The following is a 67,252-nucleotide window of genomic DNA, read 5'->3' on the forward strand; positions in this document are numbered from 1 at the left end:
ATTTGGGGGCCAGGAGATGGCGCACCTGGTTAAAGCACACACATTACAGTGTGCAAGGACTGGGTTCAAGCCACCTGCAGGGAGAAAGCTTCATGAGTGGCAGAGAAGGGCTGCAGGTGCCTCTCTGTCTCTGTCCCTCTCTATCTCTCCATCTCCTCTCTCAATTTCTCTTTGTCTCTATCCAATAATAAATAAATTTATGAAAAATAAAAATAATAAAAACCAAAAACTATGGCTTGCTCTCACCCAGAGCAAGAGGAAGGTGCATGCCAGGAGATAGCTCAGGCAGGAGAGTATACACCTTACCTTTCACAAGGCCCTGGGTTCCATGCCAGGTGGTGTCAGAACTTGAACCCAGGCCATAGTCATAGCAAAGTACATGTTCCACCCCCTTGCAGGTCATGTCCCTGTGTCACCTGGTAGGTGCATCACTCTGCTGCCTCCTGGTCACTTGTGGCCTGTGTCTGCTGGGGTCAGACCCATAGGCATGTGTGATTTCACCACTCAGTCATTCAGATAGAGAGACAGAGAGGGGAGAGAGACAGCACAGCACAGGAGCTTCCCCCAGTGCCATGATCCTCCTCTGTGGTGCCAGGGTTTGAAACCAGCTGGGCTTCACACATATGTGGAGGCCTGTGCCCCACCCCATGAGTGACCTCTCTGGCAAAAAGGCTTTGCATGTGATACACTTGAGATGAAGAGTCTGGCCTCGGGGTAGGTTACAGAGACCAGAAGTGAAGTCTGGACTTGCCCTCCCCAGAGACCCCCTGCCTGGCCCCTGACATCTCTCCAAGTCCACAGTGGAGCTCCCCACCCCAAAGTCAGGCGACCAAAGCCCGGCAGCCACAGCCCTGTGCACTGCACACATGTAACCGTCCTTGCTGTTGACACCCCAGCCTCCGTCCCCCCAGCTCTCCAGGCACCATGTCCGGGGCTCCTGCCAGCAATGGGGTGTTCGTGGTCCTCCCTCCCAGCAGCGCCAGCGGCCTCCGAGCGCCCCCAGCCCTCCTGCCCACCGCCATGTGCCAGCCACCCGGGATCATGCAGTTCCAGGAGCCGCCGCTGGGGGCGCAAGTGTCCCAGGCCTCCCAGCCGCCAGACCTGCGGCCAGTGGGGACTTTCCTGACAGGAGAGCCCAAAGCCTTAGGGGTAAGACCTGACTCTCAGGGGTGGTCTTGTGGGGGGGTTTGTCGGGGGTGGAAAGGTGGGGGGCACCCCAGTACCTGAACCTTCATGCACAGCTAGACTCATGGGCACTCAAGGACATAGCCCCTTCCTCCAGGTGGGGATGAGAGTGACATGCTCAAGGAAATCTTAAAAGGTGGACGGGGCTGCAGCCCCAGGTGCAGGAGGAGGAGGAGGGAGCAGAGAGGTCCAGAGGTGGGTAGAGGGCACAGCACCCACAGGGCTGACTGTCCACAGAAGGTGGCCTCTCAGATCTGGTCCAATCTCACATGACCTTGAGATATTGGTCTCTAAGAGGGAATAAGACATTGGACAGTAGATGGAGAGAAAAGTAGATTTAGGAATTAGAAAGGAGATATAGACATAGTCTAGAGAGAAGTAGAGGAGAGATATGTAGACAGATAGATATAGTAGATTTAGGCAGACATATTGAATAGATGAATAGATTTTATTTATATATATATTTTATTTACTTATTTGACAGAGACAGAGAGAAATTGAGTGGAAAGAGAGAGGGAGAGAGAGAGAGAGAGACACCTGCAGCACTGCTTCACCATTCAGGAAGCATCCCTTCTGCAGGTGGAGACCAGGAGCTTGAAGCCAGGTCCTTGCCCATGGTAACATGTGTGCTCAATCAGCTGTGCCACCACCAGACCCCCAGGACACATATTTTAGGTTGTAAACAACAGATGACAGATTCAATAGAGAGTAGATTTAAATACAGATATTTATAGATTGGATAATAACTAGAGAATAGAGAGCTTACACAATTGATAGATATGTAGGTAATTGATCAGTAATGATAGCTGTTTATATCTATATATCAACTTCAGATGATAGCTCAGGCAACTGATAATAACGATAACTTAGTTGACAATACTAGATATTTATGGAGATCGATGATAGCTTAGACAATTGATAATAATAGGTAAGTAGATGCTTACTTGGTTACTAGATAGTGATAAAATATTTTTTTAATTTAGTTTTATTGGTGAAGTAATAGCTTACAGTAAATACAGGTTTGATACATGTGTACAATTTCTCATCTCTCTGCAAGACACTCTCACCCCCAGCCTAGGTCCTTCTGCACCAAGACCTGAAAGTCCCCCCACCTCCCCACCCCAGAGGCCTTTACTTTGGTGCACGACACCAAACCCAGTCCAAGTTCTACTTTGCGCTTCCCTTTCTCTTCTTATTTCTCAGCTTCTATCCACGAGTGAGATCATCTCCCAGTCACCTTTCTCTTTCTGGCTTATCTCACTTCATGTGATTCCTTCAAGCCCCAAATGACTGCTATTGCTAAAGAGAGAGATGTAGACAGACAGACAGATAGACCTATCTGTATATGTCGACAATCCCTTCCGTGTGGCCCTTGGCTTCCGCTTCTCCCAGGGGAAGATGAAAACAGTTTGAAATGAAAACAGTGGCGGCAGCGATGGTGGCTGTGGTGGTGGCACTGAGCACCCAGTGCACTCACCACCCCCTTCTGTCCTGGTCACATGGGATCAGAGCTTCCACCGGACAGATCAGGAAATCAAGGCTCCTCAGGTCCCAGTCACTGGTCTAAGGCCACACAGCTGGCAATGGGCACCCTGCACCCTGGCCTGACCAGGAAGTTCTACTTACAACTCTCCTGCTTGGAGCTCTGACTGAACATGCTGGGATCTGGGGGTCACACCATGTGCACTGGTCCAAGGAAAAGGCTAGAGAGACTGGGGACAAAGATGGAATCATCACATGCTGGAGTTCTCAAACCTCAGAGGAGCCCCTGAAAACGGATCCTACTCTCACCCCCAGAGGACTTTCTTTTTATTCTAAGAGCACTACTCAGCTCTGGATTATGGAGGTGCTGGGGATTGAACCTAGGACCTCAGAGCCTCAGGCATGGAAGGCTTTTGCACAACCACTCTGCTATCTCCCCAGCCCTGGGTATCTTTCTTTTTTCTTTTTGTAATCTTTATTTATTGCATAGAGACAGCCAGTTGAGCGGGGAGGGGAGATAAGGAGAGAGAAAGAGACACCTGCAGCCCTGCTTCATCACTCGTGAAGCTTTCCCCCTACAGGTGGGGACCGGGGGTTCGAACCCTGGTTCTTGCACATTGTAACATGTGCGCTCAACCAGGTGCGCCACCACTCGGCCCCCCGGGTATCTTTCTTAAGACTGACTTCTTCATGGTTGTTGGAATGATGTCACCTGGTAGGGAGGGGGGAAGCACAAGGAAGGTCCGGAGTGTGGGTTCACTTCCCAGGGGCTGGCAGGTGATCTGCCCGGCGGCCGGCAGGGGGCGGTGTGGCGCTGCCTGCCGCCGCGCTGAGCCCCGCGCTCCCCGCAGACCGTGCAGATCCTCATCGGCCTCATCCACCTGGGCTTCGGAAGCGTGCTGCTCATGGTCCGTCGCGGCCACGTGGGGATGCTCTTCATCGAAGGCGGGGTCCCCTTCTGGGGAGGAGCCTGCGTGAGTGCCGGGACATGGGGAAGCAGAGGAGGGAGGGCTAAATCCAGCCCATAGCCACAAGCCCTGTATTTGTTTATTTATTCATTTATTTGTTGGCTAGAGCCAGTGAGGGAGTAAGAGGAAAAGGGAAATAGAGGAAGAGAGACACCTGCAGCACTGCTTCACTCCTCATGCAGCTTCCCCCTGCAGGTGGAGTCCGCAGGCTTGAACCTGGGTCCTTGCACTTTGTAACATGTGCAGTCAGCCAAGTGAACCAACACCTGGCCCCCACAGCCCCCACCCTTTTTTTTAAGTTTGCACCAGTCCTCTCTTCTATCTAAAAACTTCCAACCTGACGTGGGGAACACACTCAGAAAAAAAAAAAAAATGGGGTGGAAAGGCCAGACAGTAGCAAACATAGTACAAAGCATCCCTGTGCAAGGATCCTGGTTCAAACCCCCAGCTCCCCACCTGCAGGGGGGGTCACTTCACGAGCGGTGAAGCAGGTCTACAGGTGTCTATCTTTCTCTCCCCCTCTCTATCTTCCCCCTCCTCTCTCAATTTCTTTCTGTCCTATACAAAAAAAAGGGGGGGAAATGGGCACAGAAGCAGAAGCAGTAGATTCATAGTACAGACACAGAGAGCCCCAGCAAAAATCCTGGAGGCCAAAAAAAAAAAAAAGGCGGGGGGGGGGTGTGTGTGTGTGGATCCAGCCACCTGCTTCACCTGAATCTTAAACTGCACCTCATAATCAAAGTCTGGTCTGCAGAATCCACCATCTTCACCTTGGGAGCCCCAGCTCCCCTTCTCTCTCGACCCTGAGGGGCCTGACCAGCTCTGGAGGCCCTGAACCCATTGTCCTCTGCCCAGACCCCCCAGCTGGAAGATGGCAGACTCGCAATCTCCCACATTTGGGGAGCCCTCAAGCATTCTCAGCCTCCCTGGAGGGGAGTCAGGCCAGCGGGGCTGAAGCTCCATCTCCTAGGACCAGGGAAGCCCACACACAGCTCACTGGGTCTCCAGACTTTACTTCCCTCTGGTGTAAATCGGATTCCCTCGCCAGTGGCCCGGAGTTTGAGTGCCCGCACCTGGAGGCTGCACCAGTTGGTGACTCTCACCTGCAACTAGTTCTACAAAGGATTTTCATGCCTGAGGTTTTGGCGACCCAGGTTCAACCCCCCCAAGGAAAAGAGAGAGAAGAGAGGAAGAGAGAGGAAGAGATGTGTCCAGGGGGAAAGAAAGAGAGAGAAAAAAGAGAGAGTCAGAAGTTTGTCCAGATAAGCCCTTCTTGAGGTCAGCCTGGGTTCAGTGTGTTGTGTCAGTGCCCAGGGTGTGGGCACCTTGGTGTAGGGTTCATTGAGTATCTTGTTTTTTGTTTTCTTTTTTCTTTTTTAATTATTATTGTCTTTATTTACTGGGTAGAGACAGCCATAAATCATGAGGGAAGGGGGAGATAGAGAGAGGGAGAGAGACAGAGAGATACCTGCAGCCCTGCTTTACCACTTGTGAAGCTTTCCCTTTTCAGGTGGGGACTGGGGACTGGAACGTGTGTCCTTACGCATTGTAATGTGTGCGCTCAACCAGGTGCGCCACCACCCGGCCAGCCCGTTTTGTTTTTTCTTACCAGAGCACTACTCAGCTCTGGCTTATAGTGCTTCTGGGGATTGAACCTGGGATCTCAGAACCTCAGGTATGAGTCTATGCTGTCTTCCTAGGCCAAATCTCATTCCTTCTCTAGAAAAAAAAACTTAATTTTTATTTAATGAGAGAGAGGATCTTCAGCTCTGGCTTATAGTGGTACTAGGAATTGAACTTTTTTTTTTTTTTGCATAAACAGTATGTTGTCTCTACAACCCAAGGTCCATAAAGAACCACTCACAGAGGCCATCCCCCAAACCGCAATGCCCACACCCTCTGCCCCCTGGACGCCCTGTATGCTGTGTCTTCTCACGTGCTTCTCAGCCCAGAGACCCGAGCCCAAGCAGTGATTGCCTTGTCATGCTGCCCCTGCTCCTGTCCCCAGTGGCACTTCTGGGTGGCTTCCTGGCTAAGAGACTGTCTTCTCCCAATAGCATATGAGCCCCAGGTGGCCAGGGGACCCTGTGGTCTTGTCTGACTCTGTGACAGCAGCTTTATATCTGCCAAGTGATCAATTGAAGGTCTCAGGCTGGCTGGCGGAAAAGGTGGCAACAAGGGACTCCCCCGCCCCGTACCCAAGGCCCCAGGAGCTCAGGCAGAGTGTTCCCCACCAGCATCCCCCCCAGAACTCACTGGCCCCTCTCCCCACACAGTTCATCATCTCTGGGTCCCTGTCTGTGGCTGCTGAAAGAACCCACACCAACTGCCTGGTGAGTCACCACTGGGGACCAGGGAGTGGGTTGGACTCCCTCCACTCTGCTTCCCCTCCCCACTAGTTCTCACTCGCCTGAGCACTGAGGACAGAGAAGGGGTGACTGCAGAGACAGTTTGGATGGCAATGAGCTGAACAGACAGCAGGCACAAGGCTGGGGTCTCGGTGTGAGCAGGAGAAAGTCATCAAGAGCTCAGCCAGGGAGTCCTGATCCTGTTTATAGTGTTATTGTTATTATTATTATTATTATTTGGTAGACTAGAGAGAAATTGAGGGGGGAGATAGAAGGGGAGAGAGAGAGACATCTGCAGACTTGCCTCACCACTTCTGAAGCTTCCCCCTTGCAGGTGGGAGCTGGAGGCTTGAACCCATGTCCTTGCACATGGTAACATCTGCTCTCAACTGGGTGCACCACTGCCCAGCCCTGTTTACATTCCATTTTTTAAGATTGATTCCTTTTTTAATATTTATTTATTTATTACTGGGTAGAGACATTATAAAGGGAGGGTGGGGAGGGGTCTGGCAAGATAGCTCACCTGCATGGTGTGTGGCTTTGCCACAACAGGACCCACCTGGCACCTGGAGGAAAAGAGCCCTCGCCTCTCCCTCGAGATGCCCGACATGGGGGGCAAGGAGCCTGGGGTGGGGGTGAGGGGCTGACCCCTGCCCAGCAGCATCCCGGAAGCAGAAGATGCTACAGGGTTCTCCACACCCCCCCCAGAGGAAAGCAAGGGACCCCGGCAAGGGGAGGGCTGGGTGGGGTTTCCCCCTCTTCCTTCCTCCTTCCTCCTCCTCCCTCCTTTCCCTCCTCCTCCCTCCTTCCCCCTCCTCCCCTCCTGCCATGTCCCATCCTGCAGGTGAGGAGCAGCCTGGGGACCAACATCCTCAGCGCCATGGCGGCCTTCGCGGGGACGGCCATTCTGCTCATGGACTTCGGCGTCACTAACTGGGTGTGTGTGTACAGTGGTCCAGGAGGAGCGGTCTGGGGGTGCGGGGGAGAGTCTCAGCGTGAAGAAGGGGGTGCGAGGGGACACAGGTGCCCTGGTGAAGGGAGGTGTCAGACCCAGAGGACCCGGCGACTTACAGCCTCGCCCCCTGGAGTCCTGGGCCCCCCCTGACCATGGCTGCTCCCCCCGGCCCCCCAGGACGTGGGCAGGGGCTACCTGGCCGTCCTCACCATCTTCACCATCCTGGAGTTCTTCATCGCCGTCATCGCCACCCACTTCGGCTGCCAGGCCACCCGCGCCCAGGCCAACGCGGTGAGTCCCCGGCCTGGGTGGGGGTGGGGGTCCTCCGGGTGGGTCCGCTGGCGGGGCTGGGCGCCCCTGACCCTGCGCCCTGGCGGGAAGGCGGGGCTGTGCTGCTCGTGGCCACAAGGGGGCGCCAGCACCGCTGGCCGCCAGGCTCTGAGCATGGTGACCGATGGATGGTAGAGGGGCCTGGGGCGGCCGTGGGGTGCAGACAGGCTTCTGGGGAGTCACAGACCACGAGGCAGGCAGCGGCCTCAGAAAAGGCAGCCTGACTGGGAGTGTGGATCGACCTGCCAACGCCCATGTTCAGCGGGGAAGCAATTACAGAAGCCAGACCTTCCACCTTCTGCATCCCACAGTGACCCTGGGTCCATGCTCCCAGAGGGATAGAGACTGGGAAAGCTATCAGGGGAGGGGGTGGGATACGGAGTTCTGGGGGCGGGAACTGTGTGGAGCTGTACCCCTCTTATCCTATGGTTTTGTCAATATTACCATTTTATAAAATTTTAAAAAAAAATTAGTGGGTCCAAGGCATCAGACAAGTTGTAAAATGAAAGAAAGAAAGAAAGAAAGAAAGAAAGAAAGAAAGAAAGAAAGAAAGAAGAGAAGAGAAAAGAACAGCCTGGGGCTGGGGAGATGGCATGATGGTAATGCCAAAAGCTTTCATGCCTGAGACTCTGAAGTCCCAGGTTCAATACCCAGCACCACCATCAACCAGAGCAGAGCTGTGCTCTACTCTCTCTCCTCCTCTCTCTCTCTCTCTCTCTCTCTCTCTCATTAAATGTATAAATAAATAAATAAATAATTTTTTAAGGTGGGAAAAAAGGTCGGCCTGATCTGGGCTTGGGGAGACTAGATTGAAGACAGAAGGGGGGGTCTTTCTGGCTGAGGCCAGAATCATCTCCTTCATTGGGCTGAGGCCAGAATCATCTCCTTCATTGGGCTGAGCTGCTGCTTGAGGAGTGCTTGGTGCAAAGTGGGGGAAGGGATATAAGACTGAAAATCTGAGCAGAACAGCATGGGAGGCTTGGGGGCTGGGGGTGGAGGGAGAGGAGGACCCCAGGAACCTCCATCTTAAGGGCTTTTCCAATGCAAGGGCATGGTGCCATGGTTGCTGGAGGTTGGGGAGCTCAGTGCTTGTCCTATGGGAGTATTGAATCCAAGCAGATACAGTACAGAGATTTTTTTGTTATTTATTTATTCTGTTTTTATTTTTATTTATTTATTTATTACCAGCGCACTGCTCAGTGCTTATGGTAGTACAAGGGGATTGAACCTGTGACTTTGGAGCCTTGAAGATAAAAGTATTTTTGCATCACTATGATCCTGTCTCCCCTGCCCAGTATAGATTTTTTTTTGAGAGAGAGAGATGTATTTATATTTTCATGAGACATAGAGAGAGATACCCCTTTCATGGCTCACTCCTGGCATGTAATGGTGCGGGGTATGGAATCTGAGACTTCTGGGGTCTGGGGGTGCAGGTCTGTTGTTCTGGCTGCTCCCCAGGTGTGTAAATACTAACACAGCAGTATAATGGGAGATTATTGTGATTCCTTTTTGCAGTTACTAGGGCGCTGTTCTCAGACGATCCACCAGGGGGCGCTAACACGCACCTTCTTGAAGGCCCCAGATTGACCATTTTTCACACTGTTACTGGATCTTTTTTTTTTCTCTTTTCTTTTTTCTTTCTCCACCACTCCCATCCCTATCCCCTCCTCCATAGATAACCACCCACAGTCTTGAAAGTAGGCTGACATTTTGTTCTGCTTTTTTAAACATTTATTTCACATCTGTAAATTCAATTGTCTATATTCTGGATCTGATGAAACCACTCTATAGCTGTCTTTCACCTCCTTGCTCTGAGCATCATCTTCTCCAATTCCATCCACTTCATCACAAAGGACACAATAGCATCGCTGTTTATTGCTGCATAGTACACTGTTGGGTATATGTCCCATGATTTTTTTTTTTATCCAATCATCCATTGAAGGGTATTTTGGTTGTTTCCAGGTTTTTGCTACTATGAATGAAACATCAGGGGTGCATAAGTCCCTTTGAATCAGTGTTATGATATCTTTGGTGTCTGTGCCTAGCAGTGGAATTGCTGGGTCATAGGATATTTTCTTTTAAATTTTTATTTATTTATTAATGAGAAGCATAGGAGGAGAAAGAAAGAGCCAGACATCACTCTGGTACATGTGCTGCTGGGGAGTGAACTCAGGACCTCGTGCTTGACAGTCTGATGCTTTATCCACTGTGCCGCCTCCCGGACCACCATAGGACATTTTCATACTGTTCTCCATAGTGGTTGTACATTCCCACCAGCAGTGTAGTAGAGTTTCTCTCTCCACACCCTCTCCAATACTTACCTTCTCTTGTTTTACTGATGGAGCCCATTCTCACAGGTGTGAGGTGGAATCTCAGTGTTATTTTCCTTTGCATTTCTCCTTTTTAAAAAAATTTTGTATTATCTTTATTTATTGGATAGACCCAGAAATTGAGAGAGAAGGGGGCAATAGAGAAGAGGGGGGGGGACCAGGCAGTGCTGCACCAGATTAAGCACACATAGTACAAACCGCAAGGATACTGGTTTGAGCCCCCGGTTCCCCACCTGCAGGGGGGGTCACTTCACAGTGAAGCAGCTCTGTGGGTGTCTATCTTTCTCTCTCCCTATCTCCCCCTTCTCTCTCAATTTCTCTGAAATTTAGAAAAGAATGGGAAAAAAATGGCCACTAGGAGTAGTGGATTCCTAGTGCAGGCACCAAGCCTCAGTGATAACCCTGGAGGCAAAAAAAAAAAAAAAGAGGGATAGACTGAGAGAGACACTTGCAGCCCTGCTTTACCACTCACAACGCTTCCCCCTTGCAGGTGGGGACCAGTGGCTCAAAGCTGGGTCCTTGTGCATTAGAACATGTGCAGTCAGTCAGGTGTGCCACCACCTGGCCCCTTGATTTGCATTTCTCTGGTGATGAGTGAATTGGAGCATTTCCACATGTCTGTGGGCCATGTGTATCTCTTCTTTAGAGAACCGTCATTCATATCTTTGGCCCGCTTTTTTATAATTTTAGATTATTCTTATTTTACTTTTTTCAATTTTATTATCTTCATTGACTTATTGGATAGAGACAGCCAGAAACAGAGAGGATGGGGGAGATGAAGAGGAAGAGACCAAGAGACACCTGTATCCTTGCTTCACCGCTTGCAAAGCATCCCCCGCCCCTGCGCCCTCGGGGGGGGGGGGGGCCAGGCAGTGACACACCAGGACAAGCACACATAGTGCAAAGCTTTCCCCCACAGGTGCGGACCAGAGGCTCAAACCTGGGTCCTTGCACACGGTAACATGGGCGCTCAGCCAGGTGCGCCACCACCTGGCTCCCTGCCCACTTTTTTACTGGACTGTTCTTTTTCATCTTGCTAAGCTGTAGAAGTTCTCTCTAGATGTTTGAGATGAACTGCTTGTCTGAAGTGCAGTGTGCAGATATCTTCTCCCATTTTCTGGGTTTCCTGTTTCACTGGATTTTCTCTTCTTTTTCTCCACAGCCTGTGATCTTCCTGCCCAACGCCTTCAGCACAGACTTCAGCATCCCGAGCCCCACTGCCTCTCCACCCCCCGCCTATGACAATGTGGCCTATGTGCCTAAGGAGTCCTCAGAGTAGAGGGTCACTCGGGCAGCTGACGCTCAGTCCTTCCCCTCTCAGCTCACAGAGTGTGGCCCCTGAATGAAATGTCCCCTTGTGATTGTTTGTTTGTGTGTTTATTTTCCTCCAAGACCTTGTCAACTTCCCCAAAAAGTCCATGGGTGCTGCCCTGATTTCTCTCTGCTCATTTGGAGAAGCCTGGGCCCCTCTCCCCCTGGAGGGAGACAGAATTGGGGGCTGCCCTGGGCTTCAGACCTGGAGAAAGTTGTCAAGCTCAGAGAGTCCACAAAGTTCCAGAATCGTCAGAAGGGAGAAGAGAGTCCTGCAGGCCCCAGGTCTTCCCACTGGGAAAGGAGAGCCTTGAATCTGGTGGTAGAAAGGGTCCTTCTGGCTCCCCGGGGCTCCCCGAAATCTTGGGTCTAAGCCGAGCCCGGCTGGTCTCTTTCTTGATGAAGATGATCTACCCAACAGCATCCACAAGTACACTGTAACGCACCCCCCCTCGCCAGAGCAAGGCATCCCTGTCCATTGCCATGTGACTGGGCCGGGTCTCGGGAACATAGAGCCCCCTTCCACCTGTGGTTCAGAAGTCCCACCTGGTGGCACCGTGCAGAGAAATTAACAATATGGCTTCTGTTTCCAGTGGGTCTTGCCATTGCCATGTTTTGAACTTCAGAGACTCAACTTCAGAGAGTCTGTGGGTTGTCCTGCATTTGCCAGTAGAGCTGAATGACTGTCTCTCTATGACAGCCCAAGGGGGTGAGGGGCAGAGGATGGGGTGGGGGTGTCCTGGGCACAGGCTTTGTGCCATGGGCTTCCATCCCCATCACAGTGCAAACCAGCTGGCCTGGTGGGGTTACATCAAGGCTGGAGTTCTCATCACACAGCCTCCTGCAATCCTAACTTAGAAAGTGAAGAAAAAAGGGATCAATCAGGAGGTAGCACAGTGAGCTAAGCACACATGGCACAAAGCACATGGATTGGCTTAAGGATGATGGTTCAAGCCCCTGGCTCCCCACCTCCAGGGGGCGTCTCTTCACAGGTGGTGAATCCAGTCTGCAGGTGTCTGTCTTTCTCTCCCCCTCTGTCTCCCCTCCTCTCTCTATTTCTCTCTGTCCTATCCAACAACAACAGCAACGACAACAATAATAATGGCAACAAGGGTAACAACAAGGGCAGCAAAATGGGAGAAATAGCCTCCAGAAGCGGTGGGTTCGTAGTGCAGGCACCAAGCCCCAGCAATAATTCTGGAAGCAAAAAAAAAAAGGAGGAGGAGGAAGAGAAGGAGAAGAAGAAAAAGAAGAAGGAGGAGGAGGAGGAGGAGGAAGCTCACCAATGTGTCCCAAAGTCTTAGCTGTCCAGAACTCTGGGCCACTAGGGAAAGACAGAGACAGCTGGGGGTATGGATCCACCTGCCAACACCCATGCCCAGTGGAGAAACAACTATAGAAGCCAGACCTTCCGGGGAGTCGGGCTGTAGCGCAGCGGGTTAAGCGCAGGTGGCGCAAAGCACAAGGACCGGCGTAAGGATCCTGGTTCGAACCCTGGCTCCCCACCTGCAGGGGAGTCACTTCACCTTGCTGGGCGCAGATGTCACCATGTACAAAGACCCGGGCTTTGAGCCCTAGGTCCCCACCTGCAGGGGGAAACCGTGTTCTGTGAAGCAGGTTTCTCTCACTGTCTTTCTATCTTCCCCTTCCCTCTCTCTTTTGTGTACAGCGTTATCACTGGGGCCTGGTGCCAGCACTATGAATCCACTGCTCCTGGTGGCTGTTTGTTTTTCCATTTTATTGGATAGGACAGAGAGAACTTGAGAGGAGAGGGGGAGGTAGAGAGGAAGAGAGAAAGACAGACTCCTACAGATCTGTTTCACTGCTTATGAAGCAACCCCCCTGTAGGTGGGGAGCTGGGGGCTCAAACCTGGACCCTTATGCAGGTCCTTGTGCTTTGTACTATGTGCACTTAACCTGGTGTGCCACCGCCTGGCCCCTCCTCTCTCAATTTATCTCTGTTTCTGTCCCTTCTCCCAAATTAAAAGGTCACTGAGAGCAGTGGATTTATCATGTAGGCTTTTGAGCCTTAGTGATAGTCCTGGTGGTAGCAGTAGCAGTAATAATAACAACAACAACAATAATAATGGATGTTTTCTTTTTTTTTCTTTATTGGGGAATTAATGTTTTACATTCAACAGTAGACAGTAAATACAATAGTTTGTACATGCATAACATTTCCCAGTCTTCCATATAACAATATGACCCCCACTGGGTCCTCTGTCATTTTTTTGGACCTGTGTTCTCCCCCACCCACCCCAGAGTCTTTTACTTTGGTGCAATATGCCAATTCCAGTTCAGGTTCTACTTGTGTTTTCTCCTCTGATCTTGTTTTTTTTTTTTTAATATTTATTTATTTATTTTCCCTTTTGTTGCCCTTATTGTTTAACATTGTGGTTATTGATGTTGTTGTTGTTGGATAGAACAGAGAGAAATGGAGAGAGGAGGGTAAGATAGAGAGGGGGAAAGAAAGACACCTGCAGACCTGCTTCACCACTTGTGAAGTGACTCCCCTGCAGGCGGGGAGCCGGGGGCTTGAACTGGGATCCTTATGCCGCTCCTTGCGCTTTGTGCCATGTGCACTTAACCCGCTGTGCCACCGCCCAACTCCCCTCTGATCTTGTTTTTCAACTTCTGCGTGAGAGTGAGATCATCACATATTCATCCTTCTGTTTCTGACTTATTTCAGTAATGGCTGTTTTCATTTGGGAAAATTTCAAGTATTCGTGCAAAGGAGAGGGGAGTGGGTTACATACCATCCGTGCTGCAGTGACTGCCAACTCTTGCTTGTCTATTCTCACCCATCCATGAGCACCTCTCACACAAAACAAACCATACCCCAGAGCCCCCAAATCCCTGTCCTCCAGTAGACACCCTAGTTCAGAAGATGGACCAGTTGTGTGCTCAGCCTGGGGGTCCAAAGGTGAAAGAGAGATCCCCACCTGTTCCATCAGTATAGAAAGAAGGGTAACAGGCCCCCAAGATGCCCATGCTCTAACTCCTGGGGCCTGTGCATATGTCCTCTCACATGAATGTAAGAGGATTGTGCAGTTGTGATTAGTTAAGGACCTGGGGAGGGACAATGACCCTGGCTTATCTGGCAGGTCCTTGGCAGGAGGATCTGAGTCAGGGAGAGGTGCTGGGAGAGGCTGTGTTGCTGGGTTTGGAGATGGGTGTGTGGGTGGGAGTGACATCGTGAGACAAGGGAGGAACATCTCCTAGAATCTGAGGAAGGACAGAAGATGGAGAACCCCACACACACACCCGGGGGCCTCCAGCGTAAACTCTGTCCCACCAGTAGTGTGATTTTTTTTTATTGTTGTAGTTATTGTTGTTATTAATGTCATTGTCAGGACAAAGAGAAATGGAGAGAGGAGGGGAAGACAGAGAGGGGGAGAGAAAGATAGACACCTGCAGACCTGCTTCACTACTTGTGAAGCGACTCCCCTGCAGGTGGGGAGCCGGGGGCTCGAACTGGGATTCTTGTGCTAGTCCTTGTGCTTTGTGCCACCTGCGCTTAACCCGCTGTGCTACAGCCCGGCTCCTCCTCTTTTTCTTAAATTTCCACCAGAGTTACTGCTGGGGCTTGGCACTGAAGACCATTTCTTTTCTATTTTATTAGATAGGAAAGAGAGAAGCTGAGAGGGGAGGGTAGAGACGAAGAAAGACACCTGCAGACCTGCTTTACCACTCATGAAGGTCCCCCCTGCAAATGTCTTTTATAATAGATTGTATGGATCCTTTTTTTAAACATCACTGATTTGGTAGGCCAGTGAGAAATTAAGGGGAAAAGAGGTTAGAGAAGGAGAAACAAAAAAAAGACATGCCTGTAACATTGCTTCATCATTTACGAAGCTTCCGTCCTGCAGGTGGGGACTGGGAGCTTGAACCTGGGTCCTTGTGCACAGTTACATGTGAGCTCAACCAGCAGTGCCACCACCCGACTCCTTTACTGATTGATTTGAGACAGAGAAATTGAGAGGGGGAGTGGGAGATAGAGAGGGAGAAAGAAAGACTGCAGACCTGCTTCACTGCTCATGAAGATTCCAACTTTTGAAAGTGGCAATGGAGAACCCTGAACCCCAACTTGAGACGACTCAAAATGTGTGATTGTTTTTGCCTCCAGGGTTATTGCTGGGGCTCAGTGCCTGCACCATGAAGCCACAGCTCCCGAGGCCATCTTCCCCCCCCCCTTTTGTTGCCCTTGTTGTTGTAGCCTTGTTGTGGTTATTATTGTTGTTGTTGATGTTGTTCATTGTTGGATAGGACAGAGAGAAATGGAGAGAGGAGGGTAAGACAGAGAGGGGGAGAGAAAGAGAGACACCTGCAGACCTGCTTCACTGCTTATGAAGTGACTCCCCTGCAGGTGAGGGGCCGGGGACTCAAACTGGGGTCCTTATGCTGGTGCTTGAGCTTTGCACCACATGTACTTAACCCGCTGTGCTACCCCCTGACCCCCAAAATGTGTGATTTTTAAGTCACTAAGTTTACAGCAATTGGTGACAGGTGTCAAAAGAAGAGCCCAGTGGGAGAGATAATCTGTGTGCCTGCAGGGGCTGAGGGGCAGGGAGGTGACACTGTGTAAGAAGCTGTACCAGAGTCCAGCTGTCACCAGAAGGGAACAGCAGCAGCCTGAGACCATGGAAGGCTTCCTGGAGGAAGTGGCGTCTGCACTGAGGTCTGAAAGAGGCTTGGAAGCTGAGTTGGACACCGAGGAGCATGGGAAGCAGGAAGGGAACAGCGCTATAGGCAGAGAATGTCACAGAGATTTTGCCTGGCTGGTGATGCAGGAGCATAGCTGAGTCTCCAGGACTTTGTCACCTTGCAGGAGAACCTGGACTTCAGCCTGTGGCCCCAGGAGCCCCAGGTGGCTTCATGATGAGCAGCAACATTATTGTTTTCTGGACTCCAGGAAGGTTCCCGGGGCTGGAGTCTCACAGGGACATGGGCTGGGCCAGCCTGGAGCTGGCGCATAGCTGGGGACACAGATTGGAAGATAACAACACAGGTCAACGGTGACAGTGGCCCATGGGTGCAGGGAAGGGGGCTGGGGAGGGTGGCCTGAGATGAAAAAGGCAGATTGTGAGAAGGTATTTTTTTTAATTACTTAATTTTATTTGATAGATACGAAAATTGAGAGAGGAAGAAGATAAAGAGAGGGAGAGAGACAGAGAGACATCTGCAGACCTGTTTTGCTGCTCGTGAAGTGTCCCTCCTGCAGGAAGGGGGGCAGGGGCTCCATCACTGGTTCTCACACATCAGGTGGACCACCACCCGGTCCTTGTGCTGGGAAGCTTCCCTAATCTTTACCCCTTTTTGGGAGTTTGGACCAAAATTATTTATGGAGTGCAGAAGATGGAAGGTCTGGCTTCTTCTTTTTTTTTTTATAAAGTCTTTTTTTTTATTTTTTATTTATTTTATTTATTTATTCCCTTTTGTTGCCCTTGTTGTTGTTTTATTGTTGTAGTTATTATTGTTGTTGTCGTCGTTGTTGGATAGGACAGAGAGAAATGGAGAGAGGAAGGGAAGACAGAGAGGAGGAGAGAAAGATAGACACCTGCAGACCTGCCACTGCCCAGCCCTGAAAATGGTCTTTTAAAAGCTCCAACCTCTGACTCAACAGACTACAGTGATCTTCACACACACACACACACACACACACACACACACACACACACACACGGAAAACAGGTTAAATTCCCAGAGAAGAAGAGTGTAACCAGGAGAGTGGAAACTAAGATTTCCACCTGCCTGGGTTTGTAGGTGGAGGGGGTCAGGGATACCTGGGCTGCTCACATGCACCTGGGGCAGAAAGTAGGAGGCGGGGACCAAGAGGAGAAAGATCCAAAGTCTAATGTCTTTCCGGGAATGTTGTGATCTTCCAGGGTGTCTCTATGGGACTAGGGCTCAGCAGCAGACAGGGTAGCCGCTGAAAGATCATTGTGGAGAAGGACAGAAAGGACAGAACATCAGAGCCAGGTGAGTGTTCCCCAGGCCAAAAGCAAGAGAGGGAGTGTCTTCAGCGGTGTGATCTAGAAGCAGAGCCTGAGGCAAAGATTTGGTGCCATTCTTCTAAATAGTTGATTGGTTTTATTTCAATGAGGGAGGGAGAGAGGGAGACCAGAGCACTACTCAGCTCTGGCTTTTGTTGGTGCAGGGGACTGAGCCTGAGATTTTGGAGTCTCAGGCTTGAAGGTCTTTTTACATAACTATTATGCTGTCTCTCCCACCCAATACCATTATTCATTATTATTATTATTGATTTACTAATGATCAACAAGACCGTAAGATAAGAGGAGTACAACTACACACAATCCCCACCACCAGAGTTCTGTATCCCATCCCCTCCACTGGAAGATTTCCTGTTGTTGTTTTTTTAATATTTATTTATTCCCTTTTGTTGCCCTTGTTGTTTTCTTGTTGTTGCTATTATTGTTGTCATTGTTGTTGTTGCTATTATTGTTGTCATTGGACAGGACAGATAGAAATGGAGAGAGGAGGGAAAGACAGAGGGGGAGAAAAAGACAGACACCTGCAGACCTGCTTCACCACTTGTGAAGCGACTCCCCTGCAGGTGGGGAGCCGGGGGCTCAAACCAAGATCCTTACGCTTGAGCTTTGCACCACATGCGCTTAACCTGCTGCGCCACCACCTGACTCCCTTTCCTGTTCTTCTAAAGGAAGTGTAATGAGGGAAATAGAGGGTAAGGGGAGCAGAGATAGGTGGAAGAACAGGTGTCCGAGCTTCCAGCCAGCTGAGCCAGGTCCCAACGGAGGGTCAGGTTGACACGGAGCAGTTGGAGACAGTGGGTGGGGATGGGGTTATGCTTGTCTTCAGCACCCCATGCCAGCCAATCATTAGCTTCCAACAATTCCAGCAGATGGACATGGCACCCCACCCCTGGATCTGGCAAAGTAAGGGAACCAACATCTTCCCCAGGGAAGAATTCTCACTCCCTCTCTCTTCTCTCAACTTATATTTAAAAAAAAAAAATGGTCACCAGGAATGGTGGAGTCATGTGATGACCACACCCCAGCAATAATCCTGGTGGCAAAAAAGATAATATTATTAACAACAATAATAATAAACAGTGACTTCCTGCCTTAACTCACAGGAAGTCAGCAGAAGCACCCTTTGCCCCAGTGCCCCAAGCCCCAACCTTCAAGGCACAGTCACAACATGGTGGTGGCACCGTTACCTGGTTCCCACCTGCCTCTCCATTCAGCTCTCTGGGCCCGAGATGTGGATTGTAAGCAAAGTCCCCACACCTGCACAGGCTTCTGGCACTACTGGTTCTCCAAATGCACTCTGGGTAGTTTAGTGTGTTCTGGTGGTGGTGGTGGTGTGTGTGTGTGTGTGTGTCTGTGTGTGTGTGTGTGTGTGTGTGTGTGTGTGTGTGTGTGTGTGTGTGTGTTGGGGTGTTTGCTAGGTCATTTCATGTCTTTCTTTCTTTTCACTTTTATTTTATTTAAGATAGAGACAGAAAGGAAGAGAGAGAGAGAGAGAGGACAGCATCAGGGGCTGGGTGGTCATGCACCTGGTTGAGTGTACACATTACAGTGTGCAGGGACCCTGTTCAAGCCCCTGGCCCCCACCTGCAGGGGGGAAGCTTCCCAAATGGTGAAGCAGGACTGAAGGTCTCTCTCTCTTTTTGTTTTCTTTCTTTCTCTTTTATTTATTTATTTTCCTTTTTGCTGCCCTTGTTGTTTTTCATTGTTGTTGCGATTGTTGTTGTTGTTATTGATGTCATCGTTGTTGGATAAGACAGAGAGAAATGAGGGAGTCGAGCGGTGGCGTAATGGGTTAAGCGCACGTGGCGCAAAGCGCAGGGACCGGCGTGAGGATCCCGGTTCGAGCCCCCGGCTCCCCACCTGCAGGGGAGTCGCTTCACGGGCAGTGAAGCAGGTCTGCAGGTGTCTATCTTTCTCTCCCCTCTCTCTCTGTCTTCCCCTCCTCTCTCCATTTCTCTCTGTCCTATCCAACAGCAAATCAACGTCAACAATGGCAATAATAACCGCAACGAGGCTGCAACAACTAGGGCAACAAAAAGGGGGGAAAATGGCCTCCAGGAGCGGTGGATTCATGGTGCAGGCACCGAGCCCAGCAATAACCCTGGAGGAAAAAAAAAAGACAGAGAGAAATGGAGAGAGGAGGGAAGACAGAGGGGGGAAAGACAGACAGCTGCAGACCTGCTTCACTGCCTGTGAAGCGACTCCCCTGCAGGTGGGGAACTGGGGGCTTGAACTGGGATCCTTATGCCAGTCCTTGCACTTTATGCCGGACTCCCTTTTTTTTTTTTCTGCTACCAGGGTTATGGCTAGGCTTGGTGCCTGCACTACAAATCCACTGCTCCTATGGCCATTTTTTTTTGACAGAGAGAAATTGAGAGAGAAGGGGGAGGTAGAGAGGGGGGAGAGAAAGATAGACACCTGCAGACCTGCTTCACCACTTGTAAAGTGACTCCCCTGCAGGTGGGGAGCTGGGAGCTCGAACCAGGATCTTTGCACGGATCTTTGCACTTTGTACTATGTGCGCCTAACCCGGGGCACCACCACCCAACCCACACTCTCTTACTCTCTCTCTCTCTCTCTCCCCAGTCCTTTCCATTCCTCTCCACTTCTGCTGTCTCTATCCAATAAGTAAATAAAGATAATAAAAATTTTTAAAGAAAGGAAGGAAGGAAGGGAGAAAAATAGAAACCACAGCACCAAAGCTTTCTCAGTGTGGTGGATGCTGGGCTCAGACCGGATCCTTTTCTCATTCCAGAAGAACTTGTGTCCCTGCATCCCTGGGGCCCGGAGCAGCAGGTCCCCCATCTCCCCCTTCGCAAAGCGAGGTAGGTTATTCCAGGTCAGACTAAGTTCAGGGGTCACAGGGCAGGTCACTGTTCTGGAAAGCCTGAGGACAGAGGTGACAGGTGCCACATCTCTCCCAGACCCCAGAAGCAACGTGGGTCTGTCCTCCACCAGCAGCCCCGGTCCTGGGCCTGAGTCATGGCAGCGGAAGCAAGCACAGAAGAAGCAGCTGTCTCCAAAGCCAGAGACGAGGAGATCCCCCCACAGCTGGCCTTCAACCCTGCCTGCCCTAGCCAGCCGAGTGGCCCCTCAAGGGTGACCCAGCCCAACTTCCTGACTCCAAAATGCTACCAGAAGAATTCCCTATTGAGGAGTGACCTTCTTCTAGAGCTGGGCGTGAGTGTCTAGGTTCTGGGAGCCTGGGCGGGGCTGGAGGTGAGGGAGACCTGGGTGGGGATGGAGGTGCTAAGATCCAGGAGCACAGAGCAGAGGAACAGCCTCCAGCTCCACTGCATAGCCCTCATGGCAGCAGGGAAGCTACACTAAGAGGCACTTTTCCTAGACACTTTGGAGGCAGGGAGGAGTGTGCTTTCTTCAAAGGAGAGGCTGTCTATACCCACCATTGGCACTGGCTCAAAGGAATCCTTAGAAGCTTTCTTTGTGTTAGCTCCCCACCCCCCAGCCCAGGAGGCATCAGCATGGCCCCAGATAGACAGACAAAAAAAGAAAGAAAGAAAGAAAGAAAGAAAGAAAGAAACCCAATCAATCTCAGCCTCATAATGACCTGATCAATTTCAGTCCTTCAGCAATGATTTAGTCAGTTTCAATCCAATAATGGCATGATCAATTTCATTCCCCAGTAATGACCTGATCAATTTCATTCCCCAATAATGACCTGATCAATTTCATTCCCCAATAATGACCTGATCAATTTCAGTCCCCAATAATGACCTGGTCAATTTCAGCCCCCAATAATGACCTGATCAATTCCAGGTCCAATAATGACCTGGTCAATTCTAGGCCCAATAATGACCTGATCAATTTCAGTCCCCAATAATGACCTGATCAATTTCATCCCCCTATAATGACCTGATCAATTTCAGTCCCCAATAAATGGCCTGATCAATTTCATTCCCCAATAATGACCTGATCAATTTCACTCCCCAATAATGACCTGATCAATTTCATTCCCCAATAAGGACCTGATAATTTAAGTCCCCAATAATGACCTGATCAATTTAAGTCCCCAATAATGACCTGATCAATTTCATCCCCCAATAATGACCTGATCAGTTTCATTCCCCAATAATGACCTGGTCAATTTCAGTCCCCAATAATGACTTGATCAATTTCATTTCCCAATAATGACCTGATCAATTTCATTCCCCTATAGTGACCTGATCAATTTCATTTCCCAATAATGACCTGATCAATTTCATTCCCCAATAATGACCTGATCAATTTCAGTCCCCAATAATGACCTGATCAATTTCATTCCCCAATAATGACCTGGTCAATTTCAGTCCCCAATAAATGACTTGATCGATTTCAGTCCCCAATAATGGCCTAATTAGTTTCAGCCCCATGATTTCATCAATTTCAGTCCAACAGTGACCTGACCATCTTCAGCTCCTTGGTCCAGGGCACTTCCCCTCCCCTGACTGTGTGTCTCCCACCACCATGACGGCCCCCAGGCCTATCACGTGATCCTTGCCCTGCTGCACTTGGCCCTGGGGAGCTACCTGCTCTGGAACGTCCAGAACCTCCACCTGGTGGTGCTGAAGACTTGGTATCCATTCTGGGGGGCCGCCTCTGTGAGTAGGGGGGTCCAAACACAGACTGGGCATGGGAGCCAGAGGGCAAAAGGCCTTGGCACTTGGGACGGGCTGCAGGCTAGGGGCAGGGTTGGGGGACTGACAGGGACAGGAGGATGTGGTAGTGTCGGCTGACCCCTGCTCACCCCAGCTCGACCCACCCAGAAGAAAAGAGACTGAGCAAGAGCAGGGTACCCCTCTTCCTTGACTTCTGGATCCCTCCTCACCCATCAGGGCTGCTTGGGGAGGGGGCCACCCAGGTGTTCAGTCAACAGCCATAAGCCAGGATAGATAAGAGGGGCCTGAATGGCTTGGTGGGGGTCCCCAGGAATGTCCTACTTATACATTGAGTTCCGGTTCAGGTCCCCACTCCTGCAGGTGCCCCAGATCACTTCAGTCCTCTGTCCCCTCTGCCCCAGCTCCAAACTCCAAACTTTCTGTTCACAGTGATAAGAAGCCTCTCTCTCTTTCTCTCTCTCCCTCTCTGTCTCTCTCTCTCTCACACACACACACACACGAGAGAGAGAGAGAGAGAGCTCCTGTTCATCCCTGTGCTTGGTAGCCAACTATTTGAAAGAATGACTGCAGGGGGCCAGGCAGTGGTGCACACACTCAAGGACCAGGGTTCCACCCCCACCCCACTCCCCACCTACAGAGAGGATGCTTCACAAGCGGTAAAGCAGCTCTGCAAGTATCTGTCTTTCTCTCTCCCTCTCTGTCTCCCCTTCCCCTCTCAATTTCTCTCTTTCTTATGCAATAAAATAGGTATAGAAAAAGAAAAAAAAAGAAAAAAGAAAAATGGCTGCCAGGAGAGGTGGATTCATAATGCTACCACTGAGCCCAGCGATAACCCAGGAGACAAAAAAATGAAAGGAAACAACCCCCAATACATAAATACATACATACATAAAACAGGAAGAGTGACAGAGATACACAGTGGAGACCTTGAGCCCAAGAGCAAACACCGTCCAAGGAGCAGGGTTCAAGAAAGGATGAGGGAGGACGTGTGGAGGGGAGGCAGACTGGGGGTGCAGGGAGGAGGGCTAGTTCCAGGGCAAGGTTTGGGGAGGGTGCTTTTCTTCCAAGTTGACAGTACAGGAGGACGTGAGCCTTCCCCTTAGTGCTTGTCTCTATCTGACTATTCTTAGTGTGTTTATTTATTTATTAGGGTAGAAACAGAAATCAAGAGGGAAGTGGGGAGACAGAGAGGGAGAGAGACAGAGATTCACGTGCAAACCTACTTTACCACTTGTGGGCTAAGTGATGGTACACCCAGTTAAGTGCACCTAGTACAAAGCACAAGGACCTGCACAAGGATCTGGGTTCAAGCCCTCAGCTCCCCACCTGTAGCAAGAACATTTCACAGGCAGTGAAGCAGCTCTGCCGTTGTCTGTCTGTCTCTCTCCTTCTCTATCTCCCCCTCCTCTCTCAATTTCCCTCTGTCCTATACAATAAAATAAGGACGGGGAATGGCCACAATGAACAGTGGATTCGTAGTGCTGGCACTTCTTCTTCTTCTAGCGTTTGCCCTTCTTCCAAAGCCAGTTAATGGCTTTGAAAGTGACTGGGATCCATGTGGATTCAGTCGGCTAGGAAGGATCGTCAGTTTCCCCAATGAATGGGGACTCACAGGATGCACCACGGGAAGGTCGATCTAATGCATCCCAGTGCTGGCACTAAGCCCCAGAAATAATTCTGGAGGCGAAAAAATTAAAAAAGTGAAGTTTCCTCCCAGCAGATAGAGGCTGAGGGCTGGAACCCTGGTCCTCGTGCATTGTAACATGTGCACTGAACCAGGTGCACCACCACCTGGCCCGTTTTTTATTTTTATTTTTTATTTCTTTCTGGGGGATTAATGGTTTACAGTCAAGAGTAAAATACAATAATTTGTACATGCATAACATTTCCCAGTTTTCCACATAATAGTTCAACCCTCACTAGGTCCTCCTCCAAATCATGTTCCAGGACCTGAACCCTCCACGCCCACCCCCATTTTACTTATTTATTTTCCAGAGCACTGCTCAGCTCTGGTTTATGGTGGTGCAGGGGATTAAACCTGGGACTTTGAAGCCTAGAGTATGAGAGTCTCTTTACATAACCATTATGCTATCTCGCCTACCTGTCTCCATATGACCTGCAGTTCCTCCTCTCGGGCATGCTGGTGATTTCTGTACAAAGACTCTCGAAAAAATTTGTGGTAAGTCACACCGCGGTCACTCCTGCCACTTCTGGGGACATCTGTGAGCTGCAGACAAGTCTGCGGGGATGTTAGGAGTCAGAGTGAGAATTCTGGGCATGTCCTTGATCTCCTACCCCTGGACACCCCTTCACCCCCCTCTTTCTCTCCATCACTCCTCTTTCCACCTTGGCCCTGGCCACTATGTCCGGCCCACAGATGTCTGTCACACAGCGTCTGTGTGATTGTCCTCAGTGCTGGTGTGACAGGTTAACTGTGTTCCCTGAGCCAGGTAGATATCCCCTGACATCTCAGAACCTGCACCTGGGCAGAGCCCTGACCAAGGGTTTCTAACCTTTGGACCACAGCTGCGCCCTCTGCTTCTGCTCTCAGATCTCATGTGGCATTGCCAATGCCGTCAGCTTCCTCTGCGCCCTGGCCGGCCTCACGGTCATTGTCAAGGACCTCTTCCTGGAGAGCCCGTTTCAGTCCCCGATCTGGAGAACGTACCCCAACAGCACTGTGAGTACCAAGACAACCCCCCCCATCCAAAGTTACCAGGGCCTGACCTACCTCACTTTTGCAGATGGGGAAACTGAGGCCCGGAGAAGGAGATGGGCCAGTTTGAGACTGAGCAGCCAGCTGGCAGCAAATTCAGGACCACAGTCTAGAAGGACTGTCAGTGAGCACCCTAGGGGTCAGGGGACCCCCAGAGCCCTCCAGAGTCTCCCATTTTCCCCTGTGAGCCTCAGAGCAGCTTGGGAGAGCTAGTTGTGTCCACTCTGTCACTCCCATTTCCTGCAAGTACAGACCTGGGACCAGAGAAGCTGGCATAGCAGGTCGGGGTGCAGGAAAGAAGCACCCCAAGTCTGAGGCTCTTCAGAACATACCAGAAAGATGGCTGTGGACGCCAAGGGGCCTGACTACAGTGGGTCTCTGGTCTATGTCCCCTTCTGCCATGCACACAGCCTATGTGCACACAGGCATGCACATGTGTGAATCCTCATATGTGTGTGCACAGCACTGTCTATGTATGCACATGATTACACATGTGTGTTCACACGTGCACTTCCTGGGAGCTGTCCTGCCTACACAGAGGATCTCTCTCCCTGTCCTCCTCCAAGAGATGCTTCTCTTGAGCCTCAGTTTCTCCCTTTGCCAAGTAGAATAAGATGACACTTAAGGGAGTCAACAGTGACTCATGAGAGTCTCCCACCCACCGAGAGCCCCAGGGCACCAGACACTGGGTGCAGAAAGGAGTCCAAGAGGGACCCAGCTCCTTAGCCCCTGGCCAGGCTCCATCACCTCCACCCCTGCACAGGTCCCATCACCTCCTCCCCTGCCCGGTCTCCCTCCTCCCTCACCTCTTCAAAGCCCTGCCCTGGCTCCATCACCTCCACCCCTGCACAGGTCCCATCACCTCCTCCCCTGCCCGGTCTCCCTCCTCCCTCACCTCTTCAAAGCCCTGCCCTGGCTCCATCACCTCCACCCCTGCACAGGTCCCATCACCTCCTCCCCTGCCCGGTCTCCCTCCTCCCTCACCTCTTCAAAGCCCTGCCCTGGCTCCATCACCTCCACCCCTGCACAGGTCCCATCACCTCCTCCCCTGCCCGGTCTCCCTCCTCCCTCACCTCTTCAAAGCCCTGCCCTGGCTCCATCACCTCCACCCCTGCACAGGTCCCATCACCTCCTCCCCTGCCCGGTCTCCCTCCTCCCTCACCTCTTCAAAGCCCCGCCCTGGCTCCTTCACCTCCTCCCCTGCACCAGTCACTGAGTGCAGAACCGAGTCCAAGAGGGACCCAGCCCCTCAGCCCCCACCTGCCCGCACCCCCCTGCCTGTGCCCCCACCCCCAGGTCCACATCCAGCGGCTGGAGCTGGCCCTGCTCTGCTTCACCTTCCTGGAGCTTGTCCTGCCCACCTCCCTGGCTGCCATCACCCACGTGGAGCACTATCAGTCTGTCAAGGTGAGTGGGGCCCCTGCAGCCCAGGGCTCAGCCGAGGGGGGCTCCAGGCTGCACAGGCTCTGACAGAGACGGCACAGCAGTGGAGACAAGGCCCCCAGGGAGAGACTGCTGGTCAGACATGAAGAGCTAGAGGTCGCTGGCACTCAGGGCTCAAGCTGCTAGCCCGTCTTTCTCAGGCCCCACCCCAGAGCTGTTCTGTTCACAGAGGGGGATGTGTCACGCTCCTGCCTGCCACCCTCAGCCTCATGGACTCTGCAGAGCACAGGTTACACTTTCCATTCTGAAGAGAAGGAAAGGCAGGTGAAGGAAACAGCACAGTGGCTCTGCAAGACCTTCGTGCCTGAGGCTCCAAAGTCCCAGGTTCAATCCTCAGCACCACCATAAGCCAGAGCTGACCAGTGCTCTAGTGAAAACATAATAACACTAACAATTAGAGCAGGGTAGATAGCATAATGATTATGCAAAGAGACTTTCATGCTTGAGGCTCCGAAGTCCCAAGTTCAGCCCTCCACACCAGCATAAGCCAGAGCTGATTAAAAAAATAATAGTAATAGGGTCTGGGTGGCAGTGCACCAGGCTGAGCAAACACATTACAGTGCTCAAAGGCCCAGTGTTCGAGCCCCCAGCCCCCAACTAAAGGAGGGAACTTCATGAGTGGTGAAGCAGTGCTGCAGGTGTCTCTCTGTCTCCCTCTCTGTCTCCTCTTCTCAATCAATGTCCCTCTGTCCTATCAAATTAAAAATAAGAAATAAACTTTAATATTTTTTTAAAAATCAACAACTGAATAATGCAGCCTGAGGTCTCAAGTTTCAGTGCCAGCATTGTGCATGCCAGACTGATATTCAGTGTTTCCTCTGTCTCTCTGTCTGTCTGTCTGTCTGCCTGTCTGTCTCTCCCTCTCTCTCTTTAAACTAAAACAAAGAGAAGGGATGAGGCTCAGAAGGGTCACATGGCTTCTCAGTCTCATGACCAGTAAGTGACTGAGTTAGGGGACCCCAGGGACAGTGACCCTGGACCACCCTGCAGCCCTGGGTCAGTGCCACCCTGTCACCCACCAGGGACAGAGCCTGGGCAGCAGTCACTGAGGGTGCTTGGCGCTGGACTAGCCCCTGGAGAGGGTTCCGCTGGGAAGGACCCATCGGGGAAGCCATGGCCAGTGTCTTGCCATGGCCACCTGCTAGCTGACCCTCCCAAAGGAGGGAGCAGAGCAGGGCCCACACTGCTGCCTCCTGAGCCACTCGGCCTCGTCGGCCTCAGTTTCCCTTTTGGTGTGGGAGACTGACGGTGTACCCATCAGTGGGGTCCTTGGGCTATGAGTCGAGGACAGATGGTGTCTTTTCTCTTACAGGGGGACAACTTGTCCCTTGTCCCTGACATGCCACTGGAGCCCAGGGAGATGCTCATGAGCCCACCACCATCCTATGAGGAGGCGACAGCCCCCAACTCTGTGGAGGTGACAGCCCCCAACTCTGTGGAAGCGACAGCCCCCAACTCTGTGGAAGCGACAGCCCCCAACTCTGTGGAGGCGACAGCCCCCAACTCTGTGGAGGCGACAGCCCCCAACTCTGTGGAAGCAACAGCCCCCAACTCTGTGGAGGCGACAGCCCCCAACTCTGTGGAAGCGACAGCCCCCAACTCTGTGGAGGTGACAGCCCCCAACTCTGTGGAAGCGACAGCCCCCAACTCTGTGGAGGTGACAGCCCCCAACTCTGTGGAAGCGACAGCCCCCAACTCTGTGGAGGTGACAGCCCCCAACTATGTGGAAGCGACAGCCCCCAACTCTGTGGAAGCAACAGCCCCCAACTCTGTGGAAGCGACAGCCCCCAGCTCTGAGGAAGATGCCACTCAGGATGAGAAGAAGCCAAGGTGAAGCACCTCACCCCCCACACACACACACACACACACTTCAGAATTCACCTCAGACCACTATCCCCCCCAGAACAGATGGGGACCCATTCGTTCCCCAGGGAAGTGGTTCTCAGAAATGGGCAGAAGGTGCTAAAACTGTCTGCCCTGGTAGCTAAGATGGGGGACCCTCCAACCCCCTCAGGCACAAGGGGGAACCTCCAAACTCACCTTCTAACCATAATCCCCTTCTGGCTTCTCTGGTCTGTGGGACAAACTGGACATCCCCCCACCTCCACCTCCAAAAGAAAACACCTTGGCGACCCAGGGAGCTTCAAGAGAAGCCTTAGAGCTGCATCCCTCCACCTTCTCACTCCTCCACCCACTCCACCCCTCAGCACCCTGTTCCCAAAGCAGGTCATAGTGGGTGACAGCATTCATTCATTCATTCATTCATTCATTCATTCACTTATACATTTATTCATTGATTAACTCATTCAGCCCACAGGTGAAGATTGAATCCCGGCTGTGATTGTCTGGGGTAGACACAACCTCACCCCCACCCAGGAATGAACCCCAACACAAGCCCCAGCCTCTCTGAGGTGGGACCCCAGTGGGTGGAGCAGTCACAAATAAACTTGTGGTGACAGTCACGGAGGGTGAGAGATGCTGTGAAGGGCGGGATGGGGACAGACCACATGAGAGGGTGGGGGCAGAGAGGGGACCCCGTGGCCTTCCCCCCTGCAGGTTTTGCAGCAGAGGCCTGACAGTGGCCTGGCTCTGGCCTGGGAATGTGGGGACATGGCCAGGGACAGGTCACCCCCAGGATGAGGCACTGGCCCAGCCAACTTGTCTGTCTCTTTTCATTCTTGAACTTTGACTTACTTGGTTACAAGAGAGCAAGGAGCTGAGCTTCTTCATTGACAGTTTCACAGATCAAATCCAGGTGCCCGGCATGGAGGGCATGTTCAGGACCTGGACATGTGAGGTCCTGGACTTGTTCTGATTCTCTATCTATCTCTATCTGTCTCTTTCTCTCTCCCCCACCTTCTTTCCCTCTTCTTCCTCTCCTCTCTCTCTTTGTTAAAATAAATAAAGCCTTTTTTATTTTTATTATCTTTATTTATTTACTGGCTAGATATAGCCAGAGATTGAGAGGAAGGGAGAAAGAGAGAGAGAGAGGAAGAGTGTGGTCCAGGAGGTGGCACAGTGGCTAAAGCACTGGACTCTCAAGCAGGAGGTCCCAAGTTCAATCCCTGGCAGAACATGTACCAGAGTGAAGTCTGGTTCTTTCTCTCTCTCCTCCTATCTTTCTCACTAATAAATAAATAAAATCCTTTTTAAAAAGTGAAGAGAGAGAGAGGCCCCTGCAGCCCTACTTCACCACTCATGAAGCTTTCCCCCTGCAGGTGGGGACCGGGAGCTTGAACCCGGGTCCTCGCACATTGTAACATGTGTGCTCAACCAGGTGTGCCACCACCCTGGCCCCAAATAAATAAATCTTTTAAAACAGAAACAGATGGGGATCAAGTCCCCCTGGCTCCTCACCTGCAGGGGGAAGCTTCATGAACAATAAAGGGGGTCTGCAGGTGTCTTTCTCTCTCCTTCTCTCTCTCCCCTTCCCTCTCAATTGTTCTCTGTGTCTGTTGAAAGGAAGGATGGAAGAAAAGAAGGAAGGGAGGGAGGGAGGGAGGGAGGGAGGAACAAAGGGAAGGAAAAAGAAGATATCTTGGTTCCCCTGCCCCCCCCCCAAAGAAAAGTCACATAAAGTGTGAGGACTAGGGAGATATTTCAGCAGCAGAGCAGAGGACCTTCATGCCTGAGACCCCAGATTCAATCCTCAGCCCTTACATGTGCCAAAGTCAAGCAACCTCTGGTTTCTTTCATTCTGTCTCTCATAAAAAATAGATATATAGTGCACTGCTTTGCCATGTGTGTGTGACCCAGGTTCAAGCCCAGCCCCCACTGTATTGAAGAAAGCTTTGCGGCTGTGGTCTCTTTCACTCTCTGCCCTTCTGCATCTTTCTCTAAATATATCAACAAACAGAGGAATGGGGAGACAGCATAATGGTTCTGCAAAAGACTGTCATGCCTGAGGTTCTGCAGTCCTAGGTTCAATCCCCAGCACCACCATAAACCAGAGCTGAGCAGTGCTCTGGTATTTTGCCCTATCTCCCTCATTAAAATAAATAAACTATCTTAAAATAAAAATATATAAATAAGTAATAAATATTGTAAAAGATTTTTCAGATTTTTATCTTTATTTATTTATTGGATAGAGATAGCCAGAAATTGAGAGAGAAGTGGGAGATAGGAAGGGAGACAGAGACCAAAGGAGGCCACCTGGGACCGCAACAAGGCAGGGCCAGGACAACTTCAGGAACCCACAAGATCACCAGTGAGTGCAAACACGTGTGGCTCATGGACAGCGAGGAGCCTAAAAAGAGATTGAGCGGCTGGTAACAGTCAGGCAGTTTACCAGTTGAGGCACCACCTCCAATCTGTTTTACCAACAAAAAGACTGCTGAAGGGAGGAGAGGACCCCCTAAGACTCACCAGATGCAACTGTGAGTCTCCATTGCTACTGCCCTCAGAGACTGGAGCAGCAGCGGGGAGGCCCTGTGCTGACATCTGGGAACAGAGAACTGACCAGGAAATTCAGGAAAAGAGATACACCTCAGTGGCCTAGCAATGGGGCTGTATAGTGGAAGCCTTTCCACATTGTTCTCCTGATGAGAACATGGTGAATAATTGCCTCAGAACCTACAGACTATAAACGGGACTTGTTTAGAAACTCACAGGGCTCAGCAGTGCTGCCAGGCTTGGCAGAGAAGCTGAATTGAGCCCAGAGCTTTGGATCCTTGGGGTGTGAGAGTCCCTTTGCATAACCACTGTGCTATCTCTCTCCCACCCTGCTTTATCCCTTGGTTAGGAGTGGGTGATTAGGCTAAGAAGCCTACCTATAGTTTAAAAGCCCTGAGGCTCCCAGAGCCTACAAGGAAGAAAAAGAACTAAATAGGCTTTAACAGCCTCTGTGCTCCAACTCAGGGATTGAAATAATATTGAAACAACTGTTAATTTCCACAACTGTGAACTCTTTAAGTGCCTAACTTAGATACAAGTCAATCCAGGCAAGAGTGATGAGTAATTTGAAAAGTACTGAGAGAGGGACCTCATAACATACTATATAGAATGGTTAAACCAAAAAGAATATTGGAGAAATGAACCAGAACAAGAATCCAACTAAAAGCCCCCCAAAGGTTGAAGCACAAAATAATGAGGTCAACATTCAAACACTAGTTAAGGAAATAGTCACAGGAGTAAGGAAAGAGTTTGAAAGTAAGGGAGACAGAGAGACACTTGCAGCTCTGCTTTACCACTTGCAAAGTTTTCTCCCTGAAGGTGGGGACTGAGGGCTCAAACTCTGGTCCTTGTGCATTGTGACATGTGCACTCAACCAGGTGCACCACCACCTGGGCCTGTAAAAGAAGATTTAAATTGTCAGTCTGCAGGAGTCGGGCAATAGTCGGGCAATGCAGGTTAGACGCAGGTGGTGCAAAGCACAAGGACCGGCCTAAGGATCCTGGTTTGAGCCCACGGCTCCCCACCTGCAGGGAAGTCACTTCACAAGCCGTGAAGCAGGTCTGCAGGTGTCTATCTTTCTCTCCCCCTCTCTGTCTTCCCCTCCTTACTCCATTTCTCTCTGTCCTATCCAACAACAACGACATCAATAACAACAATAATAACTACAATGATTAAAAAAAGGGCAACAGAAAAAAGGGAATGAATAAATAAAATTTTTTTTAAAAGTGAGTCTGCATACAGGCACTCAGAAACATTCTAGGACTCCAAAGGGAACTGCCCACCCAGCTTGTGTAGGAGAAAGATTAGTTTTTTAAAAAAATTCTGATCTAAATCATCAACAGTGAGACTCAAACTATGTGGTACTGGAGCTCCCTGAGGGAAACATTCTGATAAGTTTAGGACCCTCTGACGTTTCCTTATAAGGCTGATTTTTGCTTCCAAGGAAGAAGGTGGGATTAAGAGTTACTGACTGTTGTTTTTGAGCAAAATTCCAAGAGGCTCTGAGAGTGCTCTCCCAGAGCTCAGAGCCCTGTGAGCCATCTGTGATGGTGACAAGGGGGATGGGGGTGAGCAAAACCTGCACTTCTGTATTCAAGCTCGTGGAGTCTGCACAGAAAACCCCATCTGTTCTAGGAAGTTCACTTGTTAAAGATGGGGGTAGACGGCATAATGGTGATGCAAAGAGACTCTTATGACTGAAGCTCCAAAGTCCCAGATTCAACCCCCCACACCACCATAAGCCAGAGCTGAGCAGTGCTCTGATAAAAATAATAGTAATAAATTTTTTTAAATTCACTTGTTTGTCAGTGCAAACAACATGGAAGCAAGTTCATCAGGGTCCTGAAGGTGGGCCATGGGGAAAGGAGTAGGGACTGGGTGACCAGGTTCGAGCCCCTGCTCCCCACCGGTAAGGGGGAAACTTCAAAAAGGGGGGAAGCAGGTTTATGGATCTCTCTCTCTCTCTCTCTCTCTCCCTCGCTCCCTCCCCTTCCTCTCTCAATTTCTCTCCATCCTAACCAATAAAAAATGGGAAGAAAATGGCAGTAAGAGCAGTGGATTCATAGTGCAGGTACCAAGTCCCAGCAATAACCCTAGAGGCCAAGAAAAAAAAAAAAAAAAGGGAAAGAGTATGCACCACACACTTCTCCCCTGGGGCTCCCAGGCAGGCAGCAGGCCCACCTCTGTCACCTCTTTCCAGAGAAGAAACAAACAACATTTCAGGGAGACAGCTCAAACTAGGGGGCCTGGGGCCCTAAGGCCACAGAGACAGTTGGCCAGAGGCCACCAGAGAGCACTGTAGAGCTGAGCTGCTTGTGGAGCCTCCCTGGGCTCTCCTGGGGGCGGTGGGGGCAGTGGGTGGATGGGGAATCTACCGCCTATGGGGCACAACCCACCCCCATGCTTCCTTTCCCCTCCCTGGGGCGGGGACATAGAATATGGGGTACCAGACTGCCCTAGGTCAGCAGAACCTGCTGATGCCTCCAGGCGGTGGGGAGATAAGCCCTGTAGGTACACAGAGCTTTGCAGAGTGTCCCCCTCTGTACCCTGCCTGGGGGGGCAGCTGGGAGCCCCCCAAGACACCCCTGATTGCATTGCCCTTGAAGTCCCCGGCCCTAGTCCCCTTCAGGCCCCTCACTCCCCTGGTTGAAGTTTCTGTCCCTCCAGTTGGGGAGCTGAAAGTCACTGCGAGCTCTTGATGAGCTTGGAGATAAGCAAGGTTGATGATAAGAACCACCACGGCCTGCCTCGATCTACCTGGAAGCCAGGACTCACACACGCAAAGGGGTGGGGGTGGGGGTGCTGGAAGGGGTCACAGAGGAGAAAAACTGGAGCTGCTGTAAAAATGACTCAGGGAGTGTGGTCCAGGAGGTGGTGCAGTGATAAAGCTTTGGACTCTCAAGTATGAGGTCCTGAGTTCGATCCCTGGCAGCACATGTGCCAGAGTGATCTCTGGTTCTTTCTCTCTCCTTCTGTCTTTCTCATTAATAAATAAATAAAGTCTTTAAAGAAAATGACTCAGGGATAGCATTCTCGGACCCGGAACCAGCTCCTGGAACCAGAGAGTGTGTTGGCTGGTGGCTTTCCACTGGGGACTTGGGGACCTGGCTCCCCTGATAGGAGTTATGGAGGCTGGAGATGACAGATCCCTTAGTTGTCTGGCTGGGGGTGGGGGGTAGGGGCTCCAGCCTTGGTGCTCCAGGGAGCTCAGGGCCCCCACACCCAGCTGCCAGAGATTCCCTTTCCCCACCACCATCCCCCTCCCACCAATCCTGGGCTTGGCCAGCTGCAGTTAGTGCCTTAGGTACATACAAAGAGAGACAGCAAAATAAGTCTACAAAGTAACAGGAAAAGTTTCTGCAAGTATGGCAGAAGAGCTCAGTAGACGAGAGCCTGCAGTTTCTCTTCTCTGCTGAAATACTCTTCAGTGGAGACTGTTCAGTCAGGGAAGCAGAGGGAAGGAGGGAGGGAGTCCCTAGCCACCCTGCAATCAGGGGCAGATTTTTTTTCCCCCTTTCTGTTCAGTGTCTCTTGGGATTTTCATTCACAATGGCTAGAAATTGACTGCTAGTTTTGCACTTGTAAGTGTTTCAAGTCTCAGGGCTTCTACTGGTCTAACTCTGAACTGTTGCTATTCTGTCAGCCAGCAAAGCTCAGTATCCAATCTTGAACTCTTGCCCATCCCTTGGGTGCAGAGTCACAGTTCAGCCTTTCCTGGCCCAGAAGGTCCTGCCTGACACCTCCACTCACCCAGCCCCTGGCAATACAGGGCAGTGGGTCACCTTCCTGCCCCAAGTGGCCTGTCTTATACATCCTCTAGAACCTTTTTTTTTTTTTTTAAAGATATACCATATATCTGAATGGCCTATTTGTCTGACAGGGTGAAATTTTTTCTCCTGCCATGAGGGTTATTGTTAGGGCTTGATGCTGGCACTAGAAATCTACGACTCCTAGCAGCTTTCTTTTTCAGATTATCATCATCATCATCATCATCATTATTATTATTATTGAATAAGACAGAGAGAAATTGAGAGGAGAAGGGTAACAGAGAGGGAAAGAGAAAGAGAGACATCTGCAGGCCTACTTCACCACTCATGAAGCATCCCCCTGCAGATGGGGAGTGGGGGCCTTGAACCCAGGTACTTGTTCATGGTAATGTGTGCAATTAACTGCTTGCCCCCCCCCCAGAACTTAATAAATGCAGATGTCGGGCCAGTGATTCCCCAGAACTCTCCACTCCCCCTGCAGATCTGTTTGTCCTATAAGTGGTAGGCAGGGGCTCAGGTGCCCACTTCACATGGTGGCACTGAGCAGGCCTAGGGGACCTACTCTGGGAACTGGGGATCCTGAGCTGGGCGAGGACTGAAACTGAGAGAGAAGCACCAGCACCCCTATCTCTGGGCATCAGCGGGTACGCTGGGTTTCCTCCCATCAGCAGATCCCAGGTTACATAAGTCAACCAAGCATTGTTGATTCAGCACAAGCACCTTTCAACAACTCAGATGATGAGATAGGGCTGGGAGGAGGCCAAAAGAGTGTCTGTGGGTTGAAGGACTTTGTAGACTACCTTTATAGTCAGCTGGGACTCAATCTTGAAAACCACCTTCCAGCATCCAAGAGGTTGGGATGTTTGCAGAAGACAGCAAAAGAGTGTCAGGGAACAAAGTCCCATCAGACTTCGGTCTCTACTCACCATTTTTTAAAATTATTTTATTAAATAGAGACAGAGGGGGCTGGGCAGTGGCACACCCAGTTAATCACACATATTACCAAGCACAGGGATCCAGGTTCGAGTCCCCACTTCCCATCTGCAGGGGGGACACTTCTTGAGCAGGGAAGCAGCGCTGCAGGTATCATTCTCATCTTCTCTTTAGCTCCTCTCAGTTCTCAATTTCTCTCTGTCCTATCCAATTAAAAAAAAAAATGACCACTATGAGCAGTTGATTCCTGATGCTGGCACCAAGCCCCAGTGACAAACCTGGTGACAACAAAAATAAAAATAATAAATAAATAGAAAAATTGAGAGGGGAGGGGCAAACAAGGAGGCAGAGTGACACCTGCACATCTGCTTCACCACCTCTGAAGCTTCTCCCCTGCAGGTGGGAACAAGAGCTTTGAACCCCAGTCCGTGAGCATGAGAACATATGCTCGACCAGGTGTGCGTTACTGCCCATTCCCATCTACCTACAAGTTATCATGAAAGCAGGGCTGGTGGGAGTGGGAGTGGGGCAGTCTGGGTTAGATTTCCCTTGATGCCTGAGCTCCTGAAAGTTCCCCACAAGCAGGCTGTGATCCAGCCAGCACTGGGAAGCCATCCCTCTAGTTGAGCACAGGAATCGAGAAGTGGGGAGTCAAAGAAGGCAGAAGAGGGGTGGTGAGCGGCCTTGGGGATGACTCTGGGTGGAGGGTCTGGGTAGTGGGCCAATTGGGTCTTCAGGTAGGTAGGGTGGGGACTTCAAGGAACCGAGAGTTGGGGAAGGGAAGGCTGGACAAACTGGGCAAGGACAAGTTCCTGCTACTTGGTGGAAGGAAGCTGCCCACCACTAGGCTGGCCCTGCTGGGGACTGAGCCCACAAGTGGAGCCTCTGAGAGGGTCCAGGAAGGCAGGGGCTGAATGGTGACTGCATAATTACCACCACACAGGGCGTGCCTGATTCTGATGAGAGGGAGGGATAGCAGAAAAGCTAGTGGCTCGCTCTCTCTCTCTCTCTCTCTCTCTCTCTCTCTCTCTTTCTCTCACTCTCTTTAATTTCAGAGAGATGATGCCTGTTGTGTCAGAAAGGAAGCACAAAGAGGACCCCCCCCCCACGGTAGGGATAAAAAGAAGCTGGGGGCATCTGACATGTGGCTGAGGGTCCCTGTGGATCCCAGGGCAAAGGTGGTGTGCATGGTACTGATTCCTCAATTTCACACAGGCACATGGGGAGAAGGAAGAGCCATCAACTTGACGTTGAGGCTCAGGATGGAAGAAAAGGCCAGGGCCATTCAAGATAGAACTCTTTGCCTTCATTTCCCATCTCCAAGATGGAGCAGGTGACACGCACCCTGAAGGTTGGGATGATCCTGCAGGATCGTCTCCGAGACACTAATGGGGAGGGTAACATCACAGTGCTAGAGCGCCACTCATGGAGCTTTCCCAGGTGTTGTGCATGACACTTCCATATGGTGCCAGGAACTTGCACCCAAGGCTGTGCTTGGCAATGTATAGGCTCTGCCAGGCAGCTATGTCCCAGCTTTTGCACAAAGGGGAATGGTTTTTTTAAAAAATGTATTTATTTATAAAATGGAAACACTGACAAGACCATAGGATAAGAGGGGTACAATTCCCACCAACAGAGCTCCGTATCCCATCCCCTCCCCTGATAGCCCCTGATAGTCATTATGCGGTGCAGAAGGTGAAAGGTCTGGCTACTGTAATCGCTTCCCTGCTGAGCATGGGCGTTGACAGGTAGATCCATACTCCCAGCTTGTCTCTCTAGGGGAAGGGTTTTATTGCCACTGGAGCTTTCACTCACAGACCAGAGAACGCTGTCTCAAGTCAACATCCCCACCTCCCAAGAGTGGTAGCTTTCGTGCAGGGACAAGTGAGTGAGAACCAGAAAACCATGGGGATTCTGGGACAATCACAGAGCAGTCAAAAGCCCCCAGAATTTCCCACTTCCTGGACCAAGGCTCCTCCTAGAACTTCCTTCTAGTTTTTAGTATAACTTAACTATTCTTCATTATTTTAGGAAGGCAAATGTCGGTTTCCAGATTCAGTAATAATGCCTTTGTGGCGGTGTGTTGGGGGGGACTTCCTGTGAGCAGTTCCATATACCCCCCTGTCCTTTGGGGATACAGTTCGCTTTCTATCCTCCAGGATTTTGTCCCGCAGGGTACACTCAGAGCTGAGACGACCCCACACACACACATGAACACCACCACCTTAGAATCCAGATCTCACTCCTGTCCTATCCCCTCTGCTAGGGGTGCTTCCCTCCTCTGTCCCCGAGGGACCCCCGGACTACTTCCCACACTCTCTCACCACCCCACAGCTTAAAACACAATAATTTCCCAAAGAAGCCCCCTGGGACAGCAGAAGTCTTAGGACCTTTGAGGGCTATCCCCAGCCAGTTCTAAGAATAGCACTCATCAGAGAGCAGAGATGGACTTGGGAAACTGCCAAGAAGTTCTTCCTGGGAAAGACTCATGCTGGGAGGAAGTCAAAACCCCCTCATGGGTCTCATGCAAAAGACAAGTAGCACAGAGCGATTCACGCATGGGGCAAAGATGTCAGAAAGGAAACACAGAAAAGACGCCCACAGTGGGGTTAAAAAGAAGCTGGGAGCATCTGACATGTGGCTGAGGGTCCCCGTGGATCCCAGGGCAAAGGTGGTGTGCATGGTACTGATTCCTCAACTTCACATAGGCACATGGGGAGAAGGAAGAGCCATCAACTTGACATTGGTGACACACGCCCTGAAGGTTAGGATACTCCATAACACTAAACTAGTGCAGAATCACCCGCCTATGTTCACAGCAGTGTTATCCGCAACACTCAGAATCTCTTAAGAACTCAAGTGTCCAGTGACAGATGAATAGATAAGGAAGGTGTGGTCTACATCCACACTGGAATACTGCTCAGTTGTAAGAAAAGATGAGAGCTTCTCTTTTGCTTCAACTCGGATGGAACCATAGGGAATCGTGCTAAGTAAAATAAGTCAGAAAGAGAAACACAAATACTGCATTCCACTTACAGCTGGGGCAAAGAAATAAAGCAAAGGGAGAGGCAGGGTGTGTGATTAATCAACTGTGGTCTATCTCAGTAAACCCAAGGATTCAAAGTGTATGTAGGGCGTGGGGGGAATATAAGACAGTCAGGTGAGCAGATGAAGAAGCACTTTAATATAGTAGCAGGAAAAGTGTGAGAGCCTCCTGCTGGGGGAACTTGAGAAGCGGCCCTGGGTCTTATATAGAGTCTTGGTTCAGGGCTATTTGAGTTAGTGGTCTTGGCACCGGGTGTGCATCTGGTTAAGTACACATATTACAGTGCACAAGGACCCAGGTTCGAGCCCCCGTCCCCCACCTGCAGGGGGAAAGCTTTGCCAGTGGTGAAGCAGGTTTGCATATATCTCTCTGTCTCTCTCCTCTCAATCTCCCCTCCTCCTCTCAATTTCTGGCTGTCTCTATCCAGTAAAGAAATAAAGATAATTTAAAAAATTGTTTAAAGAAACTAGAGTTAGTGGTCTTGGGTTTATGATGTATTCAAGGAGATTTAGGAAGTGTTCAAGGAGATTTCTCAAATAAACCTCTTGGATATATCTGATGCAGGCAGAAACGAGATTTTCCTGTATGGATGAGGGGTCTGTCTTGTTCTTTTAGCATGTCACTTCCCCTCTGTTGGAGCGAGATAAGTTCTTTCTGTGTGGGTAGGGGGTCAGGCCTCAGCAATGTTTCCTTGGGGTGGGGAGGAAACAGCAATTTGAAAGTGAGTGAGATGTGTTGACACCTATCTTAGAGAGATGTGATACTACTACAGGTTTGTCACATCAGACTTGTAAAATATGTTCTCAATAAAATATATATTATTTTAAAAAGTGCCTACATTACAAATGAGAAAGCGGAAGGCCGAGGACGGGGCCTTGGCGCGCGCGCACACACACACAGACACACACACACACACACAGAGACACAGACACACACACACACACAGACACACACACACACACACAGACACACACACAGACACACACACACACACACACACACACACACACACACACGAGTGATTTAGCAGCAATAACCTCACTTGCTATTTTCCCAGACCTTTTCCAAACTTCCTCCTTTCCCAGAAGTGCTTGTCCCCCTTTCTGTCTGCACACCTACTTTGCTCCAGGAGCCTTATTTTATTATTTTTTTTTTGCTAGAAAGGCAAATAAGGATGTCAAGCTACTATGTTAATCCCAAATGCGCATGCGGCCAACCTCGCCCCCTCTCCGCCCATCACAAACATGGCCACCCCGGCAACAGTCCCTTCGTCCGGCTCGTACGTGGCGGCTTCTGACGTCATAGGACGGCGCCGGTAGTTCCGCGGCGACTGAGGCCACACGTGGGCTCGGGTCTGGGAGACTTTGGGGTCCGACGATGGATACGCCGCTGAGGCGCAGCCGGAGGCTAAGCGGCCTGAAGCCCGAGTCCCCCGACAGCTCCGCCCCAGTTCTGCGGGCGAGACGGGCCCTTGTGGAGTTCGAGCCGACCCCGGAAGAAGCGCAAGGGCTTGGGTCTCCTCGGAGTGAGCCGCGGCCCGGCCCAGAGTCCCCGCGAAGTCAACCGGAGACAAGCCCGGGGTCCCCGAGTCAGCCGCAGGGTGCAGGTCTGGGGTGCCCCCGGAGGCAGCTAGAGCCGGGTCCCCCGTCCCCCCAGCGTCAGCAAGATGCAGGAGAGGTGTCTCCCCGAGGACAGCGGGAACCGAGCCCAGAGTCCCCCCGTCTTCAGCCAGAGCCAAGCGAAGCGTCTCCAAAAGCCCCCCAGGACTTAGAAAACCCGACTCCAGACTTGGCCCGGAGGAAGGAGGAACCGGTCCACCAGCCGCAGCCGGGCCCGACCTCGCCCGAACCTCACCCGGCCTCGCAGGCGCCGGGACCCGAACCTTCGCGGCCACTGCAGGAGCTGGCACCCCGATCTCCGGGATCCCCGGGGAGGCCCCCCGCGACCGGGGAGACGGCGAGAGATGGTCCCGGGGCCAAAAAGCGAAAGGAGCCTGCAGCCCAGGCCCCGCCGTCCAAGAAGCTGAAGGAGGAGGTGGAGGTGCCCATCATCCCCAAGGGGAAGCCCAAGTCGGGGCGTGTGTGGAAGGATCGTTCCAAGAAGAGGTGAAGTGAGGGGTCAGCCGGGCAAGTGTGGGGACCCCGGGCTGGAGAGAGAGAGAGCGAGAGCTCACGGCAGTGGGCGTGTCACACAACGCGAGCCACTGTCATGAGGATCCTAGGCAGAGAGAGGGAGAGCCCTGCAGAGTTAAGGACCCCTCTGGACCTCTCCTGTAGCCCCCCCCCCCCCAATTCATCCTAGAGACTTTCACTCTGGTTCTGCTCTCTCTCCAAAGGGAAGCAGAAGCAAGTAAAGCAACAGTGAGGGGTCACCTTTGTAGCAGGAAAAAACTAAATGTCCAGCCGATAGTCCTACCACCCTTCAATCTGGCTTTGTTCAAATGTGGAGGGAAGGGTGGGAGAGAAGCAGAGTGATGGTTGTGCAAAAGCCTTTCCCTGAGGCTTCCAAGGTCCCAGGTTTGAAGCCAGAATGGAAAAGAAAATGTTGAGAAAAAAATCGCCCCACCCACCCACCCACCCATGAAAGGACCTTTGCCAGGGGCCTGGCTCCATTGTCAGCCATCTGTCCTTTCCTTCTCGGTCATGTGCAGTTTCCAGTGAGGACGGATATGAGGACACTGCATGAATGAGGCCTGGCCAGGGGGACAGCCTTTCAAATGTGGGGGGGGGGGGGGGGACATGGCGACTTGCATCGAGACATTTGGTCAGCCCCGTGATATAACAGGAGTGACAGACAGCTTCGTTTCACCTAAATGAAGAGCAGGGGCCCCTGGAGAATTTGAGGGTGAACCACCCCAGAAGTGGGCTGGGGGGTGTAAGCAGGGGCCCTGCCGTAGAATTACAACAGGCAGGCCTCACGCTTGGGGCCTTTGAGGGTGGGGAAGCAGCTTTGGCCCATGGGGTGTGAGCTCAGAAAAGATGCAGCGTTATGTTCAGTGACCCTGTGCGTGTCTGGATCCCACTGGGTCTCGTCTTTTGAGGTTATAGCTCTCCACGTGGAAAGCCCCTGCCCTGCCGCAGCCCTGTTCTGTGCCCAGGAGGCCAGTTCTGAGGCAGCAGGCCCATGGGGAAGGGCAGAGGGAGGGAGAAGGAGGCAAGGCAGATGCAGGCTGTGCCGGGGTCAGGCTTCCAAGCTAGGCTATTGGGAGCGGGAGCCCCGAGAGCCCCAGCTCCCTCCCCCGAGCCACTGCCTCGGTCCAGTGGCCTGTGATCAGCTGTGTCCACGCATGTCAAGTACAGAAAGATATTCCGAGCCAACAGAGTGCTTCACTATCCCATAAGAAAGAATACTGTGACATCGGAGGAAGCTTTGGTGCTGTGGTGCCCGGCTGTCTGTCTTTCTCTGTGTCTCTAGTGTTTTGTTTAGTGGTGTTTTGGTTTCCCAGAGCACTGCTCAGCTCTGGTTTATAGTGGTGCCAGGGATTAAACCTGGGACCCTGAAGCCTCAGGCATGAACATCTTCGCCTGTCTCTCTGGCCACCCATCCATATCTCTGCCTCCCTCTCTCTCTCTCTCTCTCTCTCTCCCTCCCATCTGAGAAAGTTGGCTTGGGGCTACCTTGTAGATGACAAAAAGAAAAATCGAGAGGCCACATTCACATAACTTGCTTTTCAAAGATTTCTTTTAGTTCATACGAGACAGAGTTTCACATAAGGGAGGGAGAGAGAGAGGCCAGAGCATCAGTCTCCTGCCATCACATGGTGCCAGGGATCGAGTGGGGGCCTTAGGCACACCAGACCTGCTCTGTGCCGACTGAGTACCCCCAGGTCTTCACACGCCTCTCATTATAGTGTAGCTGTCCTGGTTATTCGCTCCTGTGGGTCAGAGCTGGGCGGTAGCGAGCCGCTGGGCACATGTTACTGTGTTTAAGGACCCTGGTTCGAGCCCCCGCTTCCCACCTGCAAGGGGAAAGCTTCATAAGCAGTGAAGCAGGGCTGCAGGTGTCTCTCAACTTCTGTCTCTGTCCAAAAGGAAGGAGAGAAGGAAAAAAGAGAGGCCTATGGGACACCTCAATAGGCTTCCAGTAATTCAGGGAGAAAGACTCCACAGGTAGCAGGGAGCACGGTTTAATGAACCTCCACCTCGTTTCTAGCTCCAGCCCTTGCAGACACCCATTTCTCCTCTTTGTTTTCCCTGGAGCATTTGTAAGCAGACCGTAGAAGTGTTACGCTCCCACCCCCAAGTCCTTGCACTGTGCATTCTCACAGAAACCATCCTTCCGAGGTCAGTCATCCCCAAGGCCCCCCAATTTCAGGTCCCCCCTACTAGGAAGGGAAAGTCCAAATCCTAGAGAACCTAGCCATTCAGGCTCTTCTGAAATGGGGAGGGTGGACCTCCCCAGGGGGACAAACCACGTCTCCACGGGTCTCCACATACCTGCCACAGGATCCACTGAAATTCACGGCCAGTGTCCAAACCCTGATGGCTGCTCTGGGCCTGTGGCGGCTGTGGGTCACCCCTTAACCTCCCTCCGTGGACCTTGGTTGGCAGCTCCGAGGCGCAGAATCAGGGCTTGAGCGGCAGCCGGCAAGATCAAGGTTCTTCCCTGTCCTGAGCCTCTGCAGACCGGGGGGGCGGGGAGCGGCCTATAAGTGCCCCCTCTGCCCACCCAGGTTCTCCCAGATGGTTCAGGACAAGCCCCTGCGCACATCCTGGCAGCGGAAGATGAAGGAGCGGCAGGAGAGGAAGCTGGCCAAGGACTTCGCCCGGCACCTGGAGGAGGAGAAGGAGCGGCGCCGGCAGGTGAGGCTGAGCCCGGGCTGGGGGGGCACCTGTGGCGATGGGCCTGGGAACCCAACCCGAAGCAGAAGGGAACTGGGGGAGCATGGGGGAGGCAGGCCAGGGGGATATCCAGGTTAATGGGGGGGGGGGGGGAGGCTCTGTAAGAGACGTGAGGACAGTGGCCCGGAAGGTGGCCTTGGACTCTCAGACATGAAACCCCAAGTTCAGTCCCCAGGGATGCTCTTCCTTCTCTCTCTCTCTCTCTCTCTCTCTCTCTCTCTCTCTCTCATTAATAAATCATTTATTTACTTGTTTATTTATTTAAGCTTTCAGGACAGGCCAAAGCTTTCAATGAGGTGGGTGAGGAGCCCTGGCCCACAGGGGAAGGCTCACAGGCTAGGAGGCCTGATTCTGTCACTTCATTAGTTAGTTAGTTTGCTGAGCCAGGACCTTGGGCATTCTCAGTGACACTGCTTTCTTTCGGTGGCCGGTGGCTTTCTCACTGAGACAGAGATGCCACACCAGAGTTTCCTCTGGTGCCACAGCACCTCCCACGTTGTCCTGGGGCTCATGCGTCAGGGCACATGCCCTGCCCAGTGAGCTGTCTACCCGACCCCTGGAGGGTTTCATTCTAGTCACTGCTGTCCTCCTCCCCAGGCCAAAATTGTCCCCTAGAGGGTCAGCCCCCCTCAGTCTCAGGAAACCCCAGCAGACAGCGTACAAAGAAAGGCAGTGAGGTGTTGGATAGTGACTCCCCTTCCCCTGCCAGAGCTGGGCTTAGCCACGAGTGTCACCCCAGGCTCACGGGAAGGAAACGCCTCACCCTGGGCTGTCACCAGCCTGGAGTTGCCGGGTGCAGCCTGTCAGCCTGAGCTCTCCCCCACACACACACACAAACACATACACACTATGTGCTAAGTGAGACCTTATCTCTCTTCCTGTGCAGCCCGACCCCTTGGGCAAGACTCCTCCGCATGTCCCTCAAGGTGACCTGCCCAGGTCTCCCCCTGACTCTGGGAGCCCAGGGCTCACTTCTCCTTTCTCCCTGGGGCCAGGCCACCCCACTCCCTTCAGTTGCCCGATCAGAGAGAGAGGCCCAAACATCCTGCCCTTGTCCCACGCCTTTCCTATGCCTGGATTCATTCATTCATTTATTCATTCATTTCTCAGAGCAGGCTTTTTTTTTAAAAATATTTATTAATGAGAAAGATAGGAAGAGAAAGAAAAAACCAGACATTATTCTGGTACATGTGCTGCTGGGGATCAAACTCAGGACCTCATGCTTGAGAATCCAGTGCTTTATCCACTGTGCCACATCCCAGACCACAATAAACAATTATTATTTTTTAAAAATTTTTATTTATTAATGAGAAAGATAGGAGAGAGAGAAAGAACCAGACATCACTCTGGTACATGTGCTGCCAGGGATTGAACTCAGGACCGCATGCTTGAGAGTCTGGTGCTTTAGCCACTGTGCCACCTCCCGGACCACAATTAATTTATTTTTTACCAGAGCTCTGCTCAGCTCTGGCTCATGGCAGTGTGGGGGGATTGAACCTGGGACTTTGGAGGCTCCGGGATGAGAGTCTCTGCATAGTCGTTATGCTATCTACCCTGCATCAGAACAGGCTTATGAGAGCATCTACACTTTAAACCTTGGGGGCAAATGGGACCAGGCAGGGTCAGCACTTGTGCCAGGGGCACCGTGTAGGAAGCAGCAGTGGGGTTTGACCTGGGAGCAGAGAACTCAGCACCTCTGACCTGCTGCCTGCAGGCAGCCCAGCCCTGCGCCTAGGGAACCTCAGCCTTCACCCCAGACCCTGTGAGCCAGCACCCCATGTGCTTCTGGGAGAGAAGAGACACTGGAGGCGAAGCCAGCCGTCCCTGCCGCTCCCCCCCCCCCAACAGCTGACAGCAGCACCCTGTCTGCATGTGCCTGAGTTTCCAGGCCAGACCTGTCTAGGCCCCTGCCCACCCCAATTCCCACCCTCTCAGGGTCTTTAGGCCCAGGCCCAGAGCAGCCAGGATCTGGGACTCGGCTGGGCATCCCCTCCTCCGGGCTGTGCTGCCAGCTCCCAGTGTCAGTGCCTGAGAGCCCAGGGCTGCCTCTGCTCCCAGACCCACGCCCTCCCCTGCTACCTCCAGGAGAAGAAGCAGCGCCGAGCTGAGAACCTGAGACGCCGCCTGGAGAACGAGCGGAAGGCTGAGGTCGTACAAGTGGTGAGTCTGGGCCTGCGAGGGGTGGGGAGGGGAGGGGGCTTCCTGTGCCCTCCGGGGGAGAGGGCAGAGGGTCCAGCCACACTGAACCCCCTCCCCTCTCATACCACCTACAGATCCGAAACCCCACCAAGTTGAAGCGGGCCAAGAAGAAGCAGCTCCGCTCCATCCAGAAGCGGGACACGCTCACCCTGCTGCAGAAGACACCACCCCAGCGGCCACCGCCCAAGGTCTAAGCCTGTCCCGCCGCAGCCCCGCATGCCCGCCGCCTCCAGGGCCACTCGCCAGATGCCTGCGCTGGACGAGGCTCCAGAACCGGGAACCCCAGCCCTGAAGGGGCTCTGAGGCAGAGATCTCTGTGGGACCTGGTAGACGTGGGGGAGGGAAGAGGCCCAGTGCCTGCCTCACCTTCCCCCTCCTTCCCCAAGTGCCTTCAGACCAAGACGGGCAGGAGCAAGGTGTAGTTCGCCCCCTGGCACCTCACGAGAGCCCCTGGGTACCATGGGGAGCTCCAGTGCTGTGGTTTGTCTCCTCTCTTTGTCTGTCTGTCTCTTTCTCTAGAATAAATAGAATGAAAAAAGTATCATGAAACAAAGACAAATTCTGCTTCCTCAGGGAAGTGATAATTTAGGGGTGTGGGAGGCAACACCCCAAATAGGGATGTTCCTTCTCGGTGCCCTGGTCGGACCCAGGAGGCCAGCAGTCAGGAAACTTTCTCTCTCTCTCTCTCCCTCTCCCCGTCTCCGTCTCTCCCTCCCCGTCTCCATCTCTCTCTCTCTCTCTCTCCACCCCATTGGCACTGCCTCAGTCACGCGGCCCTAGCCACCTCTCTTCCACTCTGGACTAACTGAGGCCAAAGGGAACGGCTGTCTCTCTAGCTCCTTCTTGCCTGGAGAGAGCACCTGACACAGTGGACTCACACACGCCCAGTCGCTTTCATTCTGACAGGGACAGTAAACAAGTGGCCTCCGACGCACCGGGGCAACAAGTAAAGCAGGTGGGACGAGGGCCAGTTGTGGAGAAGGATGTCCCTTCTGTGAGCTGTTCAGGTGGTCCAGTGCTTCCTGGGGGACAGTCCAGGAGGGGCACAGGGAGCACTATGCTGGGATCCCGAAGTCCATCTTGGTTATTCCACCAGGATCTCACCCACCCACAGGTGCTGGCACCGGCGCTGGCTACAGCAGGAGTGGGTGTCGTTTTCGACGGGTTATGTTGTTTTCACCGGGCTGGCTTCACGGGCGGGTAACAGACGACCAGGGACTCATAGTTGAGTTGTAGGCAGTATCTCTTTATTCATGCAGGACGCAGCACAATCTAAGCCGAGCTGAGCTAAACTCAAGGTAAAGTACTCTAAAACTCACAATGCTGTCTTTATATATACTTGCCAAGTAGGGTGGAAACAGGGTGTGACATAGAGAGGGTGGAGAGAAAAGTGACTGGTGACAATCAGAGTGTGACAAGGAGAGGATCAGGGTGTGACAAGGAGGGGGGGTGGAGCAAAAACATATCATGAAACAGTGGGGATTGAACCAATGCCCTGGAGGGAGGTACTTGTTAACAGCGGTTATATAAATAGAATGAAGTGGTTATGTAAATAGAATAGTGTTAAGCAGGGGGGATTTAAACCAAATGAAACAGAAGGGGTCTCATGCATACCAACAAGTGGGGACACAGCAAAGCAATCCTTGAGGCCACAGTGGGCAAGAAAATAAGCCCCTGGCAGCCCCAAGGCAGACAGACCCAGGAGCTGCCCGGCCCATGTGGCCAGGAAGTGGGTGCTACAGAGATGCAGGGCGTACCCTGCAGACACCCCCCAGAACTGTGAGTGTATCAGTCCCGTGCTGCGGCCTGGGAGGCTGAGGGGGCCTCAGGCTCAATGGCTGCTGCTCTTGGGTCAGTCCGGGTCTCCCACAGGAGTGGGGAACCCTCGCTCCATCCCCCATATGAACACCAGTGGCCTCAAGGCTAGTGGTGGAGTCGACTGCATTTGCTGTCAACACTTCAGCTCTCAAGAGCCCGGCTGCCAGATTGAGGGGTGAAAGGTCAAGCTCAAGGGCTAGCAAGACAGCTCACTTGGGAGACCCAGGGGTGGGTCACCCAGTAAAACACACATTACCACCCACACATGGAGACTTGAGTTCAAGCCCCTCATCCCCACCTGCAAGGGGGAAGCTTCATCATGCACTGTGGGCAGTGCTGCAGGCAAGTCTGTCTCTCCTATCAAAAAGAAAAGGCGACAGAAACAGCCACCAGGAGCTGTGGAGCCCAGAGAGTCCCAACAGTAAGCCTGGTGGCAAAATAATAGCTCAAGTGGATAGTGCACCTCCCCTATCAGATTCAAGCTGCCTCCTGCCCCACCACACTGGAGAAACAGCCATGCCAGGGTGTCTCTCCCTCTGCATCTGTCTCTTACCTGAGAAAGTTTGCTCTGAGCAGGGAATCAGAGCTCCGTATTGGCTCAGTGAAGAGGCCAGATGCTCCTCAAAGCGTTTCCACTGTCCTGTGTCCCTAAAGTCTCACTGGCTCCGTGTAGGAAGCCCCCGCCCCAGCCACACCTCACCCTGACTCTATTGGCAGACCTGATTCCTGGAGGAGTCCACTCCCCTAGTTTTTTTTTTTTTTTTCCCCACAAGGGTTATCTCAGGGACTTGGTGCCTGCACTACGAATCCACCACTCCCAGCCGCCGTTTTTCCTTTTTTTTTTTTTTTTTCTATTTGACAGGGCAGAGAGAGAAATTGTCAGGGGAGGGGGAGGTTTGAGAGCGAGAGACACCTGCAGACCTGCTTCACCACTCGTGAAGTTTTCCCCCCTGCAGGTGGCGAGCGGGGATTAGGGTGGCCCCAAACCCAAGTCCTTGAGCATGCATAGTGATGCGTGCGCTTAGCACGGTGCGCCACCACCCGGCCTCCAATAGCCCTTTTTTTTTTTTTTTTTTAAGCAAGTCTCAAGGGGGTTTGACCCCCTTACTGCAACTGCCAGCTGGATCCTAGCACCTTCACTTGCACGAGGTGCCCAACCGAGGCACTCAGCCGGGCCTGCGGGGTGGCGGAGGCACACCGGCTACTCGGAGGTGACTCTGAGCGCGCGGCCCAGGGGGCTCGTCTCGTCCTGCGAGCGCGCGCGGGCCCGGCTCGGGGACGCGCCGCGGCCTCCCCGCAGCCAGCGCAGCAGGCGCGCGGCCGGGAGCTCGGGGAGCGCGGACGGGCGGCGCGCGCCGGGCGCGAGGGGGGCGGCGCCCGAGGAGGAGGAGGCGCGGCGGCGGCGCGCGCTGCCCGGGCCGCCCAGGTCGCTGTCGTCCACGAGCACGCTCTCGAGCACGCTGCGCAGCGAGCGCCGCAGTTTGCGCAGCACGTCGGGGCAGGTGAAGACGTAGAGCAGCGGGTTGAGCACGCTGTTGAAGAAGGCCAGGCTGGAGACGAAGGGCAGGCCGCGCCACACCAGCGGCCGCAGCTCCCGCCGGCCGTGCGCCGCCGCCTCCAGCAGGCTGAAGACGTGGTAGGGGCCCCAGCACAGCACGAAGGCCACCACCACGGCGGCCACCAGGCGCACGAAGCGGCTGGAGCGCCGGCGGCCGCGGTGGCGCAGCTGCAGGCTCACGGCCACGTGGCTGCAGGCGATGATCGCCAGGGGCAGCACGAAGGCCAGCAGGAACTTGCTGACCGCCAGCCCCGTCTGGCGCCCGGCGCACGTGGCGTTGCGCTCGCGGCCCGCGCTCCAGAGCAGCACGTTGTAGTAGCACATGATGCGGCCGTCGCGCCGCGGGATCGTGTCCCGAAACAGGAAGTAGGGCAGCGTGTTGAGCAGCGCCAGCGCCCAGAGCCCCAGGCACAGGCGGTGCGCCGCGGCCACCGAGCGGTGGTTCTGAGCCCACACGGGCCGCACCACCTGCAGGCAGCGGTCCAGGCTGATGGCGCTGAGCAGGAAGCCGCTGGCGAACATGTTGAGGAAGAAGACGGACGAGTGCACCTTGCAGAAGGCCGTGCCCAGCTCCCACGAGTGGCCCACGGCCAGGAAGTAGGTGAAGAAGGGCAGCGAGGCGGTGGCCAGCAGGTCGGACAGCGACAGGTGCAGCACCCACGTGGTGACCACCGTCTGGCGCATGCGGCAGCCCACCACGAAGAGGATGAGGCCGTTCTCCACCAGGCCCAGCAGCCCGGCCAGCCCGTGCAGCAGCACGGCGGCGTGGTCCATGTAGCGGATGCTGGAGTTGCGGTGGCTCTGCAGCTGGCTCATCTGCTCCAGCAGCGGGCACAGCGGCTTGGCCGTGGCGTTGGCCAGCATGCTGGGTGGGTGCTGCGGTGCACCCCGAGGTGCAGGCCGGTCTTGGGAAGCTGTCGGGGGCCACGGGCTGAGGCCCTCACAGATGGAGGCCCCGGGGATCAGCGAGGTGGAGCCGAGGCTGAAAGACGAGGGGCATGGCCCTGGGCGCAGCGCTCAACCTTCCAGAACCTTCCTCCTCCGGAACACGGGTGTCCTGGGCTACAGGGACTATTTTTTGTAGAAAAATTTTTATTAGTGAGTTTTTGTTGATGTATAAGATAACAGGGTTATATAGTTCCACAGCTTTCCTAACACCAGAGTTCTGTGTCCCCATTCCCTCTACTGGAAATTGTAGCAGTTCTTTATTATTATTATTATTATTATATTATTATTAAATATTTTGTTATTGTTTACTTTAATGAGAGAGAAAGACACATTGAAAAACCAGAGCACTGCTCAGCTCCCTGGCTTCTGGTGGTGCTGGAGATTGAACCTGGGACCTCAGAGCCTCGGGTATGAAAGTCTTTTGCAGAACCATTATTCTCTCTCCTCAGCTCTAAATATATATATATATATATTTTTTTTTTTTGCCTCCAGGGTATCGCTGGTGTCGGTGCCTGCAGTATGAGTCCATTGCTCCTGGTGGCCATTTTTTCTCCCTTTATTTTTAATTTTTATTTTTCTGGATAGGACAGAGAAATTGAGAGGAGATGGAAATGGGGAAAGAAACAGACACCTGCAGACCTGTTTCACCACTTGGGAGGCATTTCCCCTGCAGCTGGGGAGCTGGGGGCTCGAACCAAGGTTCTTGTGCAGGTCCTTGCACTTCGTACTATGCACTCAACCTGGTACACCACCACCCAACCTCCTTAAATAGATTTTTTTAAGTATTTTGTTTATTTTTTATAGACAGATCGAGAGGGAAGGAGGAGCCGGAGAGGGAGGGAGAGAGAGAGACCTGCAGCACTGCTTCACTGCTTGTTAGCTTCCCCCCCCCCCCCGCAGGTGGAGACTGGAGGCTTGAACCTGGGTCCTTCCACATTGTAGTCAGTGCATTCAACCAGGTGTGCCAACCATCTAGCTCTTAAATGCTTTATTTTAGTATGAGAGAAACAAAGACCAGGGCACTACTCAGCTCTGACTTATGGTGGTGCTGGGGATTGAACCTGGGACCTCAGAACCTTGGGCCTGAAAATCTTTTGCAGAACAGTTATGCTGTCTCCCCAGCCCTGATAATTTTTTTCTTAATGATTTGTTTACGAGCCCAGGACGTTGTTCACCTGGTAGAGGGCGCACTTTACAAGTCCTGTGCCTTCATGCCCTGGGTTTGATCCCTGGCACCACATGGAGCACCATGAACAGCACTGGGGAAGCTCCATGGATGGCTGTGGTGTCTCTGTCTCTCCTTCCTACTCCCTTTTTCTCTAAGAAGTAAAGAATGACAAAGTGGGGCCAGGAAGTCACTCAGTGGTTGTATGACGTGAGACTCTGGGTTCATTCTCCAGTGCCACGTTATAAATGGGGGTGGGTGGGTAGGTGGAATCTCACCTGCTACATACAGTGCGGCTATATTCCAGCCCCTGGTCTCCACCTGCAGAGGGTTAGTCTCTGGAGCAGTATTGATGAGGAAGATAGGAGAAGAGAAAGGACCAGATATCACTCTGGCACATGTGCTGCCAGGGATTGAACTCAGGACCTCATGCTTGAGAATCCAATGCCTTATTCACTGCACCACCTCCCAGACCACTTCCCCCTTCTCTCTCTTCTCTCTCTCTCTCTCTCTCTCTCTGTCTCTGTCTCTGACTGTCACTCATGTTTTTTTTATGGCTGTTGTTGTGGCCCAAGGGGGTGGCATAGTGAATAAAGTACTGGATTGTCAAGCATGAAGTCCCAAGTTTGAGTCCCAGCATCGCATGTGCCAGAGTGATACTCCAGTTATCTCTCTTCCTCTCTTGCTCTCCTCTCCCTCTTTTCTCATCTCTTATTAATACATATTAAAACAAAAAAAAAAAGTGCTGGGAGTAAGAGTCGTGCAGGCACTGAGCCTTAGCAACTCATGCCAAAAAAAAAAAAAAAAAGTGAGCTGGACTGTGACAGCAGCTAGAATGCCCTACCCATTGCCCTCCTGAAGTCCTGAGTTCAGTCCCCAGGCTCGCATAATATGCCAGATTGGTGCTCTGCTTCCCTCTTCCAGGAAGGAAAGAAGGGAAACATAAGGGGAAAGAAGAAAGGAGGAAGGAAAAGGGATTGTTTATTTAACAAGAAAGAGCGAGATTGTTTATTTAACAAGAAAGAGCGAGATTGTTTATTTAACAAGAAAGAGCGAGATTATTTATTTAACAAGAAAAGCAGGGTTCACTCCAGCATATGTGATGTCAGGGATCTAACTTGGACTTGCTTTATTTACTATTTTGTTTTGATTACATACTTAGGACAGAGAGAAAACTTGTGAGGGGATGGGAAGAGAGTGACGGAGAGAAAAAGACACCTGCAGCACTGCTTCACTGATTAGGAAACTTTCCCCCAGCAAGTGTTGGGAGGGGGAGGCTCAGACCCAAGCCCTTGTGCATAGTGGCATGTGCACTCAAGGTGTGTCACCACCACCCAGGCCTTTAAAGATATTTGTGGTGAGCCGGGCAGTAGCACAGCGGGTTAAGCACAGGTGGCCCAAAACGCAGGGACCTGCCGAAGGATCCCAGTTCGAGCCCCCGACTTCCCACCTGCAGGGGAGTCACTTCACAAGCGGTGAAGCAGGTCTGCAGGTGTCTATCTCTCCCTCTCTCTGTCTTCCCCTCCTCTCTCCATTTCTCTCTGTCCTATCCAACAACAGCGACATCAATAACAACAATAACTACAACAATAAAACAAGGGCAACAAAAAGGAATAAATAAATGTTTTTAAAAAGATATTTGTCAGAGATACCTAGGAGGTGATGGTTTTCCCTCTCTCTCTCTCTCTCATCAATCACTGGCACATGCAATTCAGAGACTCGAACTCAGAACTCAATGCCTGTGAGTCCAAAACCTTATCCACTGCACCACCTCCCAGACCTGGGGATCTAACTTGGGACCTTATGCAGGCATTTGAACAGAATTTTGAGTGTGTGACAATGTCATCGTGATTACAATCAATCAAATGGAACACTTCTCCAGAGCGAGACCCCCTGAAGGGGAGTTCTGGGCACAGCCCCCCTCCACCTGCAGCCCCACAGACTGGAGCAGGTCCTGGTGCAGACTTCTCACCATGTCTCTGGCCCCTCCTCCCATGGCAGGGAGGAAATGAGATAAGAGTAGGGAGAGTGGGGTGAGGCAGAGAGGGAGGAGCTTCCAAACAGAGGTTCTGAGGAGCCCCTGGAGGTGAAACAGCAGAAAGCTGCTCCCCTCCTGAATAGCCATAACCACTCTGCCTGCCATGCTCAGAACCCCAGCCCTGTCTAGTTCATTTCACTCACTCTAGGACTCACACAGCAGATAGCTATTGAGCCAGCCTCAGACGCTGCACAGATGTGCCCCAGATGTGTGCAGACCCCCCCCCTCCTGCCCCAGATGTGCATGCACACAGCCTCGGCCTCATCAAGAAATAGTTCAGGAGCTAGATAGCATAATATTTATGCAAAGAGACTCTTATGCCTGAGGCTCCTAGGTTCAATCCCTCACACCATCATAAACCAGAGTTGAGCAGTGCTTTGGTTAAAACATGAAAGGAAAAGAGAGGGGAGGGGGAAGGGAAGGAAAGAAGAACTGATATAAGGGCCAGGTGGCGAGGCACCCAGTTGCGCTCACCCATTACCATGTGCAAAGACCAGGAGTTCAAGCCTCCAGTCCCCACCTGCAAGAGGGAAGCTTCACAAGTGGTGAAGCAGAGCTACAGGTCTTTATATCTTCCCTTTCTCAATTTTTCTCAGTCTCTGTCCAATAAATAAGTAAATAAATAAAGTTTGTGTTTTTTTTTTTTTTTAAAAAAGGCCAGGCTGATTAAGCGCTCATATTACCATGCACAAGGACCCGAGTTCAAGCCCCCGCTCCCCACCTGCATGGGGGACATTTCAGTATTTACCTATCCAAGGGAAGCATCCTTGGCTGAGGAAAAAAAAAAAAAACACATCTCCAGGGATCACAGAGAGATCCTGGGATATAAAACTAGAGCCCACCCCTGCACCTGCCCCTCAGCTGGGAGCCTACAGGAAGGTAGAGAACTGATGGTCGCAGGACCTTGAGAATACTCTTACTCCCTAAACTTTAAAGGGTGGAGGAGACAACCTAATGGTTATTCAAAGACACTCTCATGCCTGAGGCTCCAAAGTCCCAAATGGCATCCCCTGAAGCAGCAAAAACCAGAGCTGAGCAGTGCTTTGGGAGGAGACGAAAGTAACAGTTGTAAAGCAGCTACGTTCTCAGGGACCCCAGGGGACATCACATCTCCAAAGAGGAGGTTGGTGTTCAGAGGCACACAGTTATCCCCTCCTCTCTGAAACCGTCCCCAAATCCAGCCTCTGCTTGGCTGAGTCCCCTGGGGATAGGTGACCCACCCAGAGGGCCCCTTATACCCAGTGGAGTCCCCCCACCACACACACACACACACACACACACACACACACACACACACACACACACACCAGATCTCCCCAGAGGTCCTGCTGTCTGGGTTTGCTACAGCCCGAGACAGAGGCAGAGTCTTGAGATCTAGGTTTTAATCCAGACCCTGGACATCCTCTGCTGCTGTGTGACCTGGGGTCACATTCCAGAACCACAAGCACCTGGGATTATGGGGAGCGAGGCTTGAAGGGGTTGGCATGGACCTGGCATTGAGCTGGTGCCTAGACAGAGGCACTCCCGCTCCCTCCCCCCTACCTGCCCATCAGCAGCAAACCTACCCTGCCTTCACAGCCCTGGTCTCGGGTCCAGAGGGGGCACATAACCCCCCAGCCCCGCCCACCCCCCACTTTCTTACCTAATATCTGGGTTCCAGCCCTAAGACGTGGCAGCAGTGGGGAACCGGGGTGCCAGGCAGGAGGAGGCGGGAGAGTGAAGTGGTGGAAGGAAATAGCTGTCTGCAGTGTGAGTGTGTGTGTGTGTGTGTGTGTGTGTGTGTGTGTGTATGTGTATGTGTCTGTGTGTGTCTGTGTGTGTGTCTGTGTGTAGAGGGTGGGGTTGAAGGAGGCGGGGACAGCCCTCAAGTTGGAGTGACTAGTCACATTGTCCTTCCAGGAACAATTGTCAACAGCTTTAGCAAAGGGGCAGGGCTGCCGGACCACCCCCCCCACATCCCTTTAGGGTCAGTGCACATGCATGTGGGTGTGTAGGGTGTGGGGGTGGGGGGCACTTCTGTGAGTGCCCTGGGCTGCCCTCTCACCTCAGACCCCCACACAAAGTGACTACACCCTGTAGATACTAGAGAAACTTCATTTCTCTCCTTTCTGGAGGGGGAGGGAATTAGGCTGTCGGATGAAGGGGAGAGAGCTTTTGAGCTTTTTGTTTGTTGCTTTTTTATTCATTTTTGGATAGAAACAGAGAAATCAATGGCCAGACAGTGGTGCACCTGTTAAGAGCTCACATCAGAGTGCACACAGGCCCAGGTTCAAGCCCCTGGTTCCCACTTACAGGGGGAAAGCTTCCTGAATGATGAAGCAGGGCTGCAGGTGTCTCTCTCTCTCTCCCTATCTACCCTCTCAATTCCTCTCTGTCTCTGTGCATAATAAATAAATAAACACATTTAAAAAAAAACAGAGAAATCTGCAGCACTGCTTCATTGCTTGTGAAGCTTTTCCCTGCAGGTGGGGACCAGGGCCTTGAACCTCTGTCCTTGCACGTTGTAATGTGTGCACTCAACCAGGTGCACACCACCCAGCCCCCCTGTCCCCACCCCATATGTTGCTTTTTAAGATAGATGGAGGGGAGGTGTGTGGGGAAAGAGAGAGACCATAGCCCTGAAGCTTTCTTCAGTGTGGTGGGAGGCAGGCTCGAACTTGGGCCACGCACATGGCAGTGAGCTTCTTCAGAGGTTTTGTTTTAAAAGGATCTAAAGCCCTTGGACAGATGACCAAGCACAGCAGCCCTGTAGGAGTCGCAGGGGCTAACGTGTTGGGGTCACGAGTTCAGTCCTCTCTTAGTGTGTAGCAGAATGATGCTCTGCTTCTTTTTCTTTCTCCTTCTCTGTCACTGATCAAAGAGTGACATTTTAAAAAAAAAAAAAAGGTTGACTATGTTTGCATGCCATTGTTCCCTAAGTCTAGTCTTTTAAGATTTTTTTTGTTTGGGTGTGTGTGTGTGGGGGGGGGGGAGACAGCATAATGGTTATATAAAAGACTTTCGTGCCTGAGGCTCTGAAGTGCCAGGATCAATCCCCAGCACCATCATAAGCCAGCTGAGCCGTGCTCTGGTGTCTCTCTGTCTGTCTGTCTCTCATTAAAAATAAATAGTAAGGGACTGGGCGGTAGCGCAGCGGGTTAAGTACACGTGGCACGAAGCACAAGGACCAGCATAAGGATCCCAGTTTGAGGCCCCAGCTCCTGCAGGGAGGTCGCTTCACAGGTGGTGAAACAGGTCTGCAGGTGTCTATCTTTCTCTCCTCCTCTCTCCATTTCTCTCTGTTCTGTCCAACGGCAATGACAACCACAGCAATAACAACAATGATAAGCAACAAGGGCAACAAAAGGGAAAAATAGCCTCCAGGAGCAGTGGATGCATAGTGCAGGCACCAAGTTCCAGCGATAACCCTGGAGGCAAAATAAATAACTAAATAAATAAATAGCAAAATATTTACATAAATAAAATATAGACATGATGGAGGAGGAGAAAGGAAGAAGAAAAGAGAGGAGAAGACGAGGAAGAAGATAGGGGAGGAGGAAAATAAGAATGTGGTGGCTGGGGACATAGCATAATGATTATGCAAAAAGCCATGCATGCCTGAGGCTCTGAGGTTCCAGGTTCAATCCCCAGCACCACATTAACCAGAGCTCAGTAGTGCTCGGGGAAATTAATAAGAAGAAGAATAATAAATAAGAATGTGGAGAGTCAGGCAGTAGCACAGTGGGTTAAGCGCAGGTGGTGCAAAGCGCAAGGACCGCTGTAAGGATCCCAGATCGAACCCCTGGCTCCCCACCTGCAGGGGAGTCGCTTCACAAACAGTGAAGCAGGTCTGCAGGTGTCTGTCTTTCTCACCCCCTCTCTGTCTTCCCCTCCTCTCTCCATTTCTCTCTGTTCTATCCAACAATGACAACATCAACAATAACTACAACAATAAAACAACAAGGGCAACAAAAGGGGAGAAATAAATAAATATTAAAAAATAATAATGAGAGTTGGGCAGTAGCACAGTGGGTTAAGCACACGTGGTGCAAAGCCCAAGGACCGGCATAAGGATCCCGGTTTGAGCCCCCGGCTCCCCACCTGCAGGGGAGTCGCTTCACAAGCTGTGAAGCAGGTCTGCAGGTGTCTATCTTTCTCTCCCCCTCTCTGTCTTCCCCTCCTCTCCATTTCTCTCTGCCCTATCCAACAAGGCCGACATCAATAACAACAATAACTACAAGAACAATAAAAAAGGGCAACAAAAAGGAGAATAAATTTTAAAAATTAAATTAAAATAAAATAATGTGGTACTCTACACAGTCCCAGCCCCAACAGGCAGGGTTAGGTGCACATATAGCTCATTGGGTTAAGAAAGAGGCAGCCCTCACCCTGCATCCCAGGCCCCCTCACCCCCCTGCCCCAGCCCCTGCTCAGTGCACACCGTGTACGCCCTGCCATGCCAGCCCTGAGAAGGGTCCTTCTGACCCAAGCCCTCCCTCCTCCTCCAGCTGGGGCAGGACCCTCCCTGAGGCTGACTGTGTCTCTCCTGTGACCCTCTCATGGTCCCGGGTTCCTGCAGATTCTGTGATGACTCACCTCCCCAACTTCCCATGAGGTCAGTTCAGGAAAAGAGACCAAAACTGACAGCAAAACCTCTGCTGTTGAGCTGAACTCATCCCCAGGCAGATTTTTGTGCCTGCAGAGGCCCTGGGCTGCACCTCAGGTTGGGAATGCACCCCCTCCCCAAAACCTCAGGGCCCCACCCCCACCCCAGGCTGCTGGGCAGGAAGGAGGACCCCCCCTCCCCCTGTCCTGGCTGAATACCAGGCTTCTGAGTGGATGGGACCCCTGGGAGCTGGGGGTGGGGGGGAGGCCAGGAGCCAGAAGCAGTGACACAGGAGCTTCCAGGCAACCTTAAGGCGCAGGCTCAGCTCAGCCCAAAAAGGAAGCAGTCCTGTAGCAGGGAGGTGGCTCAGTGGGTAGAGCTCAAGTCTTGCAAATGTAGGAACTCATGTGCTAAGAGAGGTGTTCTGCCCATCTCCCCCCAGTAGATTAATGTTTAATTAAATCATGAAGTTTTTTTTTTGGTGGGGACTAGCAGCATAGCTCATTCGGATGGTGCTGTGCTTTGCCATGTGTCCGACCCAGGTTCAGGTCCAGCCTCCAGCACCTTGAAGGAAGCTCCTGTGCTGTGTGTGGTCTCTTTCTCTCTTTCTCCCTCTCCTCCTGCCCCCTTTCTCTCTGCCTCTGTCTCTACCTAAACGGAAACAAATAAAATTTTGGTGGCGTTACTTCACTGCTTGCAAAGCTTCCCCTCTGCAAGTGGGGTCCAGGAGTCTGAACCGGGGTCTTTACACTTGGTAACGTATGCCCCCAACCAGGTGTGCCCCCAATCAGGTGTGCCACCACCTGATCCATTGCTGTTTTTCACCTTCTGTGTCTGCCTCTCTGTCTCTGTGTTGAGAGAAAGGGGGGAGAGAGAGAGAGATTGGGGAGAGCTATGGGGAGCCCAGATGTTGGTTCTCAGGCCCAAGAAGCTGTTACAAGACTCCAAGGAGTGAGGACAGGGTGATCTGGCCCAGTTCCATCCTTCTTCCTGTCTTGGGACTTCATATCACAGCCAGCAAGAGCCCCAGCCAGTGTGTCCTCCCCACTTGCCACCATAAAGGACACAGATGTGAGCTGAGTGCTTCCCTGCTGGGTTCCTGTCACCCAAGAGAAATTTCCAGACTCCCCAGACAGCATGCTGGGCATCTACAGACTGAACGGTTCATCTACCAGCCCCTGCAGCCCTTCTGCTTGCATAGATGGGGTCAGTTTGAGAAGCCACCACTTGCCTCCCTGCAAATAGCAAGAAGTGCTAGGGGTATGGATCAACTTGCCAATGCCAATGTCCAGCAGAGACACAATTACAGAAACCAGAACTCCCACTTTCTGCATCCCATTAAAGACTTTTGGTCCATATTCTCAGAGGGGGAGAAATGTTAGGGAAAGATGACCTAAGGGCTCTGAATTTCAATTCCATCAGGACCCTGAGAGAGAAGAGGGGAAAAAGGAAAGACATTCAGAAGTAGTAATAGGTATAGGTGTGACTTAGAAAGGAAGACAAGACAGGACCATAGAAAAGATGGGCAAATCGATATAAATATAGACAGTTATAGAAATAATAGCCAACCCATATCTGTGACCTTGGGAGAATCACTGCAGTTTCCAGAGGAGGGAATGGGGACACAGAACTCTGGTGGTGGGAACAGTGTGGAATTGTACCCCTGTTATTTTGTAATTTTGTAAATCACTAATAAAATGGAAAAAAAGAGGTGCTAACACTTTGGGGACACCTCCTGCATGCCAGGTACCAGCCCTTGTACATGTTAGCATCCCCCCTCACGGAGGAGAAAACAGAGCGGTAAAGCAGCTCAGCCAGGGAGCAGAGAGCTGGAGTCAGAGCCAGCTTGTCCAGCCCCAGGGCCAGCTCTTCCCAGCTGACTGGAAGCTCTGGGGCCATCTGCATTGTTCCCACATGATGCTGCGGGAGCAGGCTCATCCTGCCTTTAAATGTGCTTCCCAGGCTTCCAGAAGCATCTCTGTAGTCAACAGGGCCACTTCTGGGGTGACTCCTGGGTCTGTGCAGCCCATTGTGAGGTGGCCTTCTTACTGTTGGATTCCATGCTTCTGAGGGTCCCAGATGCTTCTGAGGGTCCCAGGATTGCGGGATGGCGGTGGGTGAGGGGTGGGGCAGAGTGGAGGTTCCACAGTCTAGCAGTTAGCTGGATGCTGGACTATTCCAGCTGTTCTGCCACTCTGGAGAGGAGGTCACGGTCCATCCCTGCTCCCACCCGCCATATGTCAACTCAAGGCACACTGCAGTGTGACCTGTGTCTGAAGTTCGAATCCCATCTTTCCATATTTGGTTCATTTGCTGGAGAGTTGACAGCACTCAGAAATCTTTTACTTTGGAAGCCGAGTGGTGGCGCACCTGGTTAAGCACACACGCTACAGTGCACAAGGACCCAAGTTGAAGCCCCTGGTCCCCCATCTGCAGAGGGCAAGCTTCACAGGTGGTGAAGCAAGGCTGCAGGTGTCCCTCTTTATCTCCCCCTGCCCTCTCAATTTCTGTCTATCCAATAATACATAAATAAAATTTTTAAAAAGATAAAAATATTTTACTTTGCACAGAGGTGGAAGAGGAGTACTGGGCAAAGTATGTGGAGAGGGACTCAGCACCTCAAGATGCCATGTATTCACAAGCCCCAAAGCTCTCTGAGCTCCATTCTTTAGTTGCGAGAGGGGAGAGAGAGAGAGAGAGAGAGAGAGGAAGAGGGAGAGGGAGAGGGAGAAGAAGAGGGAGAGGGAGAGGGAGAAGGAGAGGGAGAGGGAGAGGGAGAGGGAGAGGGAGAGGGAGAGGGAGAGGGAGAGGGAGAGGGAGAGGGAGAGGGAGAGGGAGAGGGAGAGGGAGAGGGAGAGGGAGAGGGAGAGGGAGAGGGAGAGGGAGAGGGAGAGAGAGACCAGGGTTTCATGCAAGTAATTTCACAACTCCTGCATCCACTCTTTTATTTAGATTGAGTTGGCCAAGGAGATAACAATAGTGATGCTAAATGTATCATGCCTGAGGTTCTGAGGTCCCAGGTTCAATCCCCAGCACCACCATAAGCCAGAGCTCAGCAGCGCTCTGATAAAATTAATTCATTAAAATTGTTAGTAGCTGTGTAGTGGCACACCCAGTTGAGCACACACATTACAATGCACGGAGGCCAGGATTTGAACCCCTAGCTCCCACCTGCAGGGGGGAAACTTCATTAGTAATGAAGCAGTGCTGCATGTGTCTCTCTTCCTCTATTACCCCTCCCATCTCAATATCTCACCGACCTACTCCATAAAAAGTAAGGGAAAAATGGCCACCTGGCGTGGTAGATTGGTTGTACAGGCACTGAGTCCCAGCAATAAGGCTGGTTGTGGAAAATAATGATAATAAGGGGGCTGGGCAGTGGCACACCAGGTTAAGAGCACATCTTACCAAGTACAATACCTTGAACCCCCGCTCCCCACTTGCAGGGGGGACACTTCATGAGAAGTGAAGCAGAGCTGCAGGTGTCTGTCTCTCTCCCTCACTATCTCCCTCTCAATTTCCCTCTGTCAAATTAAAATTTCCCTCTATCAAATTAAAAAATAGAAAGGAAAAGGGCCTAGATGGTAGTATACCAGGTAAAACACACATAGTACAAAGGGAAAGGATCTCCGTTCGAGCCCCCGGTTCCCCACCTGCAAGGGGATCGCCTCACAAGTGGTGGAACAGGTCTGCAAGTGTCTATCTTATATATATGTATATATATATATATACATATATATATATATATTTCTTTTTTTGCCTCCAGGGTCATTCCTTGGGCTTGGTGCCTGCATTACAAATCTACTGCTCCTAGAGGCCATTTTCCCCCATTTTTTGTTGCCCTTGTTGTCATTATAGTTATTGTTGCCATGGTTGTTTTTGGATAGGACAGAGAGAAATCGAGAGAGAAGACAGAGAGGGAGAAAGACAGACACCTGCAGACCTGCTTCACCACTTGTGAAGCGACCACCCCTGCAGGTGGGGAGCCAGAGGCTTGAACTGGGATCCTGATGCCGGTCCTTGTGCTTAATGCCTTGTGCTTTCCATCCACTGAGCTACCACCCGACCCCTTGCAGGTGTCTGTCTTTTTCCCTCTCTCTCTTTCCCTTCCTTTTCAAGTTCTCTCTGTCATATCAATAAGTAAATAAATAACCACAGTGGGTTAGAAGTGCCAGCACAGAGCCCCAGCAATAACCCTGGAGGCAAAAAAAATAGAGAGAAAGAAAAAAAAAGGGTAAAAATGGCCATAGAGACCAGTAGATTCCTAGTATCAGCACTGAGCCCCAGAGATAACCTTGTGGCAAGAAAGGAAAGAAGGGAGGAAGGGAGGAAGGGAGGAAGGGAGGGAGGAAAGGACAGAAGAAGGGAAAAGAAAAAGATGCATGCTTCTCTTAATTCATACCAAATAATGTTGCATCCGCAGATCCCAACCTAATCAACACAACAAGTGACACCTCAGTATGCTTCACTTCAGACTGTGTCCAGAGACTTCAGGTGTGGAATGACAACCCTTCAGCTTCATGACTTTCCTTTCATAGGATTCTCTAATTCCATTCCAGGTGGTTCACTTCCTAACAAAATCCCAAAACCTAGTTATAGACCGGTCCTGTGAGATAGAACATATGTTCACATGTATCCATAAACTAGGGCAAATATATATCTGAAAGCAAAAGTACACAATAGTCTGCAGTGAGTAACCCCCCAACACTTCATCTGCACTATTCCAGCCTTTTGGTCCATGATTTCTCAACAATTTGTTTGGCTTTGTATGTTAACTCTCTTTACAGCACTAGGTTCCAGATGCCAGCATGATGCCGACCAGACTTCCCTGGACAGACGACCTCACCAATGTGTCCTGGAGCTCCACTTCCCCAGAGACCCACCCTACTAGGGAAAGAGAGAGGCAGACTGGGAGTATGGACCGACCAGTCAACGCCCATGTTCAGCGGGGAAGCAATTCCAGAAGCCAGACCTTCTACCTTCTGCAACCCACAATGACCTTGGATCCATACTCCCAGTGGGATAAAGAACAGGAAAGCTATCAGGGGAGGGGATGGGATACAGAGATCTGGTGGTGAGAATTGTGTGAAGTTGTACCCCTCTTATCCTATGGTTTTGTTAATGTCTCCTTTTTTAAATAGATAAATAAAAATTAAAAATTTAAAAAAGAAAAAGGAAAGAGGAAATAATAGTAATAATAGTAGTAGTGGTGTTATTAATGGTAAAAATACTCAATAGTAATAATAATAAATGAAATTTTAAATGGTTTAATTTTATTTAGAGAGATAGAAAGAGAGACAAAGCCAGGGAGAGACAGCACAGCACCAGAGACTTCCCTGGCGCGAGACACACTCCCACATGGTTCCGGGTCTGGAACCCGGACAAGACACACGCTCTACCCAAGGAGCTTTCTCACAGACCCCTTTCAGGTTTGTTTTATTTTGTTTCATTTTGTTTTAGACAGACACCTGCAGACCTGCTTCACCGCCTGTGAAGGGACTCAAGTGGGGAGCAGGTGGGGAGCAGGGGACTCGAACTGAGATCCTTACGCCGGCCCTTGCTGTGCACCATGTGCGCTTAACCCGCAGTGCTGCCGCCCGGCTCCCCGTTCAGGTTTTTAACGAAGGCTTCGTTACATAGACAGGTTTGATGAACCCATTGACCCAAGGCAGCTGGACTCAGCTTCAGGCTCTCTCTCTACCCAGGAGCTCTGGAGAGACATGGTCAGGTACAGAACCTTCTAGAACCTCTCCTCACAGCACCAACCCCAAGCTTTAGACCTTGGGGTGCTTTTCAAAAGTCACTGCATATCAAGAGATGTCTTTATCACCCTCTTATCAAAAAAATGGCCAGGGTCCAGGGAGCTCTGTGCTGGGACAAGCAGGAAGACCAAATATGTATTTCTTATCTCAAGCTAAACCCCTGGGCCTGCATGCACAGCTGGAGAGGCCTCCCCTCACCTACACCACCAGCGCCTCCGCTTCTGTTAGCAGGGGAGAGGGGCAGAGAACCAGGCCTTGCCCTCCACTTAGACTTTAGGCCTTCAGCTAGGTGCACTGGGTTTGTTTTTAAAGAAACTCATGTGTTAAAAAAAAAAAAAAAAAAAAAAAGGAGACACAGATTTAGTCCCTGGTACCACATTATGCCAGAGCTGAGCAGAGCTGAGCATATCCCTTGCCCCCTTCATACATTGATGCCCCCACCCCCAGTGGATCAGGAGGTGACTGTGTGTGTGAAGATGGTGCCCTGAGATCAGTGATGCCTGAAGCCAGGAAACTGCAGAAGAAACCAGACATGCTGACACCTTGGCTTTGGCCACCCAGCTTCCCGAGCTGAGAGGATAAGTCCCCTGCTGTTTGAGTTCCCCGGTGTGTGGGTGGCTGTGGGTTTCTTTGTTCTGCGTTGACCAAAAATTCTGGCTATTGCCAGTTCTAGGGCTTGAACCTCTAGCCTCCTGCATGCCAGTTCCATGTTCTACCACTGTACCATCGCCCCACCTCATGGTATTCCGTGATAGCAGTACTGGCAGACAGGCACGTGGCCACAGATGCATGGTCTGGACAGAATGGCAGAGGAATAGTAGACTAGTCCAAATTAAATGACCAGGGTGTGAAAGACCGAGAGTGACCTTGGAGGTGGTACAGGGGCCGGAGATTTGGATTCTCAAGCATAAGGTTCCGAGTTCAGTCCAGAGCATCACATGTGCCACCTTGGTGCTCTAGCTCTCTCCTCTCTCTCTCTCTTATATTAATAATAATTATTACTATACGTATTTCATTGGGAATTAATGGTTTACAGTAAATACAGCTGTTGGTACATATATAAATTTTCTCAGTTTTCTGTAGAACACTCTCCCCTTCAGCCCAGTTACTCCTCCAGCATCTCTTATTTTTATTACCACCAGGATTGTCACTGAGGCTGGTGCCTACACAATGAATCCATTGCTCCTAGTGGCCTTTTTATTTTCTATTAGATAGGAGAGGAGAGGGGGAGATAAAGAGGGACAGAGAAAGAGACACCTGCAAACCTGCTTCACCACTCCTGTGGGTAGAGACTGGGGGCTTGATCCTGGATCCATGCACATTGGTAACATGCATATTTGGTCCCTTAATAAATCTTTTTATTTATTATTTTTTAATATTTTATTTATTTATTCCCTTTTGTTGCCCTTGTTGTTTTATTGTTGTGGTTATTGTTGTTGTTATTGATGTAATCGTTGGTGGATAGGACAGAGAGAAATGGAGAGAGATGGGGGAGATAGAGAGGAGGAGAGAAAGATAGACACCTGCAGACCTGCTTCACTGCTTGTGAAGCGACTCCCCTGCAGGTGGGAGCCAGCCGGGGGCTCAAATCGGGATCCTTACGTCGGTCCTTGCACTTTGTGCCATGTGTGCTTAACCCGCTGCGCTACCTCCCGACTCCCTAATAAATCTTTTTAAAGGGGCTGGGTGGTAGCACATCTGGTTGAGTGCACATGTTACAATGAGCAACGACCCAGGTTTGAGCCCCCAGCCCCCACCTACAGAGGGAAAGCTTTACAAGTCGTGAAGCAGTGTTGCAGGTGTCTTTCTCTCTATCACCCCCTTCCCTCTTGATTTCTGGCTGTCTCTATCCAAGAAATAAAGATTTAAAAAATGGTTAATTCTAAAAATAATAAATAAATCTTTTTAAAAAACCAAGAGGTGGGGCTGAGTGGTGATGCACCTGGTTGAATGCACATGTTACAATGAGGAAGGACTTGAGTTCAAGCCCCCAATCTCCACCTGCAAGGGGAAAGCTTTGCAAGAGTGAAGCAGTGCCGCAGTTGTCTCTCTTTTCCCTTCTCTATCTTCCCCTTCCTTCTCGCTTTTTGTCTCTATTCAGTAAATAAATAAATAAATAAATAAATAAATAAATAAGACTGTCCCAAATTGGAGAAGTTTCTGGAACAGGGCCTTGCTCTTGGATCGGATCCTGGTCTAGGGAAAGAATGTGAAGACGGTTCCTCCTTTGCAGGCACTCTCGAGACTGGGTGAGTTGAGTGCCGTTTGCACAATGTGTTACCAAAGCTGACTTCCTGATTCTGATCACTTCACTGTGGTTTCTCCTGTTTTAGGAAATCCACACCGAAATGTTCAGGGGCAAAGGTGAACCTCTTCAAGCTAGCCACCACTTCTGAAATGCTCTGGAAGAAAGTGCTTGTGCAAACCCACACAATACGCCAGAAGAGAAGAGCGCTCGGACACACAGTTCACACTTGTGGACTCTGGGTGAGGGACAGATGAACATTTCTCTTTTTTAACTTTATTTGCTAGGACAGAGAGAAATTGAGAGACAAGGCGGAGGGGCCAAGTGGTGGCACACCTGTTAAGTGCACCCAGGTTCAAACCCCTAGTGCCCATTGCAGAGAGAAAGCTTCAAGAATGATGAAGCAAGGCTGCACATATGCTGGGGATTGAACTCAGGAGCTCATGCTTGAGAGTCCGATGCTTTATCCACTGTGCCACTTCCCGGACCACTAAAATAAAATAATTAAAGAGAGAGAGAGAGAGAGAGAGAGAGAGAGAGCTTGTGAAGCTCCCCCTGCAGGTGGGGACAGGGGCTTGAACTAGGGTCCCTGGGCCCATCCAAGACACACATGTAGTGTTTCACAGCCACTATAGCTGAAAAAGACAGACTCATCTTTTTTTTTTTTTTGCTTCCAGGGTTATTGCTGGGGCTCAGTGCCTGCACAACAAATCTACTGCTCCTAGAGGCTTTTTTGTTTCCTTTTGTTGCCCTTGTTGTTTTATCCTTGTTGTGGTTATTATTGTCATTGTTATTGTTGTTGGATAGGACAGAGAGAAATGGAGAGAGTAGGGGAGACAGAGAGGGGGAGAGAAAGACAGACACCTGCAGACCTGCTTCACCGTCTGTGAAGCGACTCCCCTGCAGGTGGGGAGCCGGGGGCTCAAACCCGGATCCTTACGCCGGTCCTTTTGCTTCAAGACTCCATTTTTTAAAAAATAACATTTTATTTATTTTGCAAAGAGATGGAGAAAGTAAGAGAGAAGGGGGAGATAGAGGGAAAGAGAGAGACACCTGCAGCATAGCTTCACCACTCTCAAAGCTTCCCCCCCCCCCGCAGGTAAGGACTGTGGACTTGAACCCTAGTCCTTTCACATGGTAACCAGTTCACTCAACCAGACTCCATCTCAGCTGTTAACTTAGCCCCCTGTGCTAGCTGGGCCTTGCTGTGGGCCTTCCTGGCTAGCTCTGCCTCGCCATAGCCACCCTCTCTGTGACCTTCACTTCATACTTTCTCACATTCTGTGGAACTAGAGCCACTAGAAAAGCAATGTTTCTGACACTGTGTGTGTGTGGGGGGGGGCAGGGGGAAACTGCAGACAGAGAGCAGACAAAAGCAGCTGTCCTCCAGGAGACTCATGCTTGGCACAAAGTCAGATGAAACCTCCTAACCCCCACACCTGGAAGAGCCTCATGACTGAACCCCTTCATCCTCACCTGCTCACACCCCCTTTCCCAAGCCCCCCCTTTATCCCCATAAGCCCCTAACACTCCAGCTCTGGAAGGGGGACAGCCCCTTAGGACCTCTTCCATGGCTGTGAGCCCTCGACAATTTATCAGGAAGAGCAAAAGAGCTATGTCTGGAGCCGGGCCGAGCACACCTGACTGAGCGAGCGCACATGTTTACAGTACCCAAGGGCTGGGATTCAAGCCCTTGATCCCACCTGCAGGGGGAAAGCTTTGCAAGTGGTGAAGCCCTACTGCAGGTGTCTCTGTTTCTCTTCCTCTCTATACCCCCTTCCATCTCAATTTCTCTATGCCTCTATCCAATAAATAATTCAATTCAATTCAATTAAGTGAAAGAATTGTGTTTGAACTAAATCTACCTGTGCCCAGGTCTTCCATGGTTTCCATTTGAGGAGGGTGACAGCAGACCCACTGGGAGAGAGTTAATGCCAAGGCCATGCTCAGTGCCCACCCCACCCCCAGCAGACCCCTGTGAGGAGCCACTTGCCTGCCAGCCACCTATCACCCCCCACAAGCTCATAGGACAAGGAGGGGGCCTGTGGGGACTTGATCTACCCTGGCTGAGAGGAATGGGGTGTCAGGCTGCCCCTCACAACAGCCTTGAAGCTGCAGGAGGCTTCAATTGACAGCAGTGGGGTGGAGATCACTGCCCCATAATCCTGGGCCCAGCCCCACCACCCACCTGCAGCCTTCCTCCCTGGAATCACCCAGCTGAGCCAGCACCCACGCAGCTGTGAGGCAGGAAGCCAGGATG

At 51.5% G+C, this 67,252-nt stretch overlaps 4 protein-coding genes across 4 annotated transcripts; 3 read left to right on the forward strand and 1 right to left on the reverse strand.

The window, feature by feature from the left end:
- The first annotated feature begins 903 nt into the window (after positions 1 to 903).
- On the forward strand, positions 904 to 10,913 carry MS4A15 (membrane spanning 4-domains A15). The gene is made up of 6 exons (XM_007519511.3): positions 904 to 1,149; positions 3,519 to 3,641; positions 5,912 to 5,968; positions 6,828 to 6,920; positions 7,116 to 7,229; positions 10,761 to 10,913. Exons 1-6 carry the CDS (start codon positions 925 to 927, stop codon positions 10,875 to 10,877), a joined length of 729 nt encoding a protein of 242 aa, XP_007519573.2. The 5' UTR covers positions 904 to 924; the 3' UTR covers positions 10,878 to 10,913.
- An 8,764-nt stretch (positions 10,914 to 19,677) lies between these two features.
- On the forward strand, positions 19,678 to 27,529 carry MS4A10 (membrane spanning 4-domains A10). The gene is made up of 7 exons (XM_060175745.1): positions 19,678 to 19,745; positions 19,879 to 20,100; positions 21,399 to 21,518; positions 23,659 to 23,715; positions 24,088 to 24,216; positions 25,549 to 25,659; positions 27,008 to 27,529. The coding sequence occupies exons 2-7, from the start codon at positions 19,903 to 19,905 to the stop codon at positions 27,527 to 27,529; spliced, it is 1,137 nt and encodes a 378-aa protein (XP_060031728.1). The 5' UTR covers positions 19,678 to 19,745; positions 19,879 to 19,902.
- Positions 27,530 to 39,142: 11,613 nt separating this feature from the next.
- On the forward strand, positions 39,143 to 45,414 carry CCDC86 (coiled-coil domain containing 86). The gene is made up of 4 exons (XM_007519647.3): positions 39,143 to 39,938; positions 42,506 to 42,635; positions 44,760 to 44,834; positions 44,948 to 45,414. Exons 1-4 carry the CDS (start codon positions 39,211 to 39,213, stop codon positions 45,065 to 45,067), a joined length of 1,053 nt encoding a protein of 350 aa, XP_007519709.1. The 5' UTR covers positions 39,143 to 39,210; the 3' UTR covers positions 45,068 to 45,414.
- Positions 45,415 to 46,395: 981 nt separating this feature from the next.
- PTGDR2 (prostaglandin D2 receptor 2) lies at positions 46,396 to 49,167 on the reverse strand. Its single transcript, XM_060176275.1, has one exon. The coding sequence runs from the start codon at positions 49,111 to 49,113 to the stop codon at positions 47,893 to 47,895; it is 1,221 nt and encodes a 406-aa protein (XP_060032258.1). The 5' UTR covers positions 49,114 to 49,167; the 3' UTR covers positions 46,396 to 47,892.
- Between the last annotated feature and the right edge of the window lie 18,085 nt (positions 49,168 to 67,252).

The sequence above is a fragment of the Erinaceus europaeus genome, chromosome 17, assembly GCF_950295315.1.
Source record: "Erinaceus europaeus chromosome 17, mEriEur2.1, whole genome shotgun sequence".
Classification (NCBI taxonomy): Eukaryota; Metazoa; Chordata; class Mammalia; order Eulipotyphla; family Erinaceidae; genus Erinaceus; species Erinaceus europaeus.

Bases quoted from the DNA above. Each gene is read 5' to 3' on its own strand.
- MS4A15 (XM_007519511.3), top strand. From the start codon at position 925: ATGTCCGGGGCTCCTGCCAGCAATGGGGTGTTCGTGGTCCTCCCTCCC. The intron at 3,642-5,911 runs GTGAGTGCCGGG...CTCCCCACACAG, and splicing joins CCTTCTGGGGAGGAGCCTGC to TTCATCATCTCTGGGTCCCT. The intron at 5,969-6,827 runs GTGAGTCACCAC...CCCATCCTGCAG, and splicing joins GAACCCACACCAACTGCCTG to GTGAGGAGCAGCCTGGGGAC.
- MS4A10 (XM_060175745.1), top strand. From the start codon at position 19,903: ATGGCAGCGGAAGCAAGCACAGAAGAAGCAGCTGTCTCCAAAGCCAGA. The intron at 20,101-21,398 runs GTGAGTGTCTAG...GACGGCCCCCAG, and splicing joins ACCTTCTTCTAGAGCTGGGC to GCCTATCACGTGATCCTTGC. The intron at 21,519-23,658 runs GTGAGTAGGGGG...TATGACCTGCAG, and splicing joins CATTCTGGGGGGCCGCCTCT to TTCCTCCTCTCGGGCATGCT.
- CCDC86 (XM_007519647.3), top strand. From the start codon at position 39,211: ATGGATACGCCGCTGAGGCGCAGCCGGAGGCTAAGCGGCCTGAAGCCC. The intron at 39,939-42,505 runs GTGAAGTGAGGG...CTGCCCACCCAG, and splicing joins AAGGATCGTTCCAAGAAGAG to GTTCTCCCAGATGGTTCAGG. The intron at 42,636-44,759 runs GTGAGGCTGAGC...TGCTACCTCCAG, and splicing joins AGAAGGAGCGGCGCCGGCAG to GAGAAGAAGCAGCGCCGAGC.
- PTGDR2 (XM_060176275.1), bottom strand. From the start codon at position 49,113: ATGCTGGCCAACGCCACGGCCAAGCCGCTGTGCCCGCTGCTGGAGCAG.